At 38.7% G+C, this 72,089-nt stretch overlaps 3 protein-coding genes across 7 annotated transcripts; 2 read left to right on the top strand and 1 right to left on the bottom strand.

Annotated features, from left to right (window-relative positions):
- The first annotated feature begins 6,238 nt into the window (after positions 1-6,238).
- Positions 6,239-16,543, top strand: nmi (N-myc (and STAT) interactor). Of its 2 annotated transcripts, XM_067604569.1 has the most exons (10): positions 6,239-6,392; positions 6,491-6,538; positions 6,619-6,684; positions 7,359-7,517; positions 7,622-7,738; positions 9,002-9,164; positions 10,741-10,847; positions 11,924-12,110; positions 13,829-13,932; positions 15,725-16,543. In XM_067604569.1, the coding sequence occupies exons 2-10, from the start codon at positions 6,503-6,505 to the stop codon at positions 15,926-15,928; spliced, it is 1,143 nt and encodes a 380-aa protein (XP_067460670.1). In that variant the 5' UTR covers positions 6,239-6,392; positions 6,491-6,502; the 3' UTR covers positions 15,929-16,543. The 2 variants fall into 2 exon arrangements, with proteins under 2 accessions (XP_067460670.1, XP_067460671.1); XM_067604570.1 differs by lacking the exon at positions 6,491-6,538 and having other exon boundaries at positions 6,264-6,392; positions 6,592-6,684.
- Positions 16,544-19,234: 2,691 nt separating this feature from the next.
- On the bottom strand, positions 19,235-36,527 carry LOC137193251 (rho-related GTP-binding protein RhoE-like). Its single transcript, XM_067604571.1, has 5 exons — positions 36,080-36,527; positions 35,910-35,997; positions 25,975-26,084; positions 25,615-25,740; positions 19,235-23,021 (listed from the first exon to the last, which is right to left on the bottom strand). The coding sequence occupies exons 1-5, from the start codon at positions 36,182-36,184 to the stop codon at positions 22,776-22,778; spliced, it is 675 nt and encodes a 224-aa protein (XP_067460672.1). The 5' UTR covers positions 36,185-36,527; the 3' UTR covers positions 19,235-22,775.
- Positions 36,528-48,936: 12,409 nt separating this feature from the next.
- Positions 48,937-56,847, top strand: mmadhcb (metabolism of cobalamin associated Db). Of its 4 annotated transcripts, none has more exons than XM_067604567.1 (9): positions 48,966-49,194; positions 49,443-49,470; positions 49,620-49,669; positions 50,017-50,161; positions 50,475-50,692; positions 52,996-53,104; positions 54,739-54,869; positions 55,257-55,343; positions 56,519-56,847. In XM_067604567.1, the coding sequence occupies exons 3-9, from the start codon at positions 49,661-49,663 to the stop codon at positions 56,711-56,713; spliced, it is 894 nt and encodes a 297-aa protein (XP_067460668.1). In that variant the 5' UTR covers positions 48,966-49,194; positions 49,443-49,470; positions 49,620-49,660; the 3' UTR covers positions 56,714-56,847. The 4 variants fall into 4 exon arrangements, with proteins under 4 accessions (XP_067460669.1, XP_067460668.1, XP_067460667.1 ...); XM_067604564.1 differs by having other exon boundaries at positions 48,992-49,030; XM_067604568.1 differs by lacking the exon at positions 49,443-49,470 and having other exon boundaries at positions 48,937-49,030.
- Positions 56,848-72,089: the final 15,242 nt, after the last annotated feature.

The following is a 72,089-nucleotide window of genomic DNA, read 5'->3' as shown; positions in this document are numbered from 1 at the left end:
ACAAGAGAGGAGCCTGATAGCTGAAGGCTCTGCCTCCCATTCTACTTTTAAAGACTGTAGGAACCACCAGTAAGCCTGCATTCTGGGAGCGCAGTGTTCTAGTAGGATAGTACGGTATTATGAGCTCTTCAAGATATGATGGTGCCTATCCATTAAGGGCTTTGTAAGTTAGGAGAAGGATTTTAAATTCTATTCTAGATTTTACAGGAAGCCAATGTAGCGAAGCTAAAATGGGAGAAATATGATCTCTTTTTCTAGTTTTAGTCAGTACACGTGCAGCTGCATTCTGGACCAGCTGGAGAGTCTTTAGAGACTTGTTAGGGCAGCCTGATAATAAGGAATTGCAATAATCCAGCCTAGAAGTAACAAATGCGTGGACTAGTTTTTCTGCATCTTTTTGGGACAGGATGTGCCTGATTTTTGCAATATTATGTAAGTGAAAAAGGCAGTCCTTGAGATTTGATTTATGTGGGAGTTAAAGGACATATCTTGATCAAAGATAACGCCCAGATTCCTTACGGTGGTGCTGGAGGCCAGGGTAATGCCATCTAGAGTAGCTTTATCATTAGATAATGTGTTTCTAAGGTGTTTAGGGCTAAGCACAATAACTTCAGTTTTATCTGAATTTAGTAGTAGAAAATTGCAGGTCATCCAGGTCTTTATGTCCTTAAGGCATGTTTGGAGTTTGTTTAACTGATTGGTTTCATCTGGCTTCATTGATAAATATAATTGGGCATAACAATGAAAATTTATGTTTGTTTCCTAATAATATTACCTAAAGGAAGCATATACAAGGTGAATAGAATTGGTCCAAGCACAGAACCTTGTGGAACTCCGTGTCTAACCCTTGCCGTCACAGAGGATTCATCATTAACATGTACAAACTGAAATCGGTCTGATAAGTAGGACTTAAACCAGCTTAATGCAGTTCCTTTAATGCCAATTAAATGTTCCAGTCTATGCAAAAGGATTTGATGGTCAATTGTGTCGAATGCAGCACTAAGATCTAACAGGACAAGTACAGAGACAAATCCTTTGTCCGATGCAGTTAGGAGGTCATTTGTGACTTTCACCAGTGCTGTCTCTGTGCTATGATGCGCTCTAAATCCTGGCTGAAAATCCTCAAATAAACTATTGTTATGTAGAAAGTCACATAACTGATTAGAGACTGCTTTCTCAAGGATCTTAGAGAGAAATGGAAGGTTAGATATAAGTCTATAATTGGCTAAAACGCCTGAATCAAGAGTAGGCTTCTTAAGAAGAGGTTTAATTACAGCTACTTTAAAGGACTGTGGTACATAGCCTGTTACTAAAGACAGATTGATCATATCTAGTAAAGAAGTGCTCACTAAGGGTAAGGCTTCCTTAAGCAACTTAGTTGGTATGGGGTCTAAGAGACAGGTTGATGGTTTAGCTGAACAAATCATTGAAGTTAGTTCAGGAAAGTCTACTGGAGAAAAAACAGTCCAAATATATGTCAGGATTTACAGCTGTTTCTAAGGTGCCTGTGTTTGAGGAGAGAACGGTGCCTGTTGAGGGCAGGAGGTGGTTAATTTTGTCTCTAATAGTTAGATTTTTATCATTAAAGAAGCTCATAAAGTCATTACTACTGAGAGCTATAGGAATACATGGATCAATAGAGTTATGACTCTTTGTCAGCCTGGCCAAAGTGCTGAAAAGGAACCTAGGGCTGTTTTTATTCTCTTCTATTAATGCTGAGTAATAGGCGGCTCTGGCATTACAGAGGGCCTTCCTATATGTTTTAAGACTATCTTGTCAGACTAAGCAAGATTCTTCTACTTTGGTGGAACGCCAAATCCTTTCCAATTTTCGCGATGTTTGCTTTAATTTGCGGGTTTGGGAAATATACCATGGAGCTAACCTCTTATGTTTTATTATCTTCCTTTTTAAGGGGGCGATGGAGTCGAGTGTTATTCGTAATGAGCCTGCAGCACTATCAACAAGATTATCAATTTGGGAGGGACTAAAGTTAACATAAGAGTCCTCTGTAGTATTGAGACATGGCATTGAATTCAGTACTGATGGAATTGTTTCCTTAAATTTATCTACAAATAGGAATTCAAAAGTTATTAAAAAATGATCTGATAAAATAGGATTTTGTGGAAAAATTATTAAGTGTTCAATTTCAATCCCATAAATCAGAACAAGGTCTAGGGTGTGATTAAGACGGTGAGTGGGATTATTTACACACTGAGAGAGGCCAATTGAGTCTAACAAGGAGATAAATGCGGTACTGAGACTGTCACTATCAACGTCCACATGAATATTAAAATCACCTACTATAATTACTTTATCTGTACTAAGGACTAAGTTTGATAAAAACTCTGAGAATTCAGATAGGAATTCAGAGTATGGGCCAGGAGAACGGTACAATATAACAAATAGAGCTGGCTGTAAAGTTTTCTAGGTTGGCTGAGTGAGACTAAGAACAAGGCTTTCGAATGAGTTATAATTAAATTTAGATCTAGGGTTGATGATTAGGCTTGAGTTGAAAAGGGTTGCAACTCCACCTCCTCGGCCACTGTCTTGAGGAATGTGAGTATTAATATGACTGGGGGGAGTGGATTTATTTAGGCTGACATATTCTTCATGACACAGCCAGGTTTCAGTAAGACAAAATAAATCAATATGATGATCTGAGATTAAATCGTTAACGTTTTTGAGAATGCAGGCAAGTTCATCCTATGGTTTAAAACCTCATCCCTGGGGCTTCAAGGTTTGGGCAAGAACAGGAATCTCAGGCTTACTCCATGAGTTTGACATGAACCAACGGAGTGTGCAGTAGGGGTGTGCCCGCATACAAATACCTTATTCAGTAAAGCACAAATAGTGGGTTTTTTATGAATATTTGTTTCATACAAATATTTCAAAAATAATTTGAAAAAACATGTCAAATACCAGTGCGCTGGTCAGTTACATTGCTATCTCAGTCTCTCTCCTCTGCTCTGCTGCTACCTCAATCAGCAGGTCTCAACGAGGGGAGTCACCTGCTACATGACGCACATTTCTTTATTTAGACATCACTCCTGGAGTTGGGGGTGTTCCCCAGAGATAAAGCTGAGCTACTGACACACGTGAAGTACTCCCAAGGGACTCTCCATAACCTGTTGTCCCCCTTCTCCTTTCCACAAAGTTAGGTTGTAAAAAATAGGCAATAAAAGAAAAGTGCAAAGCAAGAATCACCTTTGAAGTTCCTCCCTACGTGTTACAAGCTGTGCTGTCTCTGTGTTATGGGTGTACAAATAGACAGAGGTCTGTCTGCAATGAGGCAATAAGTAAAGTTTTAGCTCAGTAGTCAGCACAGTTTCAGGGTCTTGGTATTATGCATGCTGCCTCACTGTCACACTGTCACACTGTCACAGCTTACTGGGACAGTTGAATAAAACAGAGCCATCATAAATGTTATTATTAAACTCCTGTTTTCCTACTATGACAATTCAAAACGACTGCTGTCAAAAGGCCTCTTATTATGAAAAGGGTTTGTTGTTTCATAACTGATAGTCATAAGGGTGACATCTGCTTGTATTGCATTTTGTATAGAAACTGAGTCAGACTATAACTGACTTTACTTCTGTCATCCCTCATATTTTGTTCAAGAAATATTATACTATGAAAACTGAGCACTTTAAAATGGAGTAGGGATATACTGTTAGATGCTATATTGTCAACAGGGAGCTGTTGTGGCTCAGTTGACACGTGATGTTTCCTCAGGAATCATTTTTAATATTTTCATGACTTTTGATATTTTAAGGAGCATTGCTGTAAGGTGGTATGTTGTGGTACTCATATTGATCATGTTATAATCTGCACAAAGTAGAATATAACATCGAGTTACCAGTAAAAAATAAAATATATCAGATAAAATTAGACTGACTCTCTTACAACCCTGTCTGTAACAGAGTGGGATTAATTGCAGTGTAGCTCATAATTGCACATTACAGTGTTGTCCAATGAGTTTTAATGCAGTTGCTCTGCTTTGTATATCAAAGGGATGCATTCTAGTTGGGCTAGGAGCAGTTTCTTACGAGTGGGTCCCCTTTTTATTTGTTTTGTGCAGGAGATCAAGGACAATGATGTAGGTGGCTGTTATATGCGATGCACCAGCAAAGGCAGAGGAAAGGAAGAAGACATAAAACATAACTTTTGTTTACAATAAAACTTCACAGGGCAGCTTTAAGGTCATTGAGCTCTTCTTAAACGTTTACGAAATATTATTCAATAAAACAACTCAAGAACATTATGTTACTAAAACCTAGGCCCATACAAGTCACCAAAAGCAGCTAAATTGATTGACAGTCAAAAAGGAAAAATAAAGAAACATGGGGCCTCATTTAAAACCGTTGTATACGCACAAAATGGGGCTTGAAAGATACATATGTTACCTCCCACGAAAAAGTTGGGATATATAAAAACAAAGTTGATGGGAGAATGTGCACACCTGTACAGAAGCTCTTACCCATGCTTATGAATATTTTGGAGACAGGGGACACTGGCGACGCAGGTGGTGAGGTGGTGAATTGAAGCCATATTGTGTAATGATGCCTCACACATATATTAAACATAAATTATAGATCCTCTTTATCATAAACATTCAAGCCAGCGTTGTTAATTCTGCTTGTGCTAGTGAGCCATAACTATTCCATAAGCCCCTTTCAAGGTAACTCAAATCTTACCCAATTACATCTGTAATTTATTCTTGAACTATCATTGAAATATTGAGCTCAATGTGCAGTCTCACCATCACATTGCCCGAGCACAGAGGGCAGGACTGTATGGTACTCACACTCGTGGACAGTTGTGGAGCAACACAGCTGCTTAAATGCCAGGAATCCACAATATTAAGCATGTATGGACTGATTCCTTTTCACCTCAACCAACTGTTTCCTACTAACTGAAACTATTTGTCAATCTTAGTGCCGTGTTTACAACAGTTATGGACGTCAGCAACCTTTTAACAGCTGATGAAAATATTGCGTTAACAGAGTTGTTGTATAGTGTTAGTGCCTGTATTCAAAGCTCTGTAAGGCCTTTCATAGCAGGTTTTAATCTTGTGCTTTGACTTTTGTTTGTTAGGATGTCCTTTAGTTTGGATAACAGATTGTGCCCTTAAAATATTTACAGAACAGTGGTTTATCTAGATAGTTTTTTCTGCCCCCTGCTTTGAATGTGTTCATGTCTCTCCATCACCTGATGCCTGGGCTGCTTCTATGTTTCTCTTTCTATCCTTAAACTGTTTCTTTAAATCTTGAATCAGTTGCACCTTTTTCTTTTTGAATCTGTTCTTTACTTTCTCCTTGTTTTCTTTCAACACTATCAATGTTACATCCTGCGATTCTTCTTCACTTCTGTCTCCTCTCTCTTGATTCCTTCACTCACTCTGGAAAAAAGTCTGACAGAGCATGAAGCAGAACTTTAACTTATATGGCGTTAACTACAGTAATTGTGGACAAACGACACACGGTGGGAATACATCAGCAGTCGCTATCCAAACTATCAAGCTACATTAACATTACTGTAATGTAAAGCAGCATCACAAGATGAACTGTTTTTAAAACAACACTCATGTCAATTTAACAAACTTTAGCTTCACTGAAGAGCTACTTACTTCGCTGTAGGCCTATTTTGTCTGACATTATTATTTGATGCCGCACATGTTAATGTCATATATGATCCTCTGAACTGTTCATTCATCTGTCCCATGAAAGCGGCTCCAGTCTGCCAGCTGGTTTCAGCACGAAGGGTTCGTTTATTTTAAACACCCGCGTAGCAGGAGCTGGTGGTGGTTTGTTGGTCCATGTTCTCATACAAGGAAACAATGTTCAAACGAAAAACAAAACGAGCGCTCCTAGAAGCTGCAACAGAAACTGCAATAGGAGGCCAGTCTGCGTCACTATCAGCTGTAAAGTGATGCAAGACTGTGTAAATTAGGATATATTTGAATTTGAGACGTGGCTTAACGGCGTCACACATATTACATTTTTTTGTCCAGCTTCATACATTCGGGGCTGAAGCCCATGCAAAATAACCTGGCGACGCCGATGATGAAACAAACATTTACTCCAGTTAAACTCACACTCAGCAACATTTAAGTTTAATTTTAATAATTTACGTTCATTTACGTCTGTATTTTTTTGTAAAATAATAAATAATGTATTCCTCGGCGTACACTATCTTTATGTAATTGTGGCACACATAGTTTTCCGCAGAACAGCGCCCGTCTCGGCTGTGGCGTTGCAGAAATCCAGCTTTACTTTCACTTTTGATTTTCACTTCAGTGGAAACTACAGCGCACCGGAGCCTCTGTGTTTGCTTTCGTCTCACTTTACGGCGTTTCGACAGGAAAATAAACCAGCAACCACATACAGTCACAGGTTGGGTCGTTTATCTTTGCGATGTGTATTATGACTTATTTATGGCTTTATTTTACATTGGCTACTTTTGTTTACCGAATTTCGTTTCCGTCAATCAGGTCGACATATTCATGGCTGACACGAACAACAGCCCGATAAATGGCAAGGTAAGCATGATTAAACTCTTTGAAAAGTGTAATCGTTACTTCTCGTTTCTCAGTGATACAGTAACAGTCCTTATTGTCAGATGGACGGCGGTTTGGAGGAAGACAGTCAACTTGCGGAGGCCAAGAAAGAGCTGGATACATGGAAGGTAAGAAGCTATGCGTAAAATACTGACGTCATTTCAACAACTTTCTCTTGGCCAAACTATAAAAGTTCCAGTAGGCCAAGTAGGCTACATCAACCCGTTTTATTTTAGAACTTAAGCCGAAACTCAGAACATAACCTGCTCCGGACCAGGTTAAGTTTCTTCAACTTCAGTTGTGCTTTGGCGCTATATAAATAAAACAAACTTGACTTGACTTCTCAAAGCGAATCTTGGTCCCGTTCTCTGGGTGAAAGACTTTGTCAGTGCCACGAATTAGAAGTTGAATTGGAAATGTCATGTCTGATATTGTTATAGTGCACAGCAACATGCTTTATGTTCATTTTGCAGTGTGCCTGATAGTTTTGCAAAAAATAGCATAACCCACATGGATATCAAGCATATCATATGACAGGACAGGGTCAGACAGCAAGATATGCCAGTGCCTTAAATTATTTTTGAAAATCTTCTCTCTCCTCTTGATGTATGTTTAATTTAAAGTTACATTTAAAAATTCTATAGCATTTGTCTTATATATATATATATATATATATATATATATATATATATATATATATATATATATGACTAGAAGAACAGTTTTACAGGAACTACTTTTACTCGTCCTTAAGAAAACTGTCCACTTTTCTATCTGTATTCTCCCTGAATTCTTCTTTAAGGCTAAAGTAGAGAAAGTAAGTGATGTGAAAACCCGGCTGATACTGGAAAAACTGGAAGAAGATGAAGCCAAGACAAAGGCCCAGCAGGAGATGTTGGATTGTGTCAAAAATCTGGAAGAGTGTCAGAAAGAATTCGCTGAAAGCATGAAGGCAGTGCAGGTACAGTTACTATCATCTCTGTTATGTTAACAGGCTGCTAAGCAAAAATGAGATGGAATTCCAAGAAGCTCACTACATTTTTTTCACATGATGCTTTCACATAGGATGAAATCCAGAAGCTTGCCAAACGCAAGCAGGATTTGCTGGACAAACTGATGAAGTGTCAAGCAGAGCTAGTGGCTAAGAGAACTGACTCTGCCAAACTGAAGCAGAAATTCAAGGTGGGATTGAAGAAAGTCCTCAGAATCATGCACCAGCCAAAACTGTCATTGCATTCATTTGTATTGAGAAGCGAAATAAAAGACAACGGGCCTCAATCACAAACAGTGCGTATGCACAAATCCGGGATTCATAAATATGTTCTCACCTGACTTTGTTCTTACGCTGCAAACAAATTTAGAACTGCCTTAGACCATGCGTATGCACAAATTGTAAATGTCCCACAGTTTTAAAAAATGATATGGTCAATATTTATTCAATGTAAACAGTATATTTCAACCACAATTATTTTAAAAATAATTGGACCTAAATATACAACATTTAAGTGTGAAATTGCTAATAATACACAACTTATTTACTAATTATAACATGAATAGCTAAGACGTTGTAATCCATCATCATCATAAATGTAATGAAATTATTAATATATTCAAATTGTCCTGTCCACTTTTAGATGACAACGCTTATATTTCGGAATTTTCATATTGGAATGTGACAGCGATGAATTTCGCTGTCAGATTTGGCCGTGATATATGCAGCTGGTTAACCAGCAGCCTGTTCAGTGTTCCACAGACTGACAGTTCAGTAGTGGCATAGGGAGGGACGCTCTGCTTTCACTACATCACGATCTGTTGTGGACAGAGATGAAACACGATGCGCACCTGGCACAGCAGTAGAGATTTATTAAGATCAGTTCCACAGATCTACAAATTTAACAACTTTTTATTTTGTAGTGGACATAGTGGTGCAACAACTATACAGGCTGTATTCACAATTGGGCTCCGAATGGTTGTGCCAATGACATGTTTACCAGCCAAATCTGCCTTTTCTGGCTTCTTCTTCTGAGCAGTAAAGTTTTTCTACATTTTTACCATCACCACACTTTTTGCAATGTGTGACAGCTCTCTACACTGCTGCACCGCTCCATCAGAGCTTTCCTTATATAGAGAAACGGGGTGTGGTTTTATGCTAATTCCTGATAGTGGGCACATGCCTGTCAATTTAGAATGATTCTGATTCACTAACATACACACGGTGGTAATGTGTCATGAATCCAATGGTAATTTTGCATGCGCACTTATTTTGTGAGCCAGGTAACAACATTTCTACACATATATTAGTGAATGAGACCCAATATGTTTTAATAATATAATGCAACATTGAAATTAAAATGATAACAATAACATACAATGTAGCGTTTATCATTTGACAGATGGAAATAGTGTGTTGTACTGGTAACTCAGTGTATTCATCCACATGTCCAGATCTACGCCCAGATTCCAGACACAGAGGTGAAGTTCACTTGTCAGAATAAAGAGGAGAGTGATGACAACAGTCAGTCAATCAGAGAAGTGTTTGCCATCAGCCAGAGACCCACTGTACCTCTGCAGGGAGGACAGGCACTCATCACTTTTGAGGAAGAGAAAGGTACACATAGGTTCCTTTGACTGTATGATATTATATGATGCATGCTAGTGGCATTGTGCTAGGGATGGCAATTTCAGTCTGTCGCTCCACCACTTTGGTTCAAACTGAAATATCTGACTGAAACTATTGGATGGATTGCCGTTAAATGTGGTACAGATAGTCATGGTGCAGAGACATTGAATCCTAATAATTTGAGCCCCTGACTTTTCCTCTAGCACCACCAGCACCACTAGCATCACTTGACACTCCAGTGTCCTACTTCTACTGGATGGTTGGCACAAAATTTTTATAGACATTCATAGTTCCAAGAGGATGTGCCCTGCATCCTCCAAGTGAACTGTGATGGAAGAAATAAGTCAAATACTTGCTTATTAGACCTGTTGAATGTTTTTAGTTACCACTTTTTACTGCAAAAATCAAAGGAGTTTACAAGCTTTAATAATCACTGTCCCACATTGAACTTTGATAACTGCAGGAGGCCTTTTTAATTTTATCATGGTTTTGTTTTGTTTATTTTTTCAAGGATATTTAACTAATATTTCCTCACATGAGGCCTTCCATTTTGTAGAGGAATTTTGCACTTTGCACTTCCAGAAGTATCTTCCCTCATCAGGTCCAGATCATTTGTTTCATTGCCAGTGCCAATAAGACAGCTTAAATTAAGTAGTGAAACCAAAATTGTTGAGTTTTAACATGTACTTCAACAAAAAAAAGTTTTATTTCCATTTAAGAAAGAAAACAAATTCATCAGTATTAGATATCTTAAAATCCAACTGAAATTAAATTACTGCTCTGTAAAACACTATCTTATTGAACAAGCCACTAGACAAACATTCACCGGCAGTGCGTGGCTAACGTCAGTTAGCAGGCTAGATAGCTAATTAGCTTCGTAGCTGCAGCACATTACAGCATGTAAGCAAATGTCACTTCGGTCCAGTTAGATGCTGGTGTTACTTACTCTTCAAAACCACCGCTGACAGCACACTGTCTGCCCATGACTTGCAGACTACAGTAGTTTGTTTACTTTGTCTCTCTGTAACACTTTTTTGGCAGCCTGCCAGCTGCTGTCAATCAAACAGAGACATCAACATGCCCCTACAGCTTACTGCTATTTCCCCAAAGACCCATATTATTATTTTAATAATAAATACTATTAACAAAATATTGTTAAGAAATGCATTTACATTATTTTAGACAGCAAGAAGAGATAAATAAATGCAAATTCAATTATACTTTAATGCTTACAGGTATGCATGAACATGGCCTTAAATAATTATTGAACCAGGTAATATGTGATCAGAGTAAGTAAATAAAAGTGTCGCCAACCATTCAGTGCCACTTTTTAGCACTTCTGAGCACCTCTGAGCCCTCTCATTACAGTGGTGACTGTGACTCACTCATTCTCTATAACTCAAAGACAGGAGAAGGATTTGCTGTCTTCTGACAGTAAATGAAAAAAAAGTTTGACCTCTGGGGCATGTAATAATTAGCACAACCCAAAGTTTGTCAACTAATAAAAACAACACTACTATATACACATCTGATGTGATTTTCTGTCATATTTTCTTTCTACCAGTGACTTCTCAGATCCTGAAGATCGCCAAGTGCTCAGTGTCCTGTGAGAACTCTACTTTGGCTGTGAAACCAAAAAGAATAACCATGGATCCAGCTGTTAAGTTTGAGGTGAATAAAAGAGCCCTACATATTTCCCACAGAGTAACAGCATTTTCATTTATCAGATAATTGATTGTTTATGAGTAGTTTAAAGTGTTCATGGAAGGCCATACTGTGTAACACTCCAAGCAGTTTCTCAGTATGGAAGTGTATAAATATACTTCTATCCAAGAAGGCTAAACATTTTAGATAAAATCCTAGTATCTCTCAGCTGCATAAATACCAACATCTTTCATGCACAACAGAGGCATGTACTATGGAGCAGGATTTTGGGTTAGCGAGGTAACTTCAGGTTTAAGTAAAAAAGATCAATATATAATTGTATAGGTCAGTAGAAACATTTTATTGTTCCATATTTCTATTTCCTCTCTGTTTTTAAAACAGTTTCTTTTAAGTTTTTTTATGTGACATTTGTGAATGATTTCTTCATCATCCAACTAAATAGCAAAAAATACCCCAAAAAATACTCACTCTATAGTTAAGATATATATAATAATTCCTCCATGTCCTACAGCCTTAGCCTACTTTTAATATTTGGAAATTATTTATAGTGTTTCTACATCTTCTTATTGATGTTGCATGAGTACAGGCTGTTGTTAACATTTCACTTAGTTGGTTGTGACTTTTTTCTGTCCCTAAAACAGAAATTTTCGGCAGGTACTTGGTATCACTGTTTCATCTCATATCATATGAAGTATTTCGTTCATGGTTATGATGATGTTGCTCGTAATTAACAACCCTGCCTCTTTCACATGAATGTGCTTGTAGCTAGGTAGGAAAACCCAGAGCTGACTGAGCTAGTTGACTGTTCAGTGTGCTGCCTGAAATAACACTATGCTTTATTTTGTACTTTTTAGTTTAGTTAGTTTAGTCATTCTTTTATTTATTTTTTAAAATCTTTTTTAAGGATATTTAACAAAAAATTTCTCTCATGTTGCCTTCCATTTGGCTGTATAATTGTGCACTTTGCAGTTCCAGAAGTGTCTTCCCTTCAACATGGCTTTAAGAGCCAGCATCGGGTCTTTGTGGTAGACTAGTAAATTGAGGAAATTATTTACTTTGACACTCTCCTGTCATCAATGTAGATCCACCTTGATGTTTCCAAAAAGGAGCTCAAGGTCTCCAATGTCCCCCCTTCCATCCCAGAGGAGAGAATGAGGGACCGACTGGAGATGAGTTTCTCCAGGCCCAGCAGAGGGGGTGGAGAGGTGGAGAAAGTGGAGTACGATAAGAACACTGGGACAGGACAGATCACCTTCCTCCACCCTGGAGGTATGACTATCTGTTTGTTTGTGTAAATGTGACTTCAGACCAAGTGAAAACTTGAAGCTACTCTCTGTATTGTATTTAAACATCACAACATCACTTCTGGCTTGTACACGGCTGTCCGTGTGGTACCTCGTCTCAGGCTCTTGCTCTGTCACCCCGAATCCCGCCAACAGATTTTCCTGGTGGCGCACCTCAACTCTGCCGTCCAAACTTTGTGTCATGGCTAAAACTCCCCGCTGCTCTAGGTACACTCGTGCCTTGTACTCTAGGTACACTTGTGCCTCGCGCCTCGCGCCTCGCGCCTCACGCCTCACGCCTCACGCCTCACCTGTATCAGATCGACTTAAAAAAGCACAATGTCCTGTGTCCGCCAATCCTACGCCATGTGTGGGGGGTCTGGTCCAGTTAGACACAGCTGTTTCTCATCACCCTGATCCTCAGTTCCAAACATAGACTGTATATAAAGATGGACGTCATGATGTCATATAGGTCATAAGTCCCGCCCCTTCCATGTTAGTGGATGGGACATGAGCAAAACTAAAAAATCAAAGTACAAGTCAAATAAGATGGTTTCTGTCATTTCAGGTAGATTTTATCATGCTGATGTTTGTCCAAGTGCTCATTTTTCTTATAAGTTTGTTTTTAATTAGTTATTTGACGATATATAAAGGGGGTCTGACGTCATGATTGACAACGGTGACAGCCACTCTCAAACCTCCATCACGCCATGGAACGGCTGAGGGGGAGTGTTCCGCGGGCCGCCATCCCGCCGCCCGACTCTACTGCGCAGACTCTGGCTCCAAATTACGTCATACAAGCAATATGGCAGCTCCCGGAAAGGAGATATTTTGGCTTCACTTTTGCATAGCGGTAGGAAGTGGAGACATGTTGTCCATATTTATCTATGGTCCCAAACAACATGCAATATAGAAAATAACAGCAAATCCATAGCCCCTGTACCCATTCAGTGTATGAATGTGTGTGAATGGGTGAATGTGATTCGTAGTGTAAAAGCGTTTTGAGTGGTCGGAAGACTAGAAATGCACTATACAAGTACAGTCCATTTACCATAAAATAGAGGCACAACCAATATAAAGCTGTTGCAACAATATTTCATGAACAAGCAGTTTTGTTAACCAGGCTTGGCTTCTAAGTTGTCTTGAGTTCGTTAGGCTCATTTAAGACAAGCCTTGTTTTTTCTGAGCCACTCTCATGAAGCACCACTCTGAGCTAGTGCTAAGCAATAAGTGTAGCAATACAGTTAACATCAATAATTCCATGCAGGGGAGGAAGATGTCTGACATGGCAAAGTATTCAATGGCATCATGGAATTAGTCATAATCATTATGCCCCAGAACCAGTTAATGCTAGGACATTCAACACAGGTACAGACAGGCATTAAACTGCAATCATTCAAATTGTACATGCCAAGATAAAAAATATATTTTATGTTTTTACTAACTTTAATCATAAAATATCTTATGACAGATACAGAAGCCTACTCTCCCAAACATTTCAGCAGTTTCTCTTTTTTACAGTTTTCTTTTTCTTCTCTTACTCTACTTACTCTACTCTCACTTATACTTAAATAATACAACTAGAATCACATCCAGGATTTTCAACTACTGGAATAAATGAACAGAACTGTTGAGTGATAGCCACCTTTTTGAGCATCAGTGTGTTCATGATGTATTAATGCTAAAATGTGTGCCTGTGTGTAGTTGCTGAGAGTCTGGCTCTGAGAGGGAGGTACTGTGTGGATCTGGACTCTGAAGTGAATGTACAGGTTGGACCCATTTACAAATACGAGCTGCGTAAGTTTCAGGTAAGATTCCAAGATTGGTTCATTTTTATCTGGGGGGGGGGGGGGGGGGGGGGCATTTTATTATTCCTTTATTAAAACAACAGTAGCGTGATGACAGGAAATGAGGGGAGAGAGATTGGAAAGACATACAACAAAGGTCTGGAATCAAACTGTGCACATTGCAATTATGTGGCATGTGTCCTAAATAAGAGGCTACAGTGGCATCCCATTAAGACTGGTTGGAGCAATCATTAACTAATTTGTTCAGCATTGTTTCAGCATACACAAGGCACAATGTTTTTGTTTTTTGTTTTTTTTTAATAAAAAGTGAATACAGAATATGTAGCTATGGTACCTCTCACATTCTATTTGATGGCATTTCTGAGCCCAACTTATCCCAGAAATAACATGAATTAAAGAGAAAAACAAATAAAGAGAATAACAACCAAGCAACTGGCTGTCTTTTCAGTCAGTTCAGAGTGATATGCTGAATCCATCTTAAAACATCTGCTGATTTAAAATGGATTTATAAGGAACAAAACTGCCACTGGGAGAAGCTGGCAGACTACATAGACCATCTCACTGACACATGTTCAGTTCAGTGCCTGAAACTATTACCAAATAATTCACCAATTACATACGAAAAACAAAAAGTGAAAAACAAAAATAAAGAGGTTGAAAGAGTAAAGAACTTTTAATTTTGTACTAAAAAGGAAATTCTAACTTTTACCCATTGGTTAGGAGTGATTATTGTATTTTGTACAATAAATTCTGGACAAGGGTTCTGATGTTTTGTACCACCCCGATGAGAGTGAAAACAATGGGCGAATACAATGTTGTATGTTGGAGATGAGTGGTGCCACTTTTTTTTTTGTCTTTTGTCCTCTATTTAATTTATCCTAAACTTAGCTGAATATGCTCTGTCTGAGCAGTCTGCTCTCTAGTCAGAGAAAACCAATCTGAATAACTGAAGTCTAAAAAAAATCTGAATTCACTTTTCTATAGTCATCACAAGAAACACTGTTGTCAGATTTGGGTATTAACAAACTGGCCCTTTGGATCGGGGTCACCCTTTACACATGCAGTTTAATTGGTTTATGACCCTTAACATTTAAAGGATAAGTCAAAATAAGCTATAGAAATGGCCTTCATATGTGGAAACCAGTTGCAATGCTTTGTCTTTCCAGCGGAAGGAGCAGTGATGGAAGCTGAAAACAGCTTACTGCCATCATTGCTGCTGGACATTTTCATTCACCCAGTGTGCTTGAAACCAGCTGTTCCCATTATATTTGATGTAAATGAGGGACTGATTAGTAGGAAAGTGTTTGTTAGTCATTAAGGGGTTTATGCTGTTCAAAATATGTGAATGATCAAAAGATGACCAGAAGTGGCAAAAATTATTAAAGTTATAGTAACTACTGTCAGGGAAACATACTGTGCAAGTGGGGGCCTAAATAAAGATACAAGACACTGTAGTTTTAGTTTTCTGTTAATCACCATACATTGGTTTAGGTGTGAACGTGTTTTTATGAAAGGTCCACTGCCTGAATCGAACCATGGATGTTGCAGTTATGTGGCGTGCATCTAAACCGGCAGGCTACTGTGGCATGCTGAAGATTTCAGTTTTCTTCATTCATTCATATAAATTTCAACCCAATTTTGATCCTTTTAGTATTGAACATAACTCATAGGCAGATCAACAGTCAGTCAGCTTGAATTCACCAGATTAATATCGATCTCTTCTAACTCTGAATACGATAAATAAGCTGTGCAGCAGAACTATGACAATGCTGATGTCTGTGATTAATTTCAGACCTTCTGTGGCACTCCAAAGCGAACCATCCTCCTAGATGACATTGAGGACATGGAGGATGAGGAGGACCTGCAGGACCACCTGGAGATTCACTTCCAGAAGCCCAGCAACTACGGTGGTGAGATAGAGAGCATCAAGTACATCTCCAAGGGGAAGGCTTTGCAGGCCTTTTTCTGTGAGGACATGGAGGAGATGGAGGACTGACTTTAACCAGCAGGATCCCCCCCAGCTACAACATGTAAAGAAAGTAATAAGAGCAACTGGTAATCTGTCTGTCTGCTCCTAAGGCTTGTCTGGAATACTGAATCATATCTGTAATACGTTTTTTTGATTGTTTGTCATCCTGATTAGAGTCAGATAAGAAGATATAGTAATTTCATCTTGTGTGTTCAACAGAGGGTATGCATTTGATGATATGGTATATTTGGTGTATCACATAGAAAAGGGTGTTAAAAAGCAAAACAAAGGCCATTGGCAAGGCATTCAACAATGATCTTGATCTTTTGATGTACCACACAGTCTTTTCCCTTCATACAAGCTTTAGTGTGGAATTTCTTATTTACAATTAATCTAACCTGGGCTGTCAAGAGATAAAAGTCTAAATAATACATGACATGGGAGGTTCAAGTGGTTACACACCAGTTGACAGAGGTGACAGTTATTTCTTCTCCTTTGATTGATGATGGATGTGATTAGAATGTCTGTAAAGCATTAAAACAGTTTCCTAGGCTTATAATGTACCCGTCTTCAACTTGTGTTTGAACTCTCAATCTGTTTTTCTCTTCTGCTGTGCATTGTAATAAAAGTTCTGAACACGGATTCAATCATGGGAATTTTTTTTTTCTGAATGACAGGGACTTAGACTACATACAGTCCAGACAAGTATTTGGACAGTTACACATTTTGTGGTCTCTGTGCTTCACCATATTCAATTGTAAATAAAATAATGGATACTACATTAAAGTGCCAAGTCTCAGCTTTCAATATAGAAAGAACCATGTGGGAGATATAGCCCTTTTAACACATAGTGCCCAAAGTTTAGGGGTTCCAATGTAATTGGACACTTGGTTACTAAATGTTTCTTGGGCAGCTGTGTGTTGTTTCAACTAGTGTTAATTTTGTTAATGAAAATTATGACTAAATATGTTCGTCACTTACCTTTTTTTCCATGACTAAGACGAGATGATGACAGGATGGCACCAAGATCATTAAACACTTATTGTGACTATATCAACATGCAATATTGTTGATGAAAAAAGACAAGACTAAAATGTAGTTTAAAAAATAAAAACTTTCCAAAATCTCTCTTTATTTTTGTTAACAAAAAAGAGGAGACAAAATATTATGGACTGCTTTTTTTTTTTTCTAAATTAAAATCCAAATATCCTGATCATTGGATGGCATGTGCAGCAGTTCTGTTTCCTGTGCCGTGTACACCATATGAGGACTACACCAGCACAATGAGCACAGTGAGGACATCAACTATTTTACAGAAAGCAAGTTAACATCAATAATGATAACAACAGGGTTTGGGAGAAAGAAACTAGCTGATATCTGGGCTCATTTTTGTTACAATGATGCTGAGAGAAAAAACAAATGCATTGCTTTATCAGAGGGGAAGCAATATGGCCATAAAATAGTTAGAACACCACAAACCTGAAAAGACACATTGAGGCTGACCACATAGAAACTGAGGTAGGTTAACGTCTGGTAACGTTTTTTTTAAGCTATATTAAACCAATTAGTGAGTGTGGTGTTACATTATATAGGCTGTGCCAAACAGCTGCAAGATTCATCTTAATGATTCAACCTGTGTTTTTCATCAGATAATGATAACATAAAATCTTATGTGAAATAAGTTTGACTAAAATGTCAAAAAATGATTGGTTTTGGCTAGACTAGACTGACTGAAATGTTCAATATAATCTGATGACTAAAAACGACTAAAATGTCAACAGTTTTCATTCACTAAAACTATACTAAAAAAGTTATAGTTAAGGTTTTCTTTGACTAAGATAAGACTAAAATGCCCTGACTTTTAGTCAACTAAAACTTGACTAAAAAACAAAAACAAAACAGGATGAGGTTGACTAAGTATGATTAAAAAAAAAAACTAACAAGGACATTTGACACAGGACTAAGACTAAATAAAAAAAATAGCTGACAAAATAAACACTAGTTTCAGTGTTAGTTCTGCACAAAAGAGCTCACATGGCTCAGGGCTGATTGAGAGTTGTCTGTCAATATATCAAATGAGCTGGTAGACTGAGGAGCACAAGTCTTGTTGATGAGCAGAAAATCATTTGCATGGTGAAGAAAAAGCCTTTCAGGACTGCACAAAAAGTCAAGAATGCTCTCCAGGATGTAGGTGGACATGTTTCCTTGTCAATGATCAGGAGAACACTTGATGACCAAAACATCACCACGAGATAGAAACCCCTGGTATGCCTCAAAAACAGAAAGGCAGGCTGCAAGGAAGCAGTAGAGTTCTGGAGCAAAGTTCTATGGACTGATGAAATATAAATCAACTTTATCAAAATGATGGAAAGAGGAAAGTACAGAGAGAAAAAAAAGGAACATTTCAGGAGCCAAAGCATAGCAGCTCATCTGTCAACTATGATGGTGCTTCTGTTATGGTTTGAGCATGTATGGCTGCCAGTGGAACTGGCACACCGGCATTTATTGATGATGTCACTACTACAAACAACAGGATGAATGCAGAGGAATATAGGAGCATTCTGTGTGTCACATTCAGTCAAATGCATCAAAACTCATTGGAGCACATTTCATCATTCAGCAGGACAACCATCCTAAACATACAGTACCAGTCAAAACTTTCTCATTGAGGCCACCTTTTCAGGAATGGAAAGGTGTGTCCCAACTTTTGACTGGTACTGTACGGCCAAAGCAACCAAAGAGCTTTTCAGGGTTTCAAGAGGTGGCCTAGTTGATCACCTGATCTTGATCAGATTGAGCTGCATTCCATCTGCTGAAGACCCGATTAAAAAGCAAGAGCTGAAGGTGTCTGCAGTGAAGGCCTGAGAGAGCATCACCAGGGAAGATACAAAGCATCTGCTGATGTTTATGGCTCTAAGACATCAGCCAGTCATTGACTGCAAATGATTTTCTACTAAATATTAAATATGATGATTTAGTTTGACTTGATGTATATCTGTCCAACTGCATTTGACCCCTAACTTTGGGCACTATATGTTAAAAGGGCTATATCTCCCACTCAGTTTTTTTTAATACTGATGTAACCCAACTCAAAAAAAACTGAGACTTGGCACTTTAAATCTTCAAATTGAATATGCTGAAGCACAGAGCATGAAGAACAACAAAAAATGTGTAACTATCCAAACAATTACTGTCTGTACTGTATATATTGTCTGCAGTGACAAGTCAAGTTAACATGACTCAAAGTATATATATTGAGTGATAATTTATACAGTAACCTCTCTGTAACTGTGTTATTACATCAAATGAAATGTAAAATAAAATCTTCATACCATCGGTTAATATTTTATTAGGTTGGTTCCCAGCATCAGTAACAGTGAGTTCTTTAAAGCGGTTACACAATTTTTTTCTCTTCTCCTTTAAAGCTGTTCCTCCAGCAGGCATCAAAGTTGTAGAGGACCAAACTCCACAACATTATTGTGTAGATAACCGATAAAGCCAATGGGTTCAGGTCTATCAATGCCAAACAGCTGTTTAATATAAGTGACTGTCACCGCACTTCTTATGTTTCATATTTATTTATAATGTTTTAGGTTTTAAGTGGGAGCCATTTTTGCAATTAAAAAATAACAGATGAAATGTTAAGAATGGCTGACATTTGCCCTGTTATGTCATGGTTTTTACTTTGTATTCCTTACATTTAAGATAGTACATCAATATGTTAAATTTGTTCATTTGTATGTTCATTTTAACAGACCAATTGCTATATAATTTGCTTTTTTACTATCATACCTAATTTTTCATCACTTTTCGTTTTTTTGGTGTGCTGTATGCATGTCACATTCTCATTAGGGGCTGAGCCCCATTGAAGGTCTGATCTTATACTCACCCCTGTGTGACACTGAAAGGTTTGGCTCCCAAACATATTATAAAAAATACACAAATGACAGAGAAAGGGTAAAATGTTAAGCTGCAGATAATGAAGCTATTAAGCTAAAAAAGGTCATCAGTTCCACACTTCATATTTAATCCACATTTTCACTGGTTTCATCTAGACACTATGATTATATATAACTAGTTGACCAAAGTGTACTCCAGTGGTGTCTTTGCACCTCTGCTGAATATGGTGCTGTGAGAAAACATTAATAAGTCAATTTCTGGGGGGGGTTACCATACCACACCCCGATGCAAAAACATAAAACCAATTCAATCAAACTGAAATAAAACAGTCATCATAGAACCACAATCATCGAAAGACTTTTAAGAGAAAATAAAGACACTGGGCCTCATGCAAGAACCACTTGTACGAACAGATTTGTTCTTAAGAGTGATTTAAGAAAAGTTGTGGCATTCATCAACTTTATCACACTTAAAATTCTCTCTTAGGTAAGTGGTCCAGACCTGTGGTATGAGTCCTGAACAGTCTGCCTTTCTTCACAAGTGAGGAAGCACGTGTTTGACTTAGAATTATAATGTCTTAGACTGAATGAATTTAGAGTTTAAATATGATATGGAAATCAACTACAATGAAATATGTAACAAACAAACTTAATTCATATTCTGTTCACCATATTATCACCATGGCTGCCAATTTAATGAGAGATTTTTTTTAGATTGGCTGATTTTTATTGGCCATCATTATTATTATTATTATTTTTATTTTACACAGCACCTTCTGCATTTCAGTAGTTGCTAAAGTTCTCACTCTGACAGACATTGTCTCTCTGCCACTCTCTGTCCAGTATCAAGTAGTGTTGCAGCAACAGTGTAACATCACCTATTGTAGTCTATAATATTCTCTCCTCTAATATCTTTGTGACTATCACATGACCGCCTCATATTAATCATGGAGCACTATGCTGTAGAAAGGTGGTTTTTAGCATCTACCTTCACGTCAAATCATTCCCTCTTTATTTCTATCAAAGTGCAGAGCTGCTCTGATGACATGTTGTTGGCAGCTGGATTCATGTTTTCTTATTGTTTCGGGTCCCCTACTGAAACTCAGAAATTTGTTATGTGTCTGTTTGCTGAGCTCTGATAGCAGGACTTGAAGTTCTGTGGTGTGAAATTCTCCTTTTTACTCTTTGGGAACATTATTCACAAACGGAGCCTTATTTGCCAATTTTAGGGGCGTTGATTAAGTTAATGGTTGAATATCACAAATGTTCACCTCCTCATAAACAGGTGACATTCATCAGGCTGAAACAAGCATTTACGAAGTTTGTGCACTTAAGAGTGTTTGCTAAATCTGATTTGAAACACTCACGCAAACCTTACAGAAAAAAAGTCAGAGTTTTGGGATAAGAATATGAAAATGTTCTTGCATGAGGCCCATTATTCTACTTTCTTACGAGGATGCCTAACACTAGAATGAACACTATTTGCTGTCAATAACTGTCCCAAGATCCAACACCCCATCTCCACCTCCAACATGTGATCTGCATAATGAAATCAGAACACTTATGAATACGAGGTATAAAAGTAAGTAGGTGGAAAAACATAACATCTTAGTGGTGGCCTAAAGGTTATAGAAGTGAGCTTGTGGAAAGTGAAAAAGCAGCTCTTGCCCCTCCCTCATTACCACCACTGAGGTGCCCTTAAGTAAGGCCCCTAACCCTAACTGCTCCAGTGGAGCTGCTCAGTGGCCAGCAGATCAGACTGTGGTTGTATTGGGCAGCTTCCAGGTATGAATATGTAACTGTGTGAATGTGATCAGGGCTTCCTTGAAAAAGAGAGCACTGCTCTCAGAAAAACTCCTATGAATAAATAAAGGTTAAAAAAATTAACCTCCTATTGTACTATGTGAGGCCAAGTTAACCTGAAAGATCTATAAGAGAAGATGTCCTCATCCACAGGGGCTTGAGGATTCTCTGAGTGGCTTGATAAGGATGAAAATGCAGATGATCCAGAACGTGGTGGCACATCTGGTCTTCAACCAGCCCAAAACAGCATGTGTCACCCCACTGTTCATATCCCTCCACTGGCTCCCAGTTGCTGCCCGCATCAAATTCAAAACTCTGACACTCACTTACAAAACGGCAAGTAAAACAGCTCCCACATACCTGAATTCCCTCATTCAGATCTACACTCCCTCCTGCTCACTACGCTCTGCCAATGAAAGGTGCCTGGTACCACCACCACAACAGGGCCCTAAGTTACTAGCTCTTTTGTAGTTCCCTGGTGGTGGAACAAGTTACCAAACTCTGTTCGATCCGCAGAGTTCCTCCCAATCTTTAAGAAGAGACAAAAGACCCAGCCCTTCGCGAACAATTCTGCACTTGATGGACTGAAGAAAGAATTGAAAGAAGAATGCATTGCCTCTGTGCACTGCCTGTTGGCACCTATGTCCTATCAGACTCAATCTTAGCGTTATGGCACTTACTCGTGTTCTCTCCTGAATAGATCAGGAGAGAAGATCCCTGCTTGTGTTGTATGAGCTCTCAGATGTACGTTGCTTTGGATAAAAGTGTTGAATGAAACTGTAAATATTGTAACTGTAATAATTGTAACATCTTACTAACACACTTTATCTTTTCCTTTTGTTCTGTCAGCTAGCTGTAGTTGAAAGTGATGGTGTATTGTACATATAATATGTACTGTGTTGGTTCTGAGCCCATCATTTATCTGTCATGCACACCCCAGATTGTATTCTGTCAGCCAAATGTGTACATAAAGTCTGCTCGGCACAATTTTTCTCCAAAGCATCAAATCAGTCTTCACATCTGCCTCATTTTTAAATAAAGCCCAGCCCATAGACACTCCAGAACACTGCGCTCTTGGTTTTGAGTTGAGAGAAAAAAAAATCTTCATCAGCTGAGAAAACCATTTCAGTTGTTTGCCATCCAGCACTGTCCTCTGTAGTGTGCATTTATGTTTACATGACAGTACAGCTTTTATCTTTGGTCTGCTGATAGTGTGTTGTTACCACAGTGGACATGTCCCTTCCACTGTGAGACATCCTCTTGGTGGCTCTGGAGGACTTCCTCCTCTTCATGTTCTTGTTGTTTTTGCTGACGCAGGCCAGCGTGGCCACATGGAAAATGTCTCTGATGCTGTTCTCAGACTGCAGGGAGGAGCACTCCAGGTAGGGGGCGCTCAGCTGCTTGGCTGTGTTGGAACCCTGTTAAAGGAGACATGAACAGGAATAATAGTATGTCACATTTATACTCTGCATTTCAAAATATTTTGTTAAGTGTTTATACTGAAAACATGTTTGGAGCATTAATAAGAAGTTGTTCTAACAAGGCTTTACATTGTTACAATGGATTTCTTCTTTCAATCAATTTTCATTGTACGAACACACGTTTGAGGCCTTTAGGATGCGGGAAAACTCATGAAACTTTGCAGCTATGCTTGAACTAGTAAATATTTCAATTAGTATCACAATTGGGCTTGGGCATGGCTTTTTGGATCTATAGTGCCCCCTAATTACATTTAGCATTTTTGAGGTGCTGGGGACTGCTCCTACAGTCTTCAAAAGTAGAACGGGAAGCAGAGCCTTCAGCTATTAGGCTCCTCTCCTGTGGAACCATCTTCCAGATTCGGTCCGGGGGGCAGACACCCCCTCTACGTTTAAGAGTAGGCTTAAAACTTTCCTTTTTGATAAAGCTTATACTTAGGGCCAGCCAGGCTCACCTTGGATCAGCCCTTAGTTATGCTGCTATAGGCCTAGACTGCCGGGGGACTTCCCATGATGCACTGAGCTCCTCTCTCCTCCTCCTCCCCCTCTCCATCTGTATGCATTCATGTACTGTCAATGCATGTTACTAACTTGGCTTCTTCCCTGGAGTTTTTTGTGCTTTTTCATCTTGTAGGAAACTCTGGGATGCAGACCAAGCTTTCGCGGTCCTGTTGGTGTCCTTTCCCGGCTATTGCTGCTGTTATTGTTATTGTTATGATTGTTGTTATTCTGTCCCCTCCAACCCCCCCATATGTGTGGTCTACATATGACATACAGCAAAATGACGTATAATTAGTATTCTCTAGCACCACATGGTGGACACAGGGTGTGATAGTTATCTCCTACATGTAATGTCCAATATTCATGAAAATGTATGTCCATGTCAGTTGCCCTCTGGTAAATGTATCGCTGCACTAATATTTCACTCATGTAGTATTGCCTACATAGTTGAATGCATAGTTGCATTCTAGGTTTTATAGCAGTGGTATGCAAATAATGGCCCAAATCCGGCCCTGCAGAAAAAAATTATTTGGCCCCCTGATGAAAGCTTTGACTTTCATAGTTTATATCATAAACCTTACATAATGTTTCACAAATCTACAGTAGATAACAAAATAACACAAGGTTCCTGTAAATCCCAATTATTGTAATATATACTTGTTACATCTATTACATGAAGAGAGACATTAAACCTATAGTTGCGCAATATAATTTGGACAATGCATGGTGCTGAAATTAAGTCTAATAAACTTACCGGAAATTAAAGTTTAATGTGTGAATTCTAACATAGTTTTAATTCCAAAACTTTAGCCTCTGCGACCATAACAGATTTGTTCATCCCAAACAAAAATGGTTGGCAGTCGAACAGCCATTTCTCCCCCTTAGATACAATCCTTAACATTGGTATAAATATAATTTAGTCTTAAATGAATTAAAAGAATTAAAAGAAAAACAACATATGAAAAATTTTGAAAAGACTGGCCCATGGTTGAACCTAATTGCTGACCCCTGTTTTATAGCATAGGGTTCACCTCTGAGATGGTAGGCAAATCCTTCAAACCGCCAGCCATTACATTTAACTATTAGCTTTATTCAGTGTAATGTTCTCTCCAACTCAAAGTTCATTCATTGACATTTTTTAAATATTCCACCTTGTAATCCTTATTAGTGATTGTGAAAGAAACGTTTTTTTTCTGGTTACTTATTCTACACTAATATTCTTGCCTATACTCCACATCAGTATTCATCACGTTATTACTTTATCATATAGCCTATGTATACTATATTGAGTTGTGTTAATACATTTACATTTAAATGAGAGAAGTTGTTCCACCTCCTCTGTATGTGTAAATGATTGTAATACTGGAGTCACTGAATTTCCTAAACTAGAGAGTTGATGGCTACACAAAGTTCTTCACAAACTTCTGGTTGAGGTCGGTAAGCAAACTATCTGAGATTCTCTGGACACACCTGCAAGCAGTTTAAGACCACCTGTTCACCACAGCCTTTCTTTACTCTTTAGTCTGTTCACTAAAGAGTAATGAAAGGAAAGTGAAAGAAATCAGAAGCCCTTTTTGAAAGACACTCTAATGAACTGAACACAACAGATGGACATTTATGGATGGACATTACAACAAGTGTTCCTGAATTAGAGAACATAATGTCATAGCCTTCCTTGCTCCACTCACTAAGTCTCCACAGCCAATCAAAACACAGATCCATTAAGATGTGTTCATGTGCTACATCTTTGTTCCTCAGAGAACAATCAACAACTGGCTGTAAAATTTTCCTCTCCAAATCATAACACCAACCACATAAAATGGTAGACCTCCCTTTAAGGATGTAAAATGATGATCTTGATGAATAGTTTATGTTTTTCACACAGTGTTACATTAGTAATAATCAACACTATAATTTGTTATGAACCAGGTTCCATTAAATAGAACCAGATTAAAAAAAAGAACTGATATTATCCCAAAACCTCCTGATCCTAGCAATGAAATGAACAAGACTATCAGACACATTCACCCACCTGATCATACGATACTGGAGTTTGTCTATTGTGGGTCCTGGTGAAGAGGTCTGTCCGGAGGTCTGACTTGCACCCCACCAGCAGCATCTTGGTGTTGGGACAGAACTCTTCAATCTCTGCTCTCCACTGGAAGGAACAAAGAGCAGGAGACTGTTATCATTGATCTGTGATTTTCATTGATCTGCCCCATACTGGTTACTTTTATCATTTAGCTGACTACTCTAGAAACTATTAAGAACATTGGGAAAGTATATAAATATAGGATAGAACCCCTGGGGGAGCCCACAAGGCAGTGGAACAATGGAAGAATCAGTGGAAGAATCTCCACTTTCTACAGGGAAGGACATTCTTTACACTCACCTTCTTGAGAACGTTGTCTAATGTTTCTGGTCTGCTGATGTCAAAGCAGATGAGGACTGCATCAGCATCAGGGTAGGAGAGAGGCCGCACATTGTCATAGTAGGAAGAACCTTCATTAAAAGAACATTACAGGTCAGTTGTTCTACTTAAGTAGTGCTTCAGAGACATAAAGTAGCTTTAAAGCAACTTCGTTATGTGTTTCAAAAGTCAGTGTAGAGCAGCTTCTGTCAGAACAACTGCATAGAACAACCATGTTATTACTCCTGTGTTTATCTCTTTTTATTTCACTTTTTGGGATTAATACGTTTTGAATTTTAGTACTACAGTTCATGCCTCATTATACTTACAGTATGTTGCTATGGAGTGAGTCAATTAGCAATGGGCTTTATAATAAACCCTTTTTCTCAATCTTTATATTTTGGCTAATCTTTACCATTACATATTACATTAGCTACATGCAGTTCCTGTTTACACTGTAACCATGGATGTGCAGACAACAATCACTGGATTACTATTGATACTGAAATTTAAGTTTAAACATGATGATTATTATGATTATTAGACAAGAGCTGAAGTTATAAGTAGCGTCTTTTTATATGATTTCTGAATTGATTTATAAATGTTGAAGGGCAAAGAAATGCTATTAGTGGAAAGAGCTTTGTGACTCAATACAAGCTGCTATATTTAATGCAAAACTTGTTAGTCAGGTGCTAAGGATTAAGAATATACTGCCAGACATGATAAAAAGATTTTCTGCACATCCCCAGAGAGTGGGCTATGACAGATTTAATAAAATACCATTATTTGGTTCAAAACAGAGGCTCTTAGGTGAAAACTGAAAAACAGCTAATTTAGAGTGCCATATAAAATATTTGTACCAAAGATTCAAGATTTAGCTTATTGTAATTTTCTTGTGTATTTGCATACACAAAAAAACTAAATGCTGTTCCTCCCAGCCCACAGAAGTGCAACAACAACAGAAAGGATGAGGATATGCTGTATATCTAAAAATTTTCAACATTTTTCAACACCCTCCTTAAAGCATCCATGATCACTGGTGGTGGAGATGTGACAGTGGAGCATTGACTCTCCCTGTGGAAAGCAACAAATACACTTGATACAAACTAGCTGTGAGTGGATTTTTTGTTTTTGTCAGTCATGTTAAAGTTACAATGGTGCTTGTTTGTCATGCTAAAATGCTAACAATGACAATGTTAACATACTGTCCTTATCAGGTATGTTGACTATGGTCAGCATCTTAGTTTAGTGTATTAACACATGGACATACAAATTAGCAGTTATCAGAAAGCAAAGTTGGGAAATCCATTAGTTCTGCTGGTGTTTGGTCATAAACCAAAATATTGGACAAATGGAAATTTTGACCTGATGATGCTGCCGCCATCCTTGGCATTGAAAAACCAAGGAATCACCATAGTCATTACATACGCGAATGTCTGCACCAAACTTTGTGCCAATCCATCGAGTAATTGTTGAGAACTTTGACCTGCTGGTGACAGTATAAGTTAGAAAAGCCACCAAAGTCATTAGGATTCATTCTCTAGGGACAACAAATGTCCTTACAAACCTACATGGCCATTCATCCAATAGTTGTTATGATATTTCACTCTGAACCAAATTGATAGACCAACCAACAGAATAACAGACTAACACAGCCAACCCTGCACGCACACTGCAAGTGTGACTAAAAATTACTTTACAAACCCAAGATATAAAAGGTACATCAGACCCACACGACTATGAACACAGCTGCATCAACACACATCCCAGAAAAAATGACCTAAAGTGAAAATAAAAGTGAAGTGGCTACCACATGTATTCATTATGTATAAGTAGGAGCTGAGTCATAGTGCTGTCTCCACTCAGCTGCATAAATCAGACTGGTCCTAGCATAGTCCTCCAGGGAAAAAATCTTTTCTTTGCTCCACAATGATGACAGTGTCTTTGTTATTCCAAAGCATGGCTAGTATTACAGCGGTGTACATTCCAGCAGAGAATCCAGCACTGAATCCTCCCAGGCATTTTTCCAGCAGGAGTCTGCAAGACACTGTATAATTCCATTTGTGATATCATGAATGAGCAAACAAGCAACTTGGTACACAGCCCAATGACCTGAATACCTCTACTAACAGAGTGATGGATAGATGCAATGGAATGCTGCAGGGCATCAGGTTACTAAAGCTGGTAAGATCTAGGATCTTATTGGATCATGTAGCATGATTCATGGGTAAAGAAACCTTTCTGGAAGTCTGTATAGTCCCTCAGAAATATGGAGAAAACTTGACTTCCCAGACTGAGATGGTCTATGAGTCAGTAAAGTGTGGCTTAACATCATTTAGAACAGATTCTTGAGTACAGCTACAATGACTTCTGTGAGCCTATAAATCATAAAAGAACATCCAATATTTGGACTCAGCACCTTAATTATTTACTGTACTTCACTTTACTGTACACAGGCTTTATACACACGACATAGACAGGCACAACATGTGACAAGACAATTAAGCTATTTTATATATTTCAAATACTTTTTTTTTTTTTAGCAGAGAACACATAAAGTTTTGTCTCAAAAATGTGCCTTTTCTAATGATTTATTTCACACAGGCTTGGCTGCAGGAAGACAGTAGCTTATTTCTGAAGAGAAGGGTTGAGTCATTTGGTGAAGACATCTTGCCAAGTGGCCTCTTCATCGAACAAAAAAAGAATATAGAATGCTTCTATGCTATTTCATGGCTTTACTGGAAATCATAAAAATCACTCAGAACCTGATCTAGTACCTCTCAAAGTGACTTCATAACCTATTCAAACCAAGATGTTTGGATTCACAGATGGAATCCAGATGGTCCACTCTGGACCAGCTCAGAGACTACAATGCAAATGACCCCAGAGGTCTCTTTATATTATCAATCTACTTCACCTACACACAAATTAAAGTGAGTGAGAATCCTCTAGAGTCAAATCAGTACCCTGAGGCCCCTTTTCCACATGCAAGAGTTCTTTAACATGCTGAAATCGGATACCCCAACCCTACACATTTTTCCATGAACAGATCCACATGGGCAAGATGTAAACAGTGATGAAATTTTTTCACATCTGTTAAGTCAGGTTTCTTATGTTAAACAAACAGAGCAGAGGCCCTTATTTTCATAGCCTTTACCACAGTGCCTTGAAAATGGCTCTGCCACCCTTCAGGAGCTGTGGTATGAGGGGTTTTCCATGGGATGTTTGTGGGAGAATCCAGATTACAATGCAGAATCTGACTGAAAGGGAACCAAGGGAGCAAAGGAGGGACTTTTTTTGACACTTTTATATCAAATGGGAAGTGTTATTTCTCATAGATCTCATCCTTAGACTAATGAAACAGTGTTGTGAACTGGTTGAAAACAAGAAGTAGAAACCATTAAGGTAACTCTAAATGTAGCAACTCAAATATGCAATCGAATTATACCTTACATTTATTCAGTATTGTCACTTTAATGAGTCTGATCACTAACATTTCCTTCTGTTGAGTACTGAGAGACTGTCCTCATCACAAAATGACACCATTAGTTGTTTGTTCAAAAGCTTAAAAGGCGACCTCTGTGGTCACATGGATACTGACTATTAGAAGCAAAGAGGCATGATAAACGATGATAATCCCGTTAGGGACGAGTTTGGGGTGGATAATTGGTTTGGGCGTACCAAGTGTCGGCTGGTACCGTTCTTGGTTTGACCATGTGACTCCAAAATGACACATAGGAGCGTTTTCTAATCGCCCTTATCAGCAGTAATTGGCCAGACAAAATAATTTATCTGTGTTTACGAAAACCATTACAGATCACTGTGAAAAAATAATTATGTTTTATAATGTGACAACGCTGTGGTTAAGGTCTGGTTAGGTTTAGGCACAAAACCTATGGTTAGGGGACAATCGTAGTTACAGTTTTTAAAAAACTGTCCCAACTTACAGGATGGAAACAGGAAACAAACAGCGGTCTCTTGTGGCAAAGTCCACCACTGTTGGGTTACACCATTCCCCCAACCCACCACCTCCAAATGAGGAAATTTGTCAACTTTTATGTACATAATCTCAACTGTTGTCTGATGTCTTTTTCCTCACTTACACTTCTCATAATTACATAAAAGATCTCTAACATTGTGTTTTGCACCGTGTTTCTACAAAGCATCTCTCTCTTCCAGTCAGTGAAATGACCTTTAGGAAAAACAAAAGGGGTAAGCTATGTTCTGCTATGTTCTGGTATCTGGAGTTTGTTTTCTGCTCCTTTGTTAAGGAAATGTTTTAGCTGTGTGTGCTCAGGATGGGGCAACTTGTCATTTAGGGGTGTTTTGTTTCTTACCCTAACCCTGAAATGTATAGTGGTTGACGGAGGCAGCTAGCTGCTTCATTAGATGGAGAGCTAATATCTGCAGGGTGTTTCTAGTCGGATAGCACCATTTTTGTTGTTGTGTCGTTATGCTGGTTTGTTGACACTAGTAGGAGAAGGCAAGGCATACGGGAGCGCACATAAACATCACTTCTGTTGGATTTTTTTTTATGTTACATTAATACCCGTTCACTCATTGGCAATAAAAAACAAGTAATACATGTAAATTGCTTCACAATTTTACATATAGAACCTTCAAGTAAGGCAGGAAGTTGACATGGAAAATCTACACAACATCCACATTTCAGTTCAAGTTCTAAAGCAATACTTCACTCAATATAAAAAGTAATAGTCAATATTAAAAAGGAATATACCAATATTTGAACCCTTTTTTCTTTTAACAAAATATGCAAAACTGCTCAACACATTAGTGTTTAGTGAAGAACCTTTCCAAAATAAAATGTAGCCATAAATCAGAGAAGTGTCTACATGAGGTTTTCCTAAGTGTTGAAGTTCAACACCCAGCCCTAATATAAATAATATGAATACTCAAATGAATATTTTTTCTCATGGGCCATTTTGAAAGGCACTGGCAAATGACTGATTCTGTCATGTAGCAGGTAACTTCATAAATACTTGTGGTCCAGAAAGGTTGAGGAACATGAGCTCATTTCTCATTTGGCTGCTTACATTACAGATGGATATTTTAATCCAGAGTGCAAGGGAGCTTGACCCAAGCACCAAGGAAGGTGATAGGGGGCAGACTCTGTTTTATTCAGACCAATAAATAGGGTTGAGAACCGAAAACCGGATCCAAATTAGAACCAAATCCAAAATGCCAAGAACCGGGTACCGGTTACCGGGACCTGTCTACATCATGCATCAACGCAACAGCATCAGTTTGTTTAGATATGAGCATGCATGGCTAACGTCACAACAATAGTGAAAGATGGACTGTGGTAAATGCTCAAAAGTGTGGTCAGTGACAGCAGCATACAGGAACTCCTCAGCTGCCTTCAGATTAAAAACAGTCCTGTGTATCACAATACAAAGGGCTGGGTTGTGTTGTTTAAAGTGGTGGTGAGACAACAAAATACGATCCAACATGGTTGCACTGACAGATTATTGCGTTTAAAGGCTTATCAGAAAAACACTGCACAGCGGTTTGTAATAGTCACAGACTAGATTTGACAACTTTGGAAAGTTATCATGCTGCAACCCTGTTTACTAGCGCATACATGTGAAATGCGTCTGTGTCTGCAGATGCCTCTGAAAAAAGTTTGAATGGGACTGTGTGTGCATCCGCAGTCCATGTGCAAGTCCATGGCTGTCCCTGGACACAGAAAGCATGAATTGGCCTTTACAGTGACAGCACACTACATCATTGAGGAATGAGACAGAAAGTACTCAAAACAAAAGCATGATGTTCACTTAAAAAGAATTTGAATTTACTCATTTTAGTGAAACAATTAAAGTCAAAGTAAATGCTTGAAAGACTAAAGATATTTTGTTATCTAAACATCTGACCTCTTTTTTTTACCATAATGGAATTGAAACTGGGAATTGATAAGAACCGGAATCGATAAAATTCAGACGATACCCAACCTTACCTGTGTAACCAAGAATAATGCTGCGTTCACATAGATTCAGGCAGATGATAGACAGCAGACGGACAACACCTGGACGGCACAGGAAAAACAAACAATCCGACAAATCGCAGGACGGAAAATGAAACATGCATGACGATATGTTATGGTGATGTTGTATTGTTTACAAAGAGTGGAATAAAATATATTAAATCAAATTATTCTGTGTCTATTATTTTATGTAAATTTCTAGTAATGCATGTAGCTATAAAATGCAGCTTTCTCTAAATATTCTATTGCAAACTTAAAATTAATATTAAATTCCCTCTAAAACTTCCCCAAAATCTTCAGTAGGATTTCAAGCTCTGATCGTATTATTCCAGGTGTTGTTGCACCAAAATTATTAGCTTCTCATTGTCACACAAAAAAATGGGTGATCTGCCCATGCTTATGTGAGGGAGCTACGTAACATCCAGTTAGAAATTCCATCACAGAGAACAGCAAAAAGTTTTAATATTTTAACATTTGATGGCAATGCCATTTACCATTACCATTGCCGGTATTCTCTGCCGGCCTGACCTTAATTTTACCATCCTGCTCTTGTCCACTAAAGTGATATCTGGTGTGCTGTCTCTCGTCTGCCTGGATCCATGTGAACGCAGCATAAGTGTCTCCACGAAAATTAAATTAAATCACACTGCACTACACTACAAACCTTGGCATGATCACCTGCTCTCTCCCTAAACCAACAACTCTCCCCTTAAGCAGGCCTTCCAATCTGACTGGGCAGAACCATATTTCTTGCAGGGGTGTCCTCTCCCTTATACCAATAAATGGTATATGACAGTATCACTTGTATTAGTTAACATGGTTTGCGCACATCATCCACAGTATAGTCCTTGCCATAAACCAAAATAAGTACAAATATCATAACCCATGACATCACTGATGACAATACAATACAATACAATACTTGTCTGTCTTGATTAAACCATAAATGCAGATGTAAATGTAACAAAATAATGCTAAACACAACCAGGACCTGGGATAATAATGCAATACCACAAACTGAAAAAAACAAACAAATGACAAACATGTTAAGAAATACAGCAAAGTGTAATGGGGACAAATGGTGAGGTCTCACTCACTTTGTCACATAAAGGATACAATCATTATTACAATGCATGATTAATGGAACAGATGGTGAGTGAATGCTCAGATAATATAAGCAACCAAAAGCATAGTACAGTACCAGCAGGTTGAGCCACACCTCCCAGCAAATTTACAGGAGGGAAATAACCTGCAGGCTGTGGACTGCTTGAGCTCTCCACACATCTGAGCGTGGAGTGTGGAATCATAGAAGCTTTGGAAAACAACACGTGATCGGAGAGAGTAGATGTTTGGATTCCTTGTATTATATTCTAACATTTCTTTGTTCAGATATATAATTGTTGTAGAGCAGCTTAAAGACAGCAGTGACTCCATGCCATTGGATAGCTGTGTGTATATTCTAGGGGAGTGGGTGATGAGAGAATTTCATATGTTGGCTACAGTGAAATCTGACTCTTAGTTAGTTATATCCAAAATTCCAGAGCCAGGGTTTCGCCTACATTCCAGACACACAGCGTCAGTTTTTCTCTGGAACTTGTAGTGTTGAGAAAATGACAGCTTACACCCCTGCTTCACAACAGGCAGCTCACCCACCATTCAAAGAGTTTAGCTGAGAAACTCTGAACTGTCTTACGTTACACTCAAACTTTTTGTTCCCTCCTAAATCCCTATCACTAAAATGTCTCCTCTTGCTGCCCAGCCCTCCTCCGAATCTGGCTGAGACACTGCTCTGAGTTCACAGAAATCCAGATATATCCAGTCATACTGACTATAGCAAAAAGAAAAAAAAGGTTTCCTATTTATTCTCAGCCAGCATTGGGGCTGCGGGGATGTTGCAGGGTGGTGTGGCTAAAAGTGTGGCTCTTTTTTTCCTGCAGCACAATGTAACATCAACCAGAAATGTACTACACCAGGCAACAGAGGTGGAAATTCCAAATCACTTTAATTTCTGGATGTGATTTTTGGACGTCAATCATGACATGCAGAATTGTCCATCATGAATGTCATTCCATAGATACTGGGCTATCTTTACCTCGTCTGTTACTGGTTTGTTTGGTTCGATACAAATCTAGGTCTTTATAAGCAATGTTCATATGATTAATAGCTAAGGAACCACCTATCTACAACAGAGTAATGACATCATGATTTTTCTCTGTGAATTTGATGGTCTTTCAGTAACCTTATGGACTCATTATGTCAGTGGCATTTTCAGTCACCAGTGAGGGGCTTCTCCAATGAAAAAGCTACTGATGAGGTCAGTGGCAATAATAATTCAATACAATTCAGTACAAAGGTTTGAGGATTCAGTAATAAGGATTCATTCACTCACATCTTGAACACCTCTAAGTTGTAACTATGTGCTGCTTGATTGACAGTAACAAGATGGAAAATAATTACTGCTGTGATTACAATGTGTATGTAATAATACAATCCAGCCTCAAAGGAATATAAACCTCTCTGCGATGTCCTACTGTGACTTTAAAGCTAAACCTGTTGCTTTGTATTTCATCTTTAGCTGTACCCTGTAGTATTCCGTAACTACGCCCCAAGGGTCAGATAGTGCCACTGTAAGAACAGCAGGTAATGTGACACCCCAGACGTTTGCAATACAGCTCAAGTACAAAAGAAGAGCTGTAAAACTTAAAGGAAAATTCTCAATCATTTTTTTGAATGATCACAATTTCAATTATAAGACACAATTACAGTCCAACTGAAATCACAAAAATCTATTTTCTTTTTCAAAATCATGTTCAAGTTCTTTTCAAATGTAATTATATTTTTATCACTGAAATTCTTTAGAGACTAATCAGAAAAGCTCCTTGAGCCTACAAACCTTAAAGTGGGCGGGCTGGTGTATGTTGTGTGTATGATTGACAGCTGGGGCTCAAAGATAAAAAGTCAATAAATTTGTTCCGGCACCTGTGGTTTAACACCAATAATAAGCACCACTCCCATTAAAAAATCATTTTCCAGAACATTTACAATAATCTAAAGAAATGGGGCTTTACTAGAGATGTGACTCCAGTGCTGTGGAATTATGTTTGAACTCACTTCCAATCTTTGAGATTATATCATATGCCAAGGTAACTTTGGCCAAGATAACTGAACTATAAAATTATCATATCAGCAAATCCTTAGGTACAAAATACTGCTACAAACAACGTCACAGTTCCCACATTACCACATCCCTGAACAGCTCCATGGTGACAACTGCCAGCTGTTGTGGGGACAGTGGCCAAAAATACTTTTTGGGGACTTCTGATGCGTCTGGCAGTTCATGTTAGATCCTGCCAGTACTGTGGAACATTAGAAACTTTTCCAGGTGCCAGTCATTGTAATCCATTCTAATACCATGATACCTCTTAATAAACCCATAAGCTGGGAAATAAAAGATCATTTTAATGACAAGTCTAATGTCTCCCTGAATATTTCATTATGTTAGAAGCAGTGACTAGCTGTAAAAAATAAAGGGGTGCTTTGAAATGATTTAAAATCAATATATTTTCCCCCATTAATGACATCTTAAAGTAATTTACAAAAATAAATGAAACGTTAAGAAGGATATCAAATAAAAAAAGTACTCTGACTTAAGAAAATCAAATTGATGAAGGGCAAAGTCATACTTACAAGACCAATCAAAATGTCTTACTATTTAGTTTTAGTAAATCTCATATTTTTGTCACAATTAGACATCTTATTTCTGACTTTCTATCATTCCTTGCTTTCATTTCCTCCCTAGCTGAAATGTGTTCAGTGGTTATTTCTGGGAAAGGAATGGGGAGTCGCCCGAAATCCGTGCCATTCATTCCTATCCCATACACAGTAAGTTAGCACTGAGCAGTGTGAGTATCCTCACCTGAAGTGTCCCATAGCCGCAGCTCGACTCTCTGCATGTCCAAGTCAAAGCTTGCCGTGTAGTTTTCAAACACTGTGGGCACGTAGCCCTGCAGAGAACACAGTACAGTAAATGTAGCCTACAGTCATTTCTGTGATATGTCAGCGGCATTAATATGGCACATGACTTACCTTAGGGAAGCAGTCTTTAGCGAAAACGTTCAACAGAGCGGTTTTCCCACACTCACTGTCTCCAACAACCACTATTTTGCATTTAACGTTCGGATCTGAATCCATCCTGAGTGATGTAAAGTCTCCACTAGTTAGGCTATAAGGTTTGATTCAATATCAGGAGGAGAAGGAATAGCGAAATTCCGATTCGATTTCGATTTTGTTAAACAGATCCAGTCCAGTGAGAGTGTGACAAAACGCAGCCCACCGTCTACAGAACGGCTCTGCTGAGGATGAGAAGTCCCGGCTGAGCTTCATGGAAAGTAGTCTGAAACAGTCCAAAAACAGAAATGGATGCACTGCCTGTTCCGTGGAACTCTTTCATGTATGAGATGCCCCCTGAGGACTGCTGATCCAGGACGTACATGGTCCTCAGAATAGACTCGTATTTCCAGAGAAGGAGGCGGGGCTCCACCGCGGGAATCCCGTCAGGACTATGACGGGGGTTGTTCAGGGAAGGACCCCAAGTAGAATTTGATTCCTCACCACATGGCTAAAGTAAATAGATACATAACACGTTGTATTGGAGACATTTCTTTTTTTTTGGCCATGCACATTAAGACATTAACATTACGTTACATTAATTGAAAGTTTTACCCAACGAGGAAGAAATCCTTCAACAGCAGTTTGTTTCTCAACTGCCATAATTGGAAATATAGGTGTGGTTTACTGCTGAGTTTATAGAAAACTTTTTAACGCCCATATCGACAGGAAGACATTGTCAGTTCCTGTCAAATGTGTTACTAATGAACTAAGGGTATTGCTCAAATTGTGCGAAAAATGAAACATAGTAGGCCTATCCTATCTATCTTGTTTATTTTTTTGCTGTGGATTGTGTAGACCAATACATCTATCCATCCATTCATTCATTCACCCAATCTTTATTTAGACCTCATTGACAATATAGCCAGCAAAGCACATACAACACATCCTGGGTACCAAGAAACACAGATAAGATACACAGATAAGAAAGTCGATAAATAAAAAAAGTAAAAGTAATGATAATAAAAAACAAATTAGTAAAAAATACTAAGGTATTAAAAACCTTAGGATAAATAAAGCAATTAAAATTAAATACAAGAGCAGCTGGAAGTGAAACAAGATGAATTTAAAAATTTTAATTGCCCTAAGGATAAAAATGAGGTAAGTTTTTAGAATGTTCTGCATGTTATTCCAGGTTGCAGGTAGACAATGCAAAAAACTGGATTTTCAGTAAAAACAGCTGGCACCTGCAACGTAATCAAATCATCTGACATGTTTAATAAGGGCTAGCATTGAAAGAAAACAGTGAAATAATGTAAGGGGGTAAAAAAACAGTAAGAGCCTTATAAATAAATAAAACCCAGTGTTTATCATGCCTTACAGAGAGAGAGGGTCACTCAACCTTAGCATAAGGCTCACAATGATGAGTATTATAATTATCATCAGTGATGAATCTTAGTGCAGAGTGACAAGGACTTCAGAGTTGCAGCTGAAGCATACATGTATAAAATGTCACCATAATCTAATACTGATAGAAAAGTCGTCTAATAAGTGCTTCTACAATGCAGAGGAAAACATGTTTTATTCCTATAAACCTATTTTTAAAAAAGTTGTCTTCTCATCTATACAAATTCCAAGATACTTGTATTCTATGACTCTTTCAATATTTGTGCCATTATTAGTAGAGATGATGAGATTATCATAATCAATCATGTTTTGGCTCTGGTGAAAAGCATGAATTTAGTTTTATCTGCATTAAGAACTAATTTATGGTTATTGAGTGCAACTTGTAAATCACTAAAGCAGTGCTGAAGGGATTTATCAGAATGTACAATATCAGCATTACAGTGCAAAATAGTATCATCAGCATAAAGATGAATATTACACCCAGTAACAGAATAAACAATATCATCTATAAACAGAGTGAACAGAACAGGTCCCAGGACTGAGCCTTGAGGTACACCTTTTGCAATATGCACAAATTCAGATTTAACAGTTCCAATAGTCACACACTGCTGTCTGTCCATAAAGTAATTCTGATCAAATCCGATATTATGAAGCCTTTTTAAAAGCAGTGTATCAATTGTATTAAATGCCTTTGTAAGATCAATAAAAAGAGCTGGACAGTGTTTCCTTCTATCCAAAGCCAAGATAATATGTAAAACAAGAGTGGTGGCAGTAATAGTGCTGTGCTTTTCTCTAAAACTTGATTGGTGCATGCTTAAAATAGAATGTGCTGAGAGAAATGATTTAAGATGGTTATTTATTAGGGATTGTAGTATTTTTGCAAGGCATGATAGTTTTGAGATAGGCCTGTAATTGTTAAGATTGGCTGTTCCACCGCCTTTGTGTAATGGAGTTACATAAGCAGCCTTTCAGACCTTAGGAACTGTACCAGTTAAAACTAGTTGACTATAATTAGAGTGGCAAGCTTTAAAAAAATTATGGTAAAGTTTATCCTCCACCAACTGATTTCTTAATGTCTACTACTAGTAATGCATTGGCTATGTCACATGGAGAGAACAGCTGTAAAATAAAATGAGGCCTTGGCATTACCTTGGTGTCAGGATCAAGAGCAGACAGAGGGGATCCTGTATAAGTTTCATCAAATAGGTTATCAGCAGATGCAAAATGTTTATTAAAAGCTACATAAATCTCTTTATGGTCTGAAACTGAACACTCAACTGCTGCGGTGAGAGTAGGAAACGGAGGGGAAGACTTATGGTTAAGAGAATTTACTACCTTCCAGAATTTTGCTTGATTTGAATACGCTTTGGGAATTAAAGACAAATAATAATTAGATTTAGCCTTTCTTATTGCAGATGTGCATTTGCTGAGTGCTGGTCACTCGTTGACATGCAAGAGCTGTCTACATTGAACTGAGACATGTACTTTTGTCCCTAAATGCACTGTGCTGCCAACTGCTTGTTCTTTTTTTGTTTTTGTTTTTTTCTCTTGGAATTGATATGTTTTTATCATTTTTTAAAGGGAATTTTTAGATATACAGTACATCTTTATCCTTCCTAGTGTGTGCCCAGGTTTTATTTCTCTCTTTAAGTAAGGAGGAGATTTCTGCTGAGAACCAGGGACTTGACCTATTCCGTATTCTACATTTTTAAAAAGGTGCATGCTTATCAACCACTGAATTAAAAGACTTACAAAAATGGTCAAGAGCTGATTGAACATTTGGGATTTTACCAGTATTATGAATATCACTTTTCAAAAGATCATTCAAGAAGGCCTGCTCATCAAAATATTTAAAATTGCATTTAATCACCATATGCAGACATAGTTTTTTCATCCCATTGTCTGAGCTATTGGACGATGACCACTACGTACGAGCTCAAATGCTCCTGAGGCCATATCTTTTATTTTCTATTTGTTAAATTTAAGTCAATCATTCATTTAGAACACTGACATTTTAATTCTAATTACAGAAATACTGTCTTGTTTGGATGATCTGACTGGATTATTGCAGGAAGAGAGAAAGAGAGATTGACTGTTGGGTGAGCTAGATTGACTTTTAACAAGAGAGAGTTTAACCACGGTCAATTCATAAGCTTGTCTCAACAGAAATGGGCTATGCTTTCAAGGCAATATAGAGACAATCACGTCAGTCAGGAATTTTCGGCTTTACCTCCCGTCTTGCCTACATTGTTGTCTAGGTTCTTCTAGTCTCAATAGGAAATGCATTTCCAGCCATGAAATAAAATAATTAGAAATTATTAGAGAGTGACAGCGTCTGCATTCTAAACCGCTGATACATGCATTCTACACAGCTGGATACTGACATGTTACTATAGCCAATGTAGAACGTTGGGTGAAAGCCTGGATAAAAACGCATGAAAAACCAAATCTGCTTCCGTACCGTGACATGTGTGCATGGGTTTAACAGGACAATGAAAAATGGCCTGTTGTGATTGGTCCAGACTTTAGTAGCCAAATAAATGTTGTCTTTTACTTTTTTAGAAAGGAAAACTTTTTTTTGTCTATATTGTGTAGTTAAATGTTAATTTTACCTAGATTCAGATTCAGATGAACTTTATTAGTCCACATGGGGAACTTCGTTTGGTCCAGTGCTCCAGACATAAAAGCACCATAGAATCTGCAGTAAAAGCAATAGAATACCCAATAAGACCGCATCATAATCATAATAGATAAAACACATTTGATTGGCAGAGCGTAGTGAGTGGGAGGGAGTGTAGACCTGAATGAGGGAGTTCAGGTAGGCGGGAGCCGTTTAAGTTGCTGTTCGGTTTGTTACAAGGTGTTCTTGTTTATTATGAGAGCCTATACCAGGAGTTGTGCTGCATGCTCAGACTGGTAGGGTCTGATCTTCCTGATGTTGTACAGGGCAAATTGACACAACTGAGCAATTGAGGCCACATGAACCTTAAAGGTTAGTTGGTCATCGATCATGACACCCAAGTTCCAGGCAGACGGCAGACATCCGAGCCGAGACTGTGTGGTCTTCCAGCGGGAATGACAGGAAGGATTTGGACCGAGTGAGGTGGTGTATAATGAGAAAAGAAAGGGAACAAGCACTGATCCTTGAGGAATCCCTGTGGATAAGCTGTGTAGTTTGGACACTTCTCCTCTCCAAGATTACATTTACATTTACATTTTTCATTTAGCAGACGCTTTTATCCAAAGCGACGTACATATGAGACTGATACAACACAAGCAGGGATCTAGTAAGGAGAGAACAACACGAGTAAGTGCCATAAAGCTTAAGTTTGGGCCCAATAGGACGTAGATGCCAACAGGCAGTGCAACAAGGCAATGATTAGAATGCATAGCAGCATGTTTTTTTGTTTTGTTTTTTGTTTTTTGTTCTTTCTCTCCCTACAGTTCATCAAGTCCAGAGGTGTTTGCGAAAGAGCTTGGTCTTTAGTCTTTTCTTAAAGATTGAGAGAGACTCTGCAGATCAAACAGAGTTTGGTAACTGGTTCCACCACCGGGGAACTACAGAGGAGAAGAGTCTAGCTAGTGACTTAGGGCCCTGTTGTGGTGGTGGCAGCGTTGGAAATCAGTGGGGGGCAAAGGCAAAAATGCCCTAAGAAATCTCAAAATGCCCCTAAAAACCATGATCGAGGGGCAGAAATTGCCCCCAAAAATTCGAAAAAAATAATTCTATCTTTACCAGTTTATGTCAATATCCTAATTCTACATGATGCCATATTTTATTTTCATCCAATTCATTTAATTTTAATTTCAACACACAAACAGCGCTGTTGTTCACACTCTGCACTATGACACCTGACAGAGGTGTAGCACTCCTGCTGCACCTGCAGTGAAGTTCGCCGCCAGGATGGACCACTACCTCCTTACAAAAACTCTACCTGCTCCACCCGATGAAAGCAACCTAAGTCCCGGGCCCGTCACCAACACCACCACCAAGCAAAATAAAGTAATCATGACTTTATCAAAGGAAGTGAACAAAAAAGTGTTCGGCTCATCGGCACCAAGCCAGCAAACATAATCGATTTGCTTATGATTTGCTTATGTATTCTCACTTTTTTATACAGACATACTGCATTATAGCTGTAAAGGAGATTCGTCACTAAGCCACCTTCGCTTTTTTTTCACTGAACCAAACAGAACCAGCATAATGCCACCGTGTGTGCTTTTACATAGCATCCTGGCATGTTGTGTAACACAACAGCGTCAGCTCCCTGTCCAGCCATGCCAGCTATCCCGAAGCTTGACACAGACGTCCATGCGGCTGTGACTACCTCTGTAGCCGGCTTATTGGAGGAGCAACTCTGCCCCCCACTGTGTGTCCATACCTTTTATACAGAACAGCGAGGCGGAATAAAGGCGCAGCATTCCCGCCTTGAACAGGCTGTGTAAAAAGAGCAGCAACTAGGCCCACCCACAATGCTGCCCCTGCTAGTGAATATTGCAAGTTCCCTTACGCCGCATCTTAACCTGGAGTAATGTCTACCGCTAGAGACATAAGACGGTATGTTGCGGTCTATGAACCAAAGTCTGATCCTGAATGAAGGGAAGAACCTGCTGTTGCACAGTTGAGACTTCAACAGGATGTTTCAGAACTGTGAGATTGTGTCTAAGTTTCCTCACAAAGTAAAACTATTTTTTTCAAACGCAGCTGGAGGTCACAAGCTTAGCTTTAGCACAGATATATTAGCCTATATTCCTTTAGCTGAGTAACAGAGAGAAACCATGTTTTAAAACTTCATCAAAAGATTGAAGATGAAAAGTAGAAAATCCTGCGGCGTTCTGAGACTCGTTAAGCAGACAGTTGACTGTAAAATGTGCCAAACACACACACAACCACTCAACGATAATGGGGGAAGATTGTCTCCAAAAATTAATTTCAACCATTCCTGACATAACTGTCCATCCTCTGGAGGGCTGTGAAGACTGTTTAGATGCTGAACAACCAGCAACACTTCCAGTGTGCTGCTTTGCTCACCATCTGGCTGGCATTTCAAATAAATTAAAATGACTGAGGAGATAGAAATGAGTAATTTTACAGCACAGGAGGCCCCACCATCACCCTAATCCGTCCCAAAGCTCATTTTCTTGCTTTCCACAATACCGGCCCTTTAACCAAAGTTTTTTTTTGTTTTGTTTTGTTTTTGTTTTTTTCCCCCTTAATTTAGGCAAGGACTAAGGTTGCAAACCTTGGTCTCCTGTGTAAACATCCTGCAATTGTAGGCCTGCAATCCACCCAAACCATCTCCGTCCTACCTCAGTGTGGCTGGACATAGAGTAAATTTATAAAGGTTGCATTGGGGCTGCAGGGGGTAGCCCCAAAATACACTTCAACACTAATGTTTGTGCAGGAAAACATACTTCAGTTTGTTGGTTGTTTCTCTTCTGTTTGGTTATTAACCTTTTCATATTTCACTTTTATCCAAGTGCAGTTTGAGAGAAAACTTACATACTTTCATGCTGTCACATTTGGAGCTGTGTTACTTTTATATACTTATTGTTTTATCCATATTGTAGTCCATGCACATTTTGTTCTTTCCTCCTTAAACGTCAAGAAGAGGCTTGTGGTTTGCTGCTCCCAGGTCTGCTCTAGCTTTATGAAGTGGCCACAAGCCCTTATGAGTGTGTTCAGAGCTTCAGAATATTGACTAGAGCCATGGCAAGACATTCAGATGCAAGTTCCCTGGAACAGTTTTGATCTGTGAGGTTATTTTCGCATTTTGGACGTAGTTGCTATTGTGGGATAATGTGATCCAAAGTGAAGTGAGGTTGGAGAAATTAATGCACCTTTATTTATTTGATAATTCAATTCATGATTAAGTCTCACATTACTATTTAGTCTGGATGAGTAATCTGATATCAGAAGTTTTCTTTTAGAAGTTCAGGTTTACTCATATTGTAACTTGTGAAAAAACAGTGTAAAACCATAGATAACCATAAAAACAGTGACCGTAACCATTAACTAATGGATTACACCCGACTCTATGACAATGGAAAGCTCTATTGAGCAAGACCATGGGGAAGCGTGTGTGTTTGCATGTTTGGGTGGTGAGGGTTGGGTGTTAGCTTTGTAGAAAAACACAGAAACATGTGGGTGGTGGACATCACAGGGCAAAAGAAAAACATAAAGAAATGTGCCAACAGCCAAGACAGAACAACCTACACTACACTTTCATTCCACCTAATATCTCTGCTTTTCTGGATTTTTAGGTTTTTTGGTAGCATATGACAAAAGAAGAGTAGAATTCTATAATCTATCTAAATTATCTATTTAATAGAAAATGTACAAGGGTGAATAGATGAGGTGTGGACCTTGTGGTCATGATGGTCCTCAATTAAGCTATAGAGAGAAACATTAAACCTTTGCTGCAGCCACTGAGAGAACTCTCTTCTTCCTTCATGTAAACTCACCACTGTTCACTAACAGTGCCACCATGCCCTTTCACACACCAGGTGCCAAATGTTGTGCAAGCATTGTGGCTCTGTAATGGCTCTGCTATGTTTGAATAAGCCATTATGAAACATTTGCGGAACAGTAACTTATTGTCAAATGACAAAACAGCATTACTTTAACGGCCAGATGTTACAGGTCCCATGTCTGAAAATGACTTTAAATGTGTAAATCCAAATGTTCAGGCCAAACTTTACAGTTTGTTTGCCCTTCTAGTGACAAGAATCTAAGAATTACAAAATTGATATTATGGAATGTTGTTCACAATACCTTCATAATGCTGGGGGTAATAGAGACCTGTAGCAGGGGTCTAGGATATTTTTTCAAATGCAGTTTGAGAATATTCTATAATTTTTCCTGTCAATTACAGTGGAAAAGCCATTGCTGAGTACTTGGGCATAATTCAATGTGACAGTCTCTCCCTTAAATGTACTGATAGCTTTGGAGAGAGCACTCACTGGACAAATGGCCCTATTACTAGCAAGCAGGTCTGAGAGCCATTGACAAGGGAGATATGACTTTCAAAGACCACATGAGAGTGCTGAGAAAAGAGCAGTGAGACCTGCCCTAAGGGTAAACCCCCCCCCCCCCCCCCCCCACACACACACAGTGGAATTCAGTCTCTAGAAAGACATGACAGAAAAACAGGAAATCTGGGTCACCCAACAGTATAGAACATCTCATACTTAGCCAACATAGCAAAAGAACCGTGCATAACACATACCCATTTCCCATGATGCATTTCTTTTCCACATTTTGATGAATTTCCTACAGTATTTTGCCATGGGGGCAGACATTGAAAATGTCAATAAATGAATGTGCTGTATGTGCCAGGTTGTTTACACCAGACATTATCTGTAAGTCAGTTCTTTTTGGGTGTGGTGGATTGTCTGTTCAGTTGGTCCAGTAGAATTCTACACCACCACAAAATATAAGAGCATATACCAAGCTCCTCTCCATTGTAATGAAACTGAGGGAGGGTCTCTGAAAATCATCTGTTCTTTGTGTTCAAAGACATATGACTGGATTCATGTAGCTTTAGTTTCAGAAACATGTTAGAGGCTTATTAATGCATAGCTCACTGTAAAAGACTTATGGCCATGACTGTTATATTTAACAGAAAGGTTGAACTTGGGGAGAGAAAATATTGCAGTGTGGTGACAAACAATTTTCTTTCAAAAGAAAATGAATTTTAACCTTTCTTTTTTGAGCTTGATTAGGAACCATTGAAGTTGTTGACCTGTAAAGCAACAGCACATTCTGTTTGTCATATTGGCTCATACAAATAAACTTGATGTGACTTGTCCATCGTCAGGTAAACAATTTAGTGTTTAATGATGAGTATTAATATTAATTCACATCTCTCATTTGACCCTCTATGGCTGGTAAGCACCCCCTTCATTTAAAAACACTTCCTCCTAATTCAATGTAAACTGTTAAATGTCTCATGATAGTCCTGATTTCTTTTTCCTGGTTCTTTTCGGTGACTTTAGAAAGCTCCTCTGGAGTCATGGAGGACATATAACTTTTCACAAGGAAAGGCTGTCTACTGAAGGATGCCCACTATCTTCTTCTGAGCAGAATTAGAAAATTACTCACAAAGTGGCCCGTGAAGTTAATAGAATCACAGAATCATTGATTTGAAAGGCTAATTTTTTCCCACAGCACCACAAGCAAAATGCCACAGAGCTGTAGTTTGTGGTGCTGTTATGTGAACTCTGTTTTATGCTCTGTATCCTCTTTTTGCAGAGTGCCTTTTCAGAAAATCAGAAATGTTTGCATAAGTATAATTTCTCACAACCCACCTTGGTGCCAGTGGTTTGTTTGGAAAGACAAAATTACACACGTTAAAAAAAACCTTTAGATATCAGTTTAGGATTTAACCAGGATCTATTGTGGGAATTGGTGCAATACATTTCCATGGTTGAATTTTGTCTAAATGTCATACCGGAGGTGAACTTCAGCTGTACAAGTGCCCCTAAACCACATTCTCCTATTGTGACCACAATTTTTTTTAAAACTTTCTTTATTTACAACAAAGGGGTATAACAGGGGGGGTATAACAACAATTGCCATACAAAAACAGTTCAAATAAAACTATACTTCATTTAAAATATTGAAAGTCTACATAGCTTTTTTGTTCTTCACATCTTGATTAAGGTGCCAACCTTCTTGAGTTCAACAATAAACCAATGAAAGCAGGTTTGGAGCCAGACCATTTAGATTTGTGGATGTTGAATTTACCAAGAATGATCAGCGGCTGAATTATATAGGTAATATTGCTTTCCATCCCACTGAACACAAAATATAACATAACATCAAATATATCAATCTGTACATTAGGACCCATTTTCCTATATTTTTGCATGTTGATCCAAAATAAATTTGAATGAGTATGGTTGCCCTATCTGAATTGCAAAAACACAGGCATAGTCTATATTTAGCCTCCATCTTTCCAACACTTCTTTTACTGGGTAAATTCACTGTAAAATCTTGAAGGATACTTATTTCACTTTATTAAGACCAAAAGAATTTTGCTGCAGGAGGTGTAACACAGATCAAAGCATTTCTGATGTGTCTGTTCCTGCATGGTTTATTCCGAATACCAATATTTCCAATCTCAATAAAAATGTGCTTGGCTAATAATGTTATTTTCTGTCAAATTACAATTCTTTAAAAACTGAAAGAGTCTGTGGAACTGCACCAAAAATAAAAGCGTATTCTTTAGGTGTGACTGGTACCTTAAATTCTTGAAGAAATTCTGAATATGACAGTAACACACTGTTTTTGTTTACCAATTGACCAACCAACAAAATTTCATTGTCAAACCATGAGTGATAAAACAGTGATTTGTTTATGTATAAAATATCCTTATTATTCCAGATAAAGTAACTGTGAGGTCTGAAATTGTGTTTATTTACTAAGGTCCAGGCTAAAAGAGCTTGCCTATGAAAGTTATATTGTGACCACAAATGCCAAGGGACACGCATTGTATGTGCAAGTATTGCCATCCAGTGGCTATGTACAGACTGGCATTGGAGAGCTGTTTCGAGTAAGTTTCCTGAACAGAATATTTACTAGTTGGCAGAGCAGTGGTGCCATGTCAGTTTCAATTTGAGATGTTTAAAATCTTCAGATTGAACTGTTTTGAGATAAAGTGAGACTGCAGCAGCCCCTCCTCTTGCTGTGTGAGGAGTTTGTCTTTCCTTTAAGCTCCTAGGCAGTGATGGGAGGGAGCAGTCGGCATAGAAACGGAAGAAGTGGAAGTAAGCAGTCACTGAATGCGTCAGGAAACAAAAAAATTAGGACTGATGATGATGAAGAATTTCAAATCATCACTAACAAAATCAGAGATCATTTCTAACACAGGTGACCCACCTGAATTTATGTGTGCTTTGACTAAGGCCTCTGGCAACCACATAGGCTCAAAAAGCTAAATGTTGTCTTTTTGTTTGTTCAGAACATGACAATAGAGAATGTGGCTTGGAAAAAATTGTGGTCCTTACTTTTTAAATACTTAACTCCTAATAAAGTGAAAGAAGTTGCATTTAAATTAATTCACCAATTCTACACAGCAAAATCTGTCCTTAGGCGATATTAACGGGATATTGATTCAGACTGCTCATTTTGTAAAAACTCAGATGAAAATGTTTCACATTTGTTTTGGAATGGTTCTCATACAGAGTTCTGGTCAGACATCCTAGAGTTCATCCAAACATATCTCATTGCTGATTTTTCTTTTTGTTTTAAGGATGTTTTTTTTTTGGTGTGTTTGATTGAAAGAAAGAAAATGAAGGAAAATATTTTATAATAAATCTCTTATTTTTCCTTGCTAAATATCACATCCACAGGTTCAGTGGCTCTAAACCACTCTTTCCTGTCTTTAAGAATGAACTCAATGAATATGTGGATTCCATAAAATATTCAGAGAACTCTAAAGCTCTAAGGACTGATCAACTATACACAACACTTATGACCTCATGGGAATGATACTGAACTGATATGGAAACATGTTTGACTGAAGTTGGATCTATGATTTGAACTTTTGAATGAAGAGCCTTGTTGGACATTTGTCTGTACCCCTGGGACATACATTGTTGATGTTGTTTGTCTTTTGTATGTCTTTTGTGTTTTATATGTATTATATATGATATTGTTGTTAATAAAGCTTAAGGAAAACAAAAACAAACAAACAAAAAATCCATATTTTTTACAGTCTATGACTGGTGGTGTTATTGTGCTTTAATCATGTGGGGGAGAGAAATGTCATGATTTATAAATTGCATAATTAATAGGCTATTTCTGGATACATTTTCATTGCCACACAAGGATTTGCCAAATATTAAGGATTTTTTTTTTTTTTACAATTCTCTGTTAATGACTTATGCAAAAACTCAAAGAGTAAATAGCACATGGTTATTGTGTGAATTCTCTAAACCAACAAGGTGATCACTGTTTGCATGCACACAACAGCAGCAGAAGAGAAATGAGTGCATGCACCAAGAACGTGATCCACAGTGAGATGGATAGTAAGATAGATGGATAGTAAGTGTAGTGAACATTTCCCTCTGAAATGTACCTAATGGAGCTGAAGTATAAAATTGAATGGAAATGAAAATAATGATATAAAGTACGAGTACCTCAAAATCGTAGGCTGTACTTGAGAAAATGTATACTACTAAGTTAGTTCCATCTCTTCTGTTGATTGATCTGATGATTTTTTCTAATTTCAATGACAAACTCTTTGCATGTATTTTCAGTTTTTAATGGGTATGTGAAAGAAAACATGAGTAGAAGTAAAACTGGGAATCTAGATTATATTAGAGGCGTAAGAGACGACCAGCCAGAGTAACCATAAACGTCGACTCCACACTCCAGACCAGTAGGGGGCGATAAGGCGTATTTAAGTTATTGCCATTTAAATTGTTCGCATTGAACACAGAAAAGGTCTAGTCTCAATCAAAACAGCGCACGCGCAACTTCAAGGTGAATGGATGACTTCAGCAGCTAATATCGTGGTAAATATAGCTTCGAATGCGCTCGGTCTTTATAAACAAGTTACAGAAATAGCACGGAACGCTGTCGCATTGAAGACTTGTCTTAAGTCTTTTGATGGTCTGGCTAACACTGCAAATGGACGTAGATTAGCACAGTGTGTCAGTTCGAACTTCACTATTAGTAGGTAAGTCCATGTACTTGCTCATGTCCTAGCCTACTAGCTAACATAAGGTAACTTGTTAAAACTTTCCCAGTGTTTCACTGAAATATGTGACCCGTCCAAATTTTATGACGCTGATGTATTGACCAAACATTGACAGGCGACTGTATGCAATTACTACGGACGCACATGTTTAGGTAACAGCATTCTAGATACATATTTGTAACAAACCAGGAATTCCTAATCAGCCTTAACGCTAAATTACGTCTCAGAATCTGCAAACTCCGATTCGCCTATCAGGTAATTATCTAATAAAATCTCAACAAGAGTAATGTAAGGTCACTGTGGGCTAAAACATTGGTGTTTGTTTCATTATTTATTTAGTTTGAGGTTCTAACAGTGATTGTATCAGAATATAGGTGTTTGGAAATGATAATTTGCTCTTACAGAAACACAACTGGACACTGCAAGAACACAGAGGCACACCAGGATGGCCACTGTAAGTCAAGTGTGTGTGCAGTCACTTTTCTCCCTCTAAATGTCATTATTAACAAATGTGTGTGTGAAGTCGTGTATGAGAGATGCTATGACGTCGACATAACGGTGTGAGTGTATGCATGGGATGAGTAGAAATAATTTATAGTTAACTTCATGTTTGGGTGGTGAGAGTGTGTCCCATTTCCACAAAAGTACACAGTAGATTATGTGTGCTGGTGCTGCGAATCACCTCACATTTAATGGGCCTGCTGGGACAGGTGTCTATATTAATTTTGCCTGAAATTAACCTGTTTTGTATAACTTGGTTGTGTGCACGTGAGAGGCTAACATTAATGTATTTGTGTTCAGATGCTGTGCAGTAGAGCCAGGCTGGTAAGTTACCTCCCTGGGCTTCATGTGTTGGTGCGTCGTGTGGCTGGAGCCAGAGCCTTCTCTGCTGCTGGATCCTCCGGCTCTGATGAGCCTCATGTAGCCATCACTCCCTCTGATATGGGTATGTCATTCATTCTTGTCATTCACATTTTTGATTAATTAGCTAGGGCTGAAAATGAGAAGCCTGGGCCAGAATATGTGTATTGGTATGCTACATAGACATAAAGCTAGTCAATTTTGAGCAGGAACCCAAAGGTGGGAAATGTGTATCAAAGGCAACAGGAGGGTTTAGTATCTGTGTAGTCTTATCCTCTGATATGTTGATTTGTAAGAAAATACATTTTGTTTGGGTGGTGAGTGTACATGATGCATAAAAATGAAACTTGCATTTCCCTGTGTCTTGTGCTTTTCCTAACATTACCTCCCTGGTTAAGGACTTCGGACAGTGTGGCCTGACGAGAGTATGGGGCCATTTGGGCCCCAGGACCAGCGCTTCCAGCTGCCTGGTAATGTGGGCTTTGACTCCCACCTGGAAGGAGTAGCGGAGCAGAAGAAGAGCCCAACACAAAAGACAATCCCTGACGTGTTGTCTGCCCCGTCCAGTAGTGAGAGGCATGAGTTCATACTGGCCCAGTTCATCACAGAGTTCTTTGTAAGTGTATACTAACATTACTACTGTAACTGAAGACAGGAAAACTGCCTCAGGTTAAGGGGGGGTCTCAGGCAGGCAGTTCCACAGCTGCAGGGACCAGACAGTTGTCGTGACAAGGCGAGTTTTAGGACCCATTAATTGGGCCCTGCTAGAGGATCTCAAGCAGCGATCAGGCTTACATGGAGTGAATATGTGACAGATATAGGTGGGACCCTGATCATGCAAAGCTTTAAACATGAGCAGTAAAATCTTAAAATCAACAATAAAACTCACAGGCAAAGACGGTGAAGGGCAGCAAGGATCGGTGTGATGTGCTCACTTCTGTTGGAACATGTTATGGAATGGAAATGGAAATTGATCTTTCTGCAGCTTTGCCGTTAATAATTAACCGATTAAAAAATACATTAACCACTAATGCAGAAGATGAGGGATGTGTAGTGTAACTGTTGTTGTTCCGTAGATTTGCTGCAGTATGCGGTTCCGCCACTAGGTGCAGTCTCTTACTCTTTAATAAGGTTGGGGTGCAGGTGTGTTTGGTGTAGGTGGGTAGCTCCAAGCCTGAAAAGTGAAGCCAATGCGGAAGTGCTTTAAACCTGCATTCTCTCTAATGGCCAGCAGGGGCGACTCCACTGGCTGCAAAAAGAAGTGTGATTGTATGGAAGTCTATGAGAAAATGACCCTACTTTACTTCGGTAAACACTTTCCTAATGAGTTAATGGTCTCAATTGCTAGTTTCAAGTCTTCTTCAATACAGCATGATGTTCATTTTGCAAATTATGGTCCCATTTAGAGTAAAATGGACAATAAAGCAGCATATGCTTTAGGGTGTGGCTAAGTTGTGATTGACAAGTCGCTACCACGGTGACAACATTGATTACGTAACATAGCCATGGAGTAATCGCAGAGTATAGGCGTAGCTGCTGCTACTTCAGTGTGTTTTCAGTTCATGAAAGTTAATTGTAACATTTTTGTCACCTAAAAAAGTCTTGTTCAGTGTCTGGTTGTGATAAAAGACCCTTTAAAGAGTGGGATGTTCAGTTTTTACAGCGAGTACATTTTGCTTTAATGGTTTTAGGCCTGTTTTTCACTAGCAGAAATTACCATTAGCATTATCACTGTTAACCATAGATTGTAAATGCATCATGCTAACCAAGCTAGTAGCTAACGCTATGGTCAACTCAACCCTCTTGTCCAAATATGCTCACTTCTGGCTCCAAAAATCAAACATGGTGGCGGTCAAATCCAAAATGGCGATGATCAAACGCTAAACTTGAGGCTTCAAAACGTCAGTTTACAAACCACTGGGTGACGTCATGGTGACTGTCCATATTTTTTACAGTCTTTGGTTTGGTGACAGCTTGTAAGGGAAAAAAGTCACAGGCCCAATTCCAGTGTCCACACTCATGGACTCACTGCTTAGGGCTGTCCCACTGTCAAATCGTCAAGTGCATGAGGGCTCTCCAGCAGACATTTCGGGCCCTTTATGCACACTTTCTGTAAGTCTGCATCTCTGCAGACTTTGCCTGAAGTCGGTCCCTTACTTGACTGTTGTGCACATGATACTTTTATGTGTTGGATATTAACCTATCTGGTTTATACTTTGTTTAATGTATTATGTGCTTTATGAGTGAATGGTTTTACTGTGTTTGTCTTTTTCTATTTTTGTTAAAGTGATCTCACTAAGATCAATTCCAATCAGTCATGTTGATATGACAATAAAATATTGAATAAAAAGTCCCAAACCCACATTACAAAACTTGTTTTGGTATCATCAAAGTAACGTGATAAATCGCAAAGTGCTATCCCACTCCTATTAAAACCATTCTGAGCCCTTGCAGCCTCTTGCACTCAATCACTTACCAGGTGATGTCAATGAAGTCCATTAGGGGTTCAGGGTTTAGGGTGGACATTGGGATTGGGCCACAGTGTGCCTTGATCTGCTCACTGTGACAGTTGTGTTCGTGAACACTGAAGCATAAAGTTGTGAAACTTCCACAGAGTTGTTGTTTGGCAGATGTCCAGTTTAGCCATCCAGTTTAGCCATCATCAGGCTGCTTGGTTAATGCAGGCTGAGAGCTGAGTGTCAGACAGAGTGGTCAGCTTGCAAGCCTTTTGCCTTTACTGACTCATTTAATTAGATTTGTCTGAAGTATGCTGTGAAGTGAAACAAAATATCTAATGGGAAAGAGCATAGAGGAATATTACAGCAGTATCTGCTAACTGGATAGTTTTTCTGAATAGCTGGCTATATGCTTTTCTCACAACTGTTTGGTGTGTGCTTGTTGTGTGTATGTGTTTTTCAGGAAAAAGATGACCCAGCCTTGTCTCAGAATGTCAACAGAGCTGAACAGTACTTTGATACCTCCAGTGTGGAGTGTGCCATACAGTCCTGCCCTGAACTACTAAAGAAAGGTGCAGCAACAGTACTCCACTCAGCACACAATTATCATGTTCATTTTCTTCATTTAGACCTAAAGGGAAACTTTTTCAACCTGAACCCTATTTTCCCATCATTTTAGATCTAAGTGATTAATGGGAACAATAAACTGGTCCAGTATTGAGCAAGAGTGCTTCAATCGGAAGCCACAAAATGGACTGCAGTGTAATCATATGGGGCAATTGTGCACCGCCAATGTACGTCCACTAAAAGTGGTTTTTTTTTACACTGACAGGCTCAGATTGTTAATTTAAGTGTCTAGCCGCCTGTAGCAGCATTATGGCTAACTGCAAAGGGATCCACATCCAGGGCAGCCTGCCGGCTAAACTAACCTCGCTGTGCATATTAATCTGTGCACGCCGCTTTATTTACATGTATTGAGGCTGACTTTCTCTGCGGTTAGAGTGTAAGGAAACTGAAAAACTAAATGCAATGATGGATTATCCCATGGACTATCCATCTGAAGCAGCATTATAGCTAACTGCAAAGGGAACTATATCTGGGGTAGCCTGCACGTTGGTTTGTTTACGTCTGAGGCTGTGGATAGCTCAGCATCTGTTCATGCTAGAAAAGTAAGGTTAGTCACACAGTTATGTTTTGAAATCACATTTTTTTTTACCGTGTGGAGCTGAACGTTTGGTCCAGCCGGCCTTGGTCTTTTCATCCAGTTGAGTTTGTGGAGTTGAAACAGTCTCCAGGACAACAATGTCGATAAACACTGTAAATCCATGTGTAGTAGTTACACAGCTGGGATGACTCTGTGGACACTTGTAGATTTTCTGAGTGTGGCAGCAACAGGTCTGACTCTGCAGAAAAGGGTTTTCCTCTTCACTCATCAGGAGAGCAGTGACTGCAGGAACACCAGCAGCTTCTTTGAGGTAACCGTTACTGTATGTTGACTTTCCTGACAGTCCTGTTGCCTTTCTGCCTCCATTCCTCTTTCGTTTCCACAGCATAATATGTCATTTAGTCACTTGTTTTTTTTTTTCGTTCAGCTCCAAGTTATGAAAAATGTGATTTCAACATGTAACTGTGATTAATGTTACTTCTCTAGCATGAACAGATGCTAAGTTATCCACAGCCTCAGACGTAAACAAACCAACGTGCAGGCTGCCCCGGATATATATCCCTTTGCAGTTAGCCATAATGCTGCTACAGGCAGCTAGTTCCTTTATTTAATGTTACATTCATGGTCAGACACTTATAATAACAATCTGAGCCTGTCAGTGGCAAAAAAACGCACTTTTAGTGGACGGACATTGACAGTGTGCAGTTGGCCTCAAGGATTACAATGCAGCCTATTTCACGGCTGCTGGCTGAAGGGCTCTCACTCACTACTGGACCAATTTCATTGTTGTCCCCATTAGTCACTTAGACCTAAAATGATGGGAAAATATGGTTGAGATTGAAAAATCCCAAATCTTCCCTTTAAGACAAAGTGTTTTTTTTCATCATGTTTTTCATCAGTTTCATTTGTCAAAGTGTTACTGTCTTTCTGGTGCAGTGTCTGTAATTTAAATGTGATGTAATTATCTTTCTGTTCACCAGAGCAAGAGCAAAATGAACAAAGTCTAGCTCTTATAATGTCTGCTGATAATGTGATGAACAGATTTCCAGTCCATGTTTCCTGAGGCTCCATCCTCTGGTATGATGGTGGTCACAGTGACCCAAAAGACCCACAACAATATGACGGCATGGTGTGCTGAGGTGGAACAGGAGAGGGAGCAGATGCTTGACAAGGTGAGCTGATGTCTGGAGTCTGTGTTGCTCATGCAAGTGCTTATGTCAGGTTCATTTATGGATGGCTTTGTGGGTCTTTTGCGCTAACCAGACTTTGTATTTTGCTCCAAATGATCACCCTGGTGTGTCGTAGCCTGAATATAAACTTAATTTGTCCATAAAATGAATGTGGAGAAAACATATTCTCATTATCATATGTGCATGGGATGAAGAATTTGACAAAGCCATACCCGGTGTCTTTGGAGTTTTGGGGATAAAAATCAATTAGATAAATATATGATCAGTAAGCATATTATGAACATATCTCACACATTGATCGCTGAAGACAACAAATCACTAATCATTGACGTCACTCAAGTGAGACTAAGTTGGTTCTCTGTTGTGCAGTTTGTTGACGGAGCTAAGGAGATCTGCTACGCCCTGCAGAGAGAAGGATTCTGGGCTGACTTCATCGACCCCTCCTCAGGCCTGGCGGTAAGATTCCACTAAGTGCATTTCCATCCTGCTGGTATGCACATTTTCAATTTGTGCAAAAAAATTTTTAATGTCACTCAAGCGTCCACTGAAGAGATGAATACACCAGATCTATGAGGAGCGATAAGGAGACTGACTGGAGAATTAGCACACCAACTGTTTTTCTTGAAGACCCAACCCCTAATGATTGTAAAACAGTAGTGGATGGAAACAGGAATTAATTTACATTTTCTTTTGCTGATTTTTCACAAATTTGATGAAAATATGACCATGTGCTGATGTCATGCTGCCATGACATGACAGATACTTGTTTTATCAGCCTGTATTTGCAAAATTATGAAAAATCTTTGTTAAAAATCCACCCCCTGATTTATTTGGAGTTCCCTAACTGTCTCCCAACTCAACTGTGCAACAAATTGCATGTTGATGACGGGACAAGCTGCAGTCTGTGGTCCCAGGAAAAACATGAACAGATGCAAATTAGCTCCAGGTGCTGTGAATGGACATTGGACATGGTATATACTGTATACTGATTTTGATAATATTCTGAGTTGAGCAGAATATTATTCTTTAATAAAATAGTTGCTGATTTTAAATTGGGAAGCTGTTGGGCACTGTAACAACAGAGGGAGACTGAAATGGAATGGATAGGAACCCAGCCCAATGCTGATACATAAGTGTTTATAAGAACTGTTCATTTCATGCTGAAGAAAAGCCAGTACAAACCTTCTCTGTGTTGAAGGTTTCTTTGTGAGCTGTAATCTGATTGGACACACCTGGAAAGAAAGCAGTGAATGCAATTTAAGATAAAGAATCATAGCTTGGAGCGGGACAGTTGAGTTACAAAATTCCAGCAATGTGCAGCACTCAAGAAAACCACGTGAAGGTTGAGCGTCTGCTCTCTCTGTAGGACTTCAGCTGGAACAAGTATACTGCTGCTGATAATGTGTAAACAGCCCTAAAATCTAAAAGCGATGGGTTTGCTGTCTTCTAGCACAGACATGCAGGCCTTATTTCTTTATTGAAATTGTGTTCTGCATCTGCTAATAGGTTACACTCAGAAGTTTTATTGGAGAGAGTTACGAAACTTAAGTTGTATTTACAATCACTGCTGTTTCAGTGGAGATGGATGCGATCAGATAACTGTACCATAAGTGTCTTGTGTTCCTCCCCAGTTCTTTGGTTCATACACCAACAACACGCTGTTCGAGACAGATGACAGGTACCGTCACCTGGGCTTTCAGATTGAGGACCTTGGCTGTTGCAGAGTGATCCAACACTCTCTGTGGGGGACACATATTTTTGTGGGGACAATATTCACCAACGCACCACCCAGCAGCCTTATCATGAAGAAGCTGCAGGGCAGCTGAACACAGCCTCAGGGACACCATGCAAGTCACCATTAAAGCTATGTAAAAATGATATGGACTGATTTATATTTATAGATTCAAATCTCACAGGCTGAAAGGCTGCTGTTGTCACAATAAAGTGTTTCTTGATTAAACTGGTGTTTCTGTTACCTTTTAGACTCAAGCCCCTCTCAGAAACAAACACATTCCGTCCTACTATTTATGACTGTGTTGTCTGAACTGTCCCATCACAGTTTTTTCTAAATATTACAGAGGGAACAGTGACTGCATCCTGAAAATGTAATAGTGAAATACGAATACTAGAAATAATAGTAAGCAGAGGAGGACTGAAATAATATTGTACCTACCTGCTTAAAATCTACTCTGTCAGAAATGGGATAAAGCAGAAGAGTTGAAGTGATGACAAACAATAGCCTTTAATAGAGCTGATTATTTGGTAGATAGAAAGTTAATCAGCAACTTCTTTTGATAATTTAATCATTCATGATGATGTCTAACATAATAAATGTATAGCCTCTCAGTTGTGAGAATTTGCTGCTTTTCCTTTGTCTTAATGATGGTAAAATGAACATCTTTGAGTTATTGGTCAGACAAGGCAAGCAATTTGAAGACATTTTTGACCATTATCAGACATTTTATAGACCAAATGATTGATTGAGAAAATCAGCAGATGAATCATCCAGTTAATAGTGTTTTAATGTTTACATAGGGAGAAGAGGAGGGTGGTCTGTACTGTGGATTCTCAATATCTAGTATGAACAGGATCAACCATGTGATCTACTGCATCCAATACAAACCTACTCTAGATTTCAGTCAGAGCATTTCTAGCTGTTCTTATTGCCACCTCTTCATAGAAAATGAAATGTTTGGCATGATAGTTGAGTTGAGTTTGGAGTGTGATGAGACACTCACTGAAACTAATGCTGCAGAACCAACAGGACAAGTCTGTGGTCAAAGACCTTCTACTGGACAGATGCAGTAACTACAGTAAAGACAACCACATGGAAAAGAACCAGTGGCCACAGGCGTTGTTTCAAACTCATGCTAATGCTTTGAAACATGTTCATGTAGAATATTTGTTGGATGTAAGGTTGAAGCCATAAAACAGTGTAAACATCATATAGATTTAGTGAAGAGCAATACCAAAATGATACTCAAAGTGCTGCCAGAGTGGATGGGATCATTTGAACAACCTTAAAGCTGCTAAAGTGCAACCAAAGGGGGAAACTTAATGTTAGGCACATAATTGCCAAGAATTGATTATTTACACACAAAGTGGAACTAACAAACAATATACAAATACTGTATGCATCATACAAACCTATTCTGACTAACTTGTAGTCACACACGATTGGCTACTACTGTCAATATACTCTTAGAAAAGGGGCTTCACAATAGCTTTTATTCAGGGGAAGGGCCCAAAGAAATGTTTAACATGCCTTCAGCCCAGTTGTAACATAGCATGCACTTACACCACCACCAAGTTGTTCTTGTATGTCTCAGACTTACTGAGTTGTGGTGATGTGATAGTATTTTGTAATCTGGGGTGTCTTTTGTGAGCTTGATCTGGTGCTTAACAGTCTGTCTTCTTTAGTGCATTCAAATCAACCTTTATGGGCTGTTTGTGAGCAAACGTACTAGGAATGGTGATATAGGATTACAGACTAAGAAGAATAGGATGTGCCTATACATTGTGTTTTACAATCCTAATCCTAATGCTTGAAGAGATTGCTCAATTTGCAATTGCCTTGTTTGTGTCTTCAAAGGTTTGAAAAACTAAAAACATCTTAATTTAAGGTCCACTTACTAGGTTTTTCTTGACTCGAGAAATGTCAAAGATATGTTTGAGGTCATTCAGAGACTGTCTCATTTTTTTTTAGCAGTATATTTTTATTATTATTTTTAATTTCATCAAACTGTAGATACTATAAGCAATGCAGCCCACACATCATCATTCCCCCCTGCTCCAGGCCACAAACAAACTAAAGAAAACTAAACTAAAGAAAACAACAACAAAAAGCAAAAAACAGCACTTCAATGTGCAATGAGCCAAAATTATACCTTTAAACACTCTGTTGAAAAATGCAAAATGCCATGAAGACTAGATGATCTGTTACTGGGTACTCACACCAAGAGATTCATGAGTACCATATCAAGTTTGTAGTAGAGCTATTCGGCAGGCTGACAGTGAACTTGACAAGGACAATAAAATTTACAGTTTTTCATGTTTCTGCTGTGTATTATTTCATAAGAAAAATATGCCTAGAATAAGAATAATAATTGTAGAAATAGCCTGATATTAATGCAATAGTAATAATAATAATAATAGGCTATCCATAAATATATTGTTAATGAATAGCCTACTCCTATGGCTATTCAGTTTCTAATGTGTATTAGGCCTAATATAAGCCAATTTCAACAATTATTATTTAAGATTTATTCTATTGCCCTTCTGAGGTTTTCCATTCTTTCTTTCTTTCTTTATTGGGAATTTTTCCATATCCCTATCAGGCGCAGCTTTGTGGATGGGTCTAATGGGCCTGGACCCTGGCCTGGGCCCACTTGTACAAATGGACCATCCTAAATGAATGGGTGGACATATATTTTCTTAACTACTATTTTTAATTATTAAAATTGACATTTAAATACACAATAAAGACTAAAAAAAGTTTCCCTCTCTAAAAAAGTAAAAGACAACATTTATTTGCTACTAACTTGTGAAATCTGGACCAATCACAACAGACCATTTTACATTGGCCCAAACCACACATGTACGTCACAGTACGGAGGTTGTTCAGCAGCAGATGACGGCAAAAGAAACTTGCTACAGCTAAATTAATTCATTGTTATGGCACAACAGGCATCAATTTATAAGTAAAGAGTTAGAACCGAGTAACCAGAATCCCCAACTGCCTGTGCCTCTGGTGTCTCCACCACTATCTCTGCATGCTAACGAAAACCAAACTAACGCTAGTGTGGGCTTCACGCAGGACATGGGTTCTGTTGGTGGGACAGAAGGGGCTATAACTGAAGGACAAGGCCTCCAGTTTCACCCTGGTGAAAGTCAGTCAAGTTCTCCAGGATGTATGTTCATTCATATCTTCTCTTCATCGATCTCATTCACCTTGACTGCCACTGCCTCGTTGACTCCAATGGATCTGTCAGCTACCTGTTTAGTTTGTCTTCACCATGCTAGACTGTTTGTGTTGTGCCACTTGGGACTGCTGTGTTCGTGCCACTGTGAGTGAAAAGTAAGTTGCTTTGTCAGTTAACAACCAGACAGCGTGTGTACAGACTACCATCTGTACACGCACTCTCTGTGGATAAAGCAACCACTGCTCTCCCCTCAAGGTCACGGGACTCTGCCAAGAGTCGGCTTTTCCTCCTCTTTTTTCCCTCTCTTGTTACTAACCCACACACACACACCTACACAGCCACACACCTTTCCTACACATCTGACAGTCAGATAGTGTTGGACACAGCACTGTTCTGCCCCTTCTCATCTACCATCAGACACTTGTGTTTGATAAATTGGGTCAGTGCAGAGACGCTGTTAAAGCTTTAAAGAGAAGTCTTTTGTCATTATTGTGCATGTTTATTGTGATAATAAGTGGCTGGTTGAGAGAGTCAGAGCTGGGCTTAAACCTTCACTGTTCACTTGTGGATGCTGATATCCCAGATAGTAGCTCCAGTAGCCATGTTTTCTGACATATGGCTGTTGGGAAACGTCTCCACTCCCACCAAAACAGTTCAGTTGATCACATGATTCGATTAAATTAAAGCCTTGATAGGAAGCTGTTTTATGCACTGGACATGTGTTTCAGAGCCTCAGTATGAAACATAACATCACTAGCTATGGAATTCTCTTCTGTTGATTGCTGAGTTTCTTTATTTTGAAGAGTTTATATATTTACTTTTATTTGCTTAAATTTTTTATATTGTTTTTCACAACCACACCATAACTAGTCTGAACTGTTCTCTTCTGTCTGGTGAAAAGAACAAATAAATCACTGAACAAATAAACACTGTGAAGATTATTCCTGCTCCCCACCACTCAGCCAATCCTTACATGCACACTCACAAACATGGATATATACAGTATGTCCTCAAAATCAGAGGCCCATGTAATCTCACCTGGCCTGTGCTTCTGACCTATCTCTAATCCCTCTCTCCTGACATTCCAGTGAGATAACAGGGAGGGGTTGGAGCTGAGGGGGGCACAGCTGAGACCAGAAACAGGAAAACTCCCCTCACTTTCCCTTTCTGCTCCTACCATGATATCAGCCTTACACACTGGGCAGTTCATGGTCCATCCACTATTCCAGGTGCAATGGCTTAATTGTATCACTGTTTCAGATGGCCGACACAATAATACTATATTGGAATTCTTCTGCTGTATATTCATTAGAGAGAGAGACTGTGTTTTCTCTGCAGTTCTCAACGTGTGCAGCATAATTAAACTCTCAGCATTGCCACAAGGAACAGGATATGCTACCATGCATACAATAGAGATCATTCTTTAAGGGTGCTTTTTTTACTGCAGTTCAAACATTTCATGGCTTATAATGATGACTTTGATAAAATTCTACTGTTAAACCTGTAAAATGAGACCACAACACTGGCATAGACCCCGCTATAAAGTTATTATGGCTTCTAGTGGCCCATTTACACATGAAGCAGACACAAAACATCAGCATTTATTTGGAGTCATGCTTGTGTTCATCTTATGAATGAATGTAAGATCAATCTTCACTCTCCTTTTAGCTTTGGTTTGGTCTCCACCAACTCCTGAGTAAATATCTAGCTCTTCAGCTGCTAAATGCTTCATTATGTTCACAAACTACTCTCTAACTGTGTCTGTCTGCTGTGTGGTGCTGGACAGGTAGTGTGCAGTGAGCTTATCAGAGCTTTTTCAAAACAGTTGCTGCTGGAAACCAGTGATGAGAACGATGAGATGGAGCCAAAACAGTATTATTGCAGGCTGTAAAACCAAAACAATGAGGAGAAAGTTTAATAACTATCAATGGGTTTTTAATGCTTCCTTGTATTAACCCCTGTGTCCTCATGTCCACCAGAAGTTCCTAGCTGCTTCCTTGGATGTATACTGTTAATGTTTTTCATCACAGACTACAGCCATTTAGTTACATACTCAGGAATTAGTGTTACACATATGTATATGGAGCTTTACAACTTTAAGTTACTGTTCGAAAGCACAAGACTGGACTTCACAAAATGGGTGTTGCCTTGTTTTTTTCTATCTATTCCACATGACTTTTTTTCTTGCTGATTAGATTACCAAAGTTCCAAAGTGCTTGTAGATAGATACCCAAAGACATAGGTGGGGATGAGCCCACCCAATTTTCTTTACTTCTATTGGGCAGTAAAATTATATAATCTTGTCTTTCTGCATACAAGGTCCAACATGGACCCTCATGAAATCAAAAGGTAATTCTGTGACATCTCACATTTCTGCCATATTCCAAACCTGGTTGTGAAAAACAACAAAAAAGTTAGGCCACCTTCATCATCATGGCTACAATAATAACCACAGGGTTGAGATGATCCTAGCAATTTATTTATTAAACTGTCCGGACTTGCATTTGGAAATGTGACATTTGTGGTTAGAAACATGAAAAGGAACAGTGGTCGGGTTATAATCTCTATCCATCCCTTCTCCTCTGAATGAGGAAACTTTTTATTGCAAGAAGTCAAGTCATTTTTTTCCAAAAATATTTTTTTAGTGCAGGTTGGTTCTATCACATCATATTACTTAAATATAACCTGGTTCCAGACCTCTGAATCACCACCCACATGTTAAATGTTCAGTTATCCAAACTTATCTGGTGTTGTGCTCAATAACAGCTGTGTCCCCAGGTGGTTGAAACAGACAACCAATTAGAACTTTGTGGGCAGAATAAAGAAGTGAGATGTCATCTTCCTACATAGCTAAATTACTATGTAGTATACCCTACATCCATGAAAAGTAGAAACAGAAACAACTGTGAAAATGGTGACAAGCATGGATGAGATGGTTGCAGCTATGCAGGTTATTTGCAAGTCAACTTGCAAAAACAACAACTTAATCAACATATTGTATATGACCACTGTGAATAGCCTTTAAGGCCCAATATGTAACTTTTCCACATTAAAACAGTATGAAAAAACAACTAGACCTATGTTATATTTTGTTGAGTTATGTACATACATTATCCAAAATGTTTCCAACAATTTTCAAACCTAGGAAATCCATGATTTTAAACAAGGCAATGGTCCGTTTCATTTGGTCGCCTGTCAATGGTGTCAATCCCCTTTACCCCTCTACTACGCACATGAGATGGTGATCATTTTGTATGCATGCGTTGGTGTTGTGGTTGTCCCCCAGAAGCTCTCTCATTAATTTACTTTTTATCCAGTTTTAAGCCACATTTTTTATGCCAACTTCTTAGATCTTGATTGTTTTTAAATATATCTTTAAACTGGATAAAGAATTTTAGTCATCGGATGCCTGGATCCTAAGTTATCAGAAACAAGCTGGGCAAACGTTAGCGGCAGCTCAACTCGCAGCCCCTCTGGTGTTTCGGTGACCAGATTTAAGTGTTAACTTGTCAAGAGTATATAATAATTTTATTATTATTATTATTATTATTATTATTATTATTATTATTATTATTATTATTAATAATAATAATAATAATAATGTATGTATGTATGTATTTCTCCAGTACAGTACAGTGATGGAAATGCACTGGCTTTTTGTCCAGAGTTTTTAGAGTTTGTTTGTATAAGGACTCAAGAGGTTTTATGGCTGTTTCTCCAGCCTGCCCCCAACATGTGATGCAATAAGACATATGGGAAAGAATCATAGCATGCATAAATATCTTGGCTGCGTCCAAAGAGAGACAGTTTCTAATATGTCTAAAATTTGCTAAGTTGTACTTTATGGTTTCAACTGTTTTTTTAATATGTTTCTTAAAGTTGAAATTTGGATCCAGTGTCACATCAAGATATTTAAAATCAGTAACTGTCAATTTTTTCACCTTTGATGAAAATATCAGCATTAGGAGGTTGTACCATAGTTTAAGAGAAAAACATAACCTTTGTCTTGTTTACATTTAGACTCAGACATGATTGATCAAGCCAATGTGTGATCCTTCAGCTTAGCAGCAGCTAACTAAGATGTTTTTTGTTTGTGTGTACACAATGGTATCATCTGCATACATTTGTAGTTCTACATCATGACACTGTTGAGGGGGATCATTAATATATAGGCTAAATAATAGGGGACCTAACACTGACCCTTGTGGAACACCCATTGTGCACTTCATGTTACTGGATAGTGTGTCACCAACTTAAACACACTGTATCCTATTAGATAAAAGGCATCAATACCAGTGCTCTAGATGAGAAGTTAAATTTAGAGAGTGTCGATATTAAAACATCATGATTGACTGTATCGAATGCTTTAGGCAGACCTAAAAATACAGCACAAACTACTCCTCCTTTGTCAAGTCTTGATTTAATTTACTCTATTAAATGCAAGGTAGCAGTTTCGGTGGAATGATATGCTCTAAAGCCAAATTGCATACAATGTAGACTAAAATTGCTTGCATTAAGAAATGTTGTCAGTTGTTTAATGACAACTTTCTCAGCAACCTTTGGGAGTACTGGCAGTATACTTATTGGTCTGTAGTTACTGGCTTCAAGGTGATTTAAAAAAAAGCGTTACAATGGCATGTTTCCAGTCATCAGGGAAGGAGTTGTGTTTAAAAGACAAGTTACTTAAATGAGCAATGGGGGGAGTTAAAATATCTTTGTGTGATTTGACAAACATGGTGTCAAATTGGAAAGCATCTCTACTTTTGGAGCTTTTTAAGGAGCTTATGATTTTGTTTACTTGTAACTCATTAGTCTCAACCAGGTCGAAAACCTGACCTGTAGCATCTATAGGAACAATATCCAGTTTCCTATTTCGTAATTTTTTTTCCTAACTCATGTGCAGACTCAAGAATAAAATGATTAAAGACAAAAGCAACAGTAAAATGATCTTCAATTAACTTTCCCTGTACTTTGAGTGTAAAATCTCCCAAAAATTTTGGGTCCCTCCTCATGAGATTGTTGATGTTTTTCCAGATCAATTTACTGTTGCCTTCTGCCTCATTCAAAATATTGAGATAAAAACAAGATTTAGCTTCTCATAGTTCTTGGATGACTTTGTTCCTTAAACCTTTATAAATCAGCATGTCAGTGTCTCTTCTAGTTTTAACTGCCTTCCTTAGTGCAGCATCTCTAGATTTCATTAGTTTCCACACATTTTCATTAAATCACGGTAAATTGTTTTTATTTTTAGATTTTATCTGTATCCTCACATTAAATCTTTCCCTCACAGAGTTGATTCTGTGAGTAAAAGTATCACAGCCATAGTCCAGATCATAGGACAGTACATCATCCCAGTTCAAGCTGTTAATTTCATTGGTAATTTCTTCTTGCTTAGCTCTGGGTATGCATTGAAGGATCATTGTCTTAGTTGCCGTGGTCTTAAATCTACTTTTAGTCAGTTTTCTCACACATAGGGTTAGGTTATGATCTGATAAGCCTGTGATTAAATTAGAACTTTTAGTTATTCTTTCTGGTTTGTTAGTAAATATCAGATCAATTTGTGCACTGGAGCATTTTGCAATCCTAGTTGGGCCTTTTACTAATTGTTCTAGTTGGAATTTCTCTATGATCATTTTTAGTTTTTTCCTCTTAGTTTTATTCTCCCAGTTCACATTAAAATCACCCATAAGTAATAATTCTTTGTTGAGATTGCACTCTTTCAAGACTTCTGTGAGTTGATCATAGAAAGTGTCATCTGCAGAAGGGGGCCTATAGATACCTATGATGTTAAAAGACATTTGAGAGAACATTATGATGGGATAACATTATTTTTATCCCAACATATTCTAACATGTTACCCACATTATAAACCACACGTTCACATTTGATGTTGTCTCTAATATAAAAAAGCACCCCTCCTCCTCTTCCATAAGATCTGTCTCTTCTGCAACATTGGTATCCCGGCACCGTGAACACACTTGCAGGAGTTGTTTATTTCAATCATGTTTCAGTCAGACAGAGAAAGTCCAGATTTGAGTCAGACACAAGATGAGTTAGCTGATTGCTCTTTGCAGTAATGCTTCTGATGTTAAAATGTCCACTGTATAGCCCCCTCGGTTTCAGCTTCGGGTCCCTTAAGACTTATGCATGATTGACAGTTTGGACTCTGTTAAGGGAGAAACCCAGCTCAGAAAGTTGCTGCTCATTCATCACTGGCACCAGAGGAGTCCCAGACACACTTGGGCATAAATCAGCATTGAAGTTCTGCAGCACTCGAGGGGTCACTGGTCCAGAATTTAGCTGAACATCTCCAGAGAGCAGGATCAGCATGAAGAGGAGACCTGATATTCTCCAAAACTCACTGTAAGAGCGTCAACTGGCCATGAACCAGCATTTGTTCCAAGCTCAATCACTCGGTGTCCCAGTTGTTTTCCATCAGTGTTGATTGCTCTGGCCAGACAGACACATACAGGCAATACAGCAATGAGTACCAACAGTAGTCCAAAAAGCACTTCATGAAACACAGCCTAAGTGTTTTTGCTGATGAAACACTGCTTTGAACTTGACGCAGTTTTTGACAGGCATGCTCTGCGGTACGATAAATGGCCTTGGATGACAGTCCTATGTAGCAATCCTATACAGAATCCCAGTGGCCAAAGGGTAGAAGCTCCTCTCAAGCCCCTCAGCACTGGCCAGATGCACCTGGAACCTCCTCTTGACCTCAGCAGCCATCTGGGCGGTTAGGAACCCCAGAAGATCCATGTGGCCAGGACCGTTTCCTTTGATGTTGAGATGGATGTACAGATGGTCTTACTTGATGTTTAATCTGATGTTTACATTTGAAAACCTGGACTGGCCTGGTAGCAGAGTTGGCAGTTGACCATCTCCCCATCCCAATGAGTGACCCCCAGTCATATGCCATCACTTCTTGAATCCAGGGTGCATAGAGAGGCTCCAGCATGCGTGGATTACATTACCAGCAAGGATCCTTTAAGTTTTCTTCTTGTTTTAAAAAAAAACCCTCTTCTGTTAGTGTCTTTAGTGCTGTATCTCCTCTGGAATATTGGTAGCAGCAGGCAGATGACTATGTAGGGCTCAGCTGTTGTTCAGAGCATCAGATCGGAAAATCAGCCGCTCTGCAGCGGGGTTTCCAGCGGAATTTCCCAGTGAGTTTCCGCTCTTGAGCATTGCGGGCCTTTAAGGAAGTGTTGTTGTTATGGCTTCTTCAAGTGATTCAACGAATCACCATAGGGTTCACAGTTACAAAGAAGGATAAAGGCTGATCTTTGTGGTTGAAGTCTCTGACTGACTGACTTTCTTACTAAATAACTCGAAAAATAATCTCGCCGGTCAAACAAAACTATAATTCAAGATATTAAGCGTGAAAGGATTTCAAAATAAAATTTGTTTTACTGAAGTAACAAGACTGCACGTAGCTTAAAGGAAAAGGAAAGTTAACTTAGAAGATCACGTGATACAAAAGTACGGAGAAAGTTAAAATGGTGGAAGTCTTCAGGATGCGACGTGCATCTCCTTAGTCCCTCCCAAATTGATAATCTTATTGATAGTGCTGCAGGCTCACTAAGACAAACACTCGACTCCATCGCCCCCTTAAAAAAGAAGATAATAAAACGTAAGAGGTTAGCTCCATGGTATAACTCCCAAACCCGCAAATTAAAGCAAACATCGCGAAAATTGGAAAGGATTTGGCGTTCCACCAAAGTAGAAGATTCTCGCTTAGTCTGGCAAGATAGTCTTAAAACATATAGGAAGGCCCTCTGTAATGCCAGAGCCGCCTATTACTCAGCATTAATAGAAGAGAATAAAAACTGCCCTAGGTTCCTTTTCAGCACTTTGGCCAGGCTGACAAAGAGTCATAACTCTACTGATCCATGTATTCCTATAGCTCTCAGTAGTAACGACTTTATGAGCTTCTTTAATGATAAAATTCTAACTATTAGAGACAAAATTAACCACCTCCTGCCCTCAACAGGCACCGTTCTCTCCCCAAACACAGGAACCTTGGTAACGGCAGTAAATCCTGACATATATTTGGACTGTTTTTCTCCAGTAGACTTGTCTGAACTAACTTCAATGATTTGTTCAGCTAAACCATCAACCTGTCTCTTAGATCCCATCCCAACTAGGCTGCTTAAGGAAGCCTTACCCTTAGTGAGCACTTCTTTACTAGATATGATCAATTTGTCTTTAGTAACAGGCTATGTACCACAGTCCTTTAAAGTAGCTGTAATTAAACCTCTTCTTAAGAAGCCTACTCTTGATTCAGGTGTTTTAGCCAATTATAGACCTATATCTAACCTTCCATTTCTATCCAAGATCCTTGAGAAAGCAGTCTCTAATCAGTTGTGTGACTTTCTACATAACAATAGTTTATTTGAGGATTTTCAGTCAGGATTTAGAGCGCATCATAGCACAGAGACAGCACTGGTGAAAGTCACTAATGACCTCCTAACTGCATCGGACAAAGGATTTGTCTCTATACTTGTCCTGTTAGATCTTAGTGCTGCATTCGACACAATTGACCATCAAATCCTTTTGCAGAGACTGGAACATTTAATTGGCATTAAAGGAACTGCATTAAGCTGGTTTAAGTCCTATTTATCAGACCGATTTCAGTTTGTACATGTGAATGATGAATCCTCCGTGAAGGCAAGAGTTAGACATGGAGTTCCACAAGGTTCTGTACTTGGACCAATTCTATTCACCTTGTATATGCTTCCTTTAGGTAATATTATTAGGAAACACTCCATAAATTTTCATTGTTACGCAGATGACACCCAATTATATTTATCAGTGAAGCCAGATGAACCCAATCAGTTAACTAAACTCCAAACATGCCTTAACGACATAAAGACCTGGATGACCTGCAATTTTCTACTACTAAATTCAGATAAAACTGAAGTTATTGTGCTTGGCCCTAAACACCTTAGAAACACATTATCTAATGATAAAGCTACTCTGGATGGCATTACCCTGGCCTCCAGCACCACCGTAAGGAATCTGGGAGTTATCTTTGATCAGGATATGTCCTTTAACTCCCACATAAATCAAATCTCAAGGACTGCCTTTTTTCACTTACGTAATATCACAAAAATCAGACACATCCTTTCCCAAAAAGATGCAGAAAAACTAGTTCACGCATTTGTTACTTCTAGGCTGGATTATTGCAATTCCTTATTATCAGGCTGCCCTAACAAGTCTCTAAAGACTCTCCAGCTGGTCCAGAATGCAGCTGCACGTGTATTGACTAAAACTAGAAAAAGAGACCACATTTCTCCCATTTTAGCTTCGCTACATTGGCTTCCTGTAAAATCTAGAATAGAATTTAAAATCCTTCTCCTAACTTACAAAGCCCTTAATGGTCAGGCACCATCATATCTTGAAGAGCTCATAATACCGTATTATCCCACTAGAACACTGCGCTCCCAGTATGCAGGCTTACTGGTGGTCCCTACAGTCTTTAAAAGTAGAATGGGAGGCAGAGCCTTCAGCTATCAGGCTCCTCTTCTATGGAACCATCTACCGGATTCAGTCCGGGGTGCAGACACCCTCTCTATGTTTAAGAGTAGGCTTAAAACTTTCCTTTTTGATAAAGCTTATAGTTAGGGCCGACCAGGCTCGCCTTGGATCAGCCCTTAGTTATGCTGCTATAGGCCTAGACTGCTGGGGGACTTCCCATGATGCACTGAGCTCCTCTCTCCTCCTCCTCCTCTCCATCTGTATGCATTCATGTAACATCAATGCATGTCACTAACTTTGCTTCTTCCCCGGAGTTTTTTGTGCTTTCTCATCTCACAGGAAAACCTGACCCCCGGGCCGAACCTTCGCGGTCCTTCACAGTCCTGATGGCATCCTTCCCTGGCTGTTGCTGCTTGTGCTTGTTGTTGTTGTTGTTGTTGTTGTTGTTGTTGTGATTGTTTTTCTTCTGTCCCCCCTCCCCCTTTCCCTCTCTCTTTCTCTCTCTCAACCCAACCGGTCAAAGCAGATGGCCGCCCACCAAGAGCTGGGGTCTGCTTGAGGTTTCTACCCGTTAAAGGGGAGTTTTTCCTTACCGCTGTCGCCAAGTGCTTGCTCATGGGGGAATTGTTGGGTCTCTGTAAATTAAAGAGTACGGTCTTGACCTGCTCTATGTGAAAAGTGCCTTGAGATGACTTCTGTTGTGATATGGCGCTATATAAATAAAGATTGATTGATTGATTGATTGGAGATTTAAAGGAAAAGAGCAGAATGAGCTTAGCAAGTATGATGTTTTTATTAGGCTGGTGCTAAAATGTGCGTGTGTGGGTGGAGATAAATGTACTCCCGCGCAAAACGGAAAATCCTTTGTCTAAGACGAAACATGTGATCTTCTCTTGAGTTGATTAAATTTCAACATGAATATTTCACCATTTACTAAAATGTTCAGAGACAAACACTTATAATGTAATCACCATCACAATACCTGAATTGAATCCTTTGATTAGGTTCAACGTAAAAATGTAGTCTTTGTTGGCTATATATCCATCAACAGGGCCTCACACAAAGTTATCAATCATCAGTGCAGCTTAATTAATGGTATAGTTAACAAATTTACTTTTCCTACTAGCTAACATACTTTATAACTTCTAGTGTTAATTCTTTACTATTTACTATGTAACAATTAAACTTCAGCTATACTTTATCGCAGAAAGATCAGAGTTGGACTGGTTTGACAGGAATTACTTTGTGAGCAATAATGTATAGATTGCAAGATGGTTATATACTTAGGAAACATTGAATCAAACTTCTGGCTTTCAGGAACACAGAAATTCAACTAGGCGTAACTGAATTTACGACAGGTCTGGCCTATCTTTATCTGGAGTCACACCAGGGTGAAAGCAACAGGGGAGGGTGTGCTTTGGAATGTGGGTGTGTGTGTATGTATGAGATTAAAAGGTGAAAAGAGAACATAAAATGTAGGTAGTGTTGTCCAAACCCATCAAACAAATTGATGAGGTTTCACTATGATATAAAGTCTCTCTGCATTTGTCCAAGGAAAGGGTCATTTAATCCAGTATCCTCTGAAACTTGGGTTGATAAAGTATGTAGCTGCATTAGTGTCATAAATGGTGAGGTCACTGAGGTCTACTGACCAATGCATTCTGGCTGTCCCGAAATCTAGGCTTAAAACCAAAGGTGACCATGCTTTTGCAGTTGTGGCGCCCACCCCCTGGAACCGTCTTCCCCTTGTTATAAGAAATGCAGAGTCTGTTGATAGTTTTAAGAAGCTGTTAAAAACTCAGCTGTTTCGTAAGCACTTTGTCCTGTAAAGTGTGATTGCTCTCTGTGTTGCTTTTATTGTTGTATCTGACTTCTGTGTCAGCCCTGTGTTTTATGGTTTTATTGTTTTTATATTGATATTTCCTGCTTTTGACTTTTTATTTTATTTTCTTTGAATTAAATTGAATTGAATTTTTCTCTCAATTGTTTGCATTGTACAGCACCTTGTAACTCTTGTAACTGTTTTGAAAGATGCTTTATAATTTTACTGCTTTATAAGTTTACTTACTTACTTTCCATTACGCTGGAATAAATCACTTTTTTTAAGTCACTGACAAGTCTCTGCGTCTGCCTCCTGTCACATTTCTTGGCACTCTGGCTAATATCCCTCACGTGGTGAAATTATGTCCCTGTTTTCCAGTGATACTGTAATATAGTGAGGTTAATGAGACAGATTTGCTAGTGTAAACTCTGCAGCTTGGTCCCAAATAAAATAAAGCCCAGATACAAAACAAGGTGTGGACCTTAACTGTCGTCATAAGTAGCCTACCATTATCTGTTTTCTTTTCCCCCATAAGAATAAGATAGAGGTCGATAACATCCTCCTCCAGGAAACTCTTATCTGAAAATACAGCTGCCTCTGCCCATTAAGCAGACAAACACTGTTCATATGAATCACTCAGAAGTCAGCAGGTAGAATAAACTAGCAGATTTATTGACTCCATGCTCAGTGTATCGCATGGAAAGTCAATGGAAAATTACTGATTATAGCAAACACAAGTATAACATACAACATGACATGAATAATATTAATTGATGCTCACATTTAAAAAACTCATTTGGAACATGAAAAGTGAAGGTTTCACATACATAAATAATACATACTCATATACAGCATATATATGTGTATATATATATACATATATATATATATATATATATATATACATATATATATATATATATATATATATATATGTATATATATATATTTACATACAAGTGGCACATATTAATAACA

Source organism: Thunnus thynnus, chromosome 11, assembly GCF_963924715.1.
Source record: "Thunnus thynnus chromosome 11, fThuThy2.1, whole genome shotgun sequence".
NCBI lineage: Eukaryota > Metazoa > Chordata > Actinopteri > Scombriformes > Scombridae > Thunnus > Thunnus thynnus.
This window is presented reverse-complemented; position numbering and strand designations above follow the sequence as displayed.

What these genes read in the sequence shown, in the direction of transcription:
- LOC137193251 (XM_067604571.1), bottom strand. Translation starts at nt 36,184, where the DNA reads ATGGATTCAGATCCGAACGTTAAATGCAAAATAGTGGTTGTTGGAGAC. An exon ending in GCGGCTATGGGACACTTCAG is followed by an intron (nt 26,085 to 35,909) that starts GTGAGGATACTC and finishes CTTTTAATGAAG; the next exon opens with GTTCTTCCTACTATGACAAT. An exon ending in CTCCAGTATCGTATGATCAG is followed by an intron (nt 23,022 to 25,614) that starts GTGGGTGAATGT and finishes CTCCTTTAACAG; the next exon opens with GGTTCCAACACAGCCAAGCA.
- mmadhcb (XM_067604564.1), top strand. Translation starts at nt 49,007, where the DNA reads ATGACTTCAGCAGCTAATATCGTG. An exon ending in CTTCAGCAGCTAATATCGTG is followed by an intron (nt 49,031 to 49,442) that starts GTAAATATAGCT and finishes ATTACGTCTCAG; the next exon opens with AATCTGCAAACTCCGATTCG. An exon ending in CCCTGAACTACTAAAGAAAG is followed by an intron (nt 53,105 to 54,738) that starts GTGCAGCAACAG and finishes TGTGATGAACAG; the next exon opens with ATTTCCAGTCCATGTTTCCT.
- nmi (XM_067604569.1), top strand. Translation starts at nt 6,503, where the DNA reads ATGGCTGACACGAACAACAGCCCGATAAATGGCAAG. An exon ending in CACTTTTGAGGAAGAGAAAG is followed by an intron (nt 9,165 to 10,740) that starts GTACACATAGGT and finishes TCTTTCTACCAG; the next exon opens with TGACTTCTCAGATCCTGAAG. An exon ending in CACCTTCCTCCACCCTGGAG is followed by an intron (nt 12,111 to 13,828) that starts GTATGACTATCT and finishes GCCTGTGTGTAG; the next exon opens with TTGCTGAGAGTCTGGCTCTG.